At 38.9% G+C, this 59,732-nt stretch overlaps 1 protein-coding gene and 1 long non-coding RNA gene across 9 annotated transcripts; one reads left to right on the plus strand and one right to left on the minus strand.

Annotated features, from left to right (window-relative positions):
- Positions 1-8,842: 8,842 nt before the first annotated feature.
- On the minus strand, positions 8,843-10,736 carry LOC146398205 (uncharacterized). Its single transcript, XR_014821282.1, has 2 exons — positions 10,607-10,736; positions 8,843-10,232 (listed from the first exon to the last, which is right to left on the minus strand). It is a non-coding gene; the product is annotated as an uncharacterized LOC146398205 (long non-coding RNA).
- A 61-nt stretch (positions 10,737-10,797) lies between these two features.
- DHX40 (DEAH-box helicase 40) lies at positions 10,798-57,686 on the plus strand. Of its 8 annotated transcripts, none has more exons than XM_003131664.6 (18): positions 10,798-10,949; positions 11,787-11,954; positions 13,441-13,586; positions 15,861-15,980; positions 16,177-16,404; positions 16,633-16,699; positions 17,950-18,081; positions 29,930-30,029; positions 32,054-32,140; positions 32,272-32,454; positions 38,336-38,416; positions 39,023-39,180; positions 49,456-49,570; positions 50,337-50,445; positions 51,431-51,525; positions 54,438-54,507; positions 54,999-55,227; positions 56,400-57,686. In XM_003131664.6, the coding sequence occupies exons 1-18, from the start codon at positions 10,838-10,840 to the stop codon at positions 56,537-56,539; spliced, it is 2,340 nt and encodes a 779-aa protein (XP_003131712.1). In that variant the 5' UTR covers positions 10,798-10,837; the 3' UTR covers positions 56,540-57,686. The 8 variants fall into 8 exon arrangements, 3 of the variants coding, with proteins under 3 accessions (XP_003131712.1, XP_084841147.1, XP_005669051.1); XM_084985021.1 differs by having other exon boundaries at positions 10,798-10,889; positions 13,441-13,793; positions 14,447-15,980; XM_005668994.4 differs by having other exon boundaries at positions 10,798-10,889.
- Positions 57,687-59,732: the final 2,046 nt, after the last annotated feature.

Consider the following 59,732-nt stretch of genomic DNA (forward strand, 5'->3'; position numbering starts at 1 on the left):
TAATTTTATATAAACTTTAAACATTTTTTGTTTTATTTATTTTTCCTTGGATTCCCTCACTTTTGGTGAAAAGCTCATGGGTGTTGAGTATATTTTCTTCATAGTAAAACTAATAAGAATTTAGTTTTGCTTCTCTTTTACATTTATATAAGAATATACACTTACTTTGTATTCATTCAGTGTTTGTCCTTAAATTTATAACACGCACACTCAACTTAACCAGGTCTAAGATATCATCAGCCTATTTCAAACAATATACAATCTTAGAAGCTTCCAACTCTCTCATTGTTCATGTCATTATAATTTCATTTCACTTTTTTTTTTTTTTTTTTTTTTTTTTTTGGTCTTTTTGCCTTTTCAAGGGCCACTCCCGTGGCATGTGGTCTAATCAATTAATACCAGGCTAGGGGTCTAATCAGAGCTGTAGCTGCCAGGCTACACCAGACCCACAGCAATGCCAGATCTGAGCCACGTCTGCGACCAACACCACAGCCCATGACAACGCCAGATCCTTAACCAGCTGAGTGGGGCCAGGGATGGAACCTGAAACCTCATGGTTTCTAGTCGGATTCGTTAACCACTGAGCCACGACGGGAATTCCCATTTTTCCTTTTCAAAAACCCTCTCAACTTAGAAATAAGTATAACATTGCTTTTTAATACTCAATATTAATTTAGCTTTACCAGTATTTTTACTAACGTTTCTGTCCCCAATTAGTACTTATAGCTAATGTTTTTTACTGACTTCATTTTCCTTCATCTCAAAATATAAACTTGAGCTTTTTGGGGGTTTTTGATGGTTGTACCCACAGCATATGGAAGTTTCCTGGGCCAGGGATTGACTCTGGGCTGCAGCTGTGACCTACGCCGCATCCTTAACATCCTTAACCCACTGTGCCAGGCCACGGATCCAACCCACACTCCCTCTGTGACCTAAGCTGCTGCAGTCAGATTCCTAACCCACTGTGCCACAGCAGGAACTCCATAAACTTGAACATGTTTTAAGCAACAATTTATTACTATTAAACTATTTTAGTGTTTGAAAATATCTTCACTTCGGTGTCACTTTCAAAAGATACTTTGAGTATAGACTCCTTAATTATTTTCCCTTAACAATGTCGTGATACCTGTAATTTTACTGTCTTTCCTCTATTTTTGCTGATGAGAAATCTACTCATAATGTATTATTGTTTTCTTGTAGGAAATATATTTTATCTTGTTGCTTTTAAGATTTCCTTTCTTTCTGTTGTATTTTATGTTTCACTTTCTTTAGGTCTATATGATTTTTATTTTTTTCCTTTTTGAGGCTCAGTGATCATTTACTCAAATATTGCTTCTTTCTATTTTGTTTATTCTAGCACTTTTCCATATTCACTGTGTTTTCTCATTCTAGTCTCCATATCTATTAATTTCTCTTTCGTATTTTCCGTCTCTTCATAGTTATGTGCTGCATTCTGGATGATTTCCTAAGCTCTGTCTTTTACTTTATTATTTTCTCTTGATATATTCAAACTGTCCATTAACTTTTTAATTTCAATAAATATTTTTAAAATTTAATGTTTAATTTTACTTTTTTTTTAAAATGTCTCTTATCATTATGGTTCTTTTTTTTTTTTTTGATTTTTTTATTTTTTTAAGGGATGCACCCATGGCATATCGAGGTTCCCAGGCTAGGAAGCTGTAGCCGCCAGCCTTTGCCACAACCACAGCAATGGGATACAAGCCACGTCTTCGACCTACACCACAGCTCATGGCAACAGCAGATCCTTAGATCCTTAACCCACTGAGTGAGGCCACGGATCAAACCTGCATCCTCCTGAATACTAGTCAGATTCATTTCCACTGAGCCACAACAGGAACTCCCCTCAATATGGTTCTATTTTTTAAAATATTTTAAATGATTTAAAACATTTATTTTATAGTCTCTCAGATTTCCCTATTATTTCCAGTTATTGAGGCAGTTTTCCTGTTTGCTGGCTATTCTGTTATCTCCCAAGGTTATGTGTTTCTTCATGTAATGTGTAATTTTGTTGTTGCTGTGAGCTCACCTCGAGTAAAGGGTGTTTAATCTATGTGATTTTTTTCTTTCTTATATTTTCTGAAACATACATATATTTTTGTTCCACAAGGCAAGAATGGATAGTTCAGATTTAATCCACCAGGTTTCTGGAAGTCCTATGCAGTTTAAAAAAAAATAAAAAGAATTTTCTAATTTACAATTAAATGAAAAGAGACAGTTAATTTAATGAAAAGTGAAAATTATGCATATGTGCAAAGTCTTAGAATTATCACCTCAGCATTTTAGTAATCCCTAGATTACTAAATTACCTTTGTTTCCCTTGTCTAGATTATTTTTCCTTCATGTGTATTTCCTTTGTGATGAGATTTGTAAACTCAGTGGCATTGGGATAAAGCTTAGAGGTATTTTGTAAGAATTGGATTTAATCCTGCTTAGTCAAATTTCATGTAGTAGAAGAGCACTAAAAAATGAAGTTTTGGATAAAAGCCTACTATTGGAGCAAATATCTACGTTTAATAAATAGAAATGGGAGTTCCCATTCATGGCTCAGTGGTTAATGAATCCAACTAGGAACCATGAGGTTGCGGGTTTGATCCCTGGCCTTAAGGATCTGGCATTGCCGTGAGCTGTGGTATAGGTTGCAGACGCGGCTTGGATCCCGCTTTGCTGTGGCTCTGGTGTAGGCTGATGGCTGCAGCTCCAATTCGACCCCTAGCCTGGGAACCTCCATATGCCACGGGAGCGGCCCTAGAAAAAGACAAAAGACAAAAAAAACCAAAAAAACCTTGACCCACACCTGTAACATATAGAAAAATCAGCTCAAAATGGATTATAAGCTAACTATAGAAACTTAAATACAAACACTAGAAGAACATATGAGAAAAATCTTTGTGATCTTGGATCAGGCAAACATTTTTTAGGTACCATACCAAAAGCAAAATCAAGAGAAAAAACATTGAAAAGTTGGACTTCATCAAAATTAAAAAAAAAAAAAAAACTTCTCTATGAAAGATGCAGTTAAGAAAATTAAGAAAATTAAAAGCAAGCCATAGACTACTTCAAAATATTTACAAAGCACATATTTGATAAAGGACTTGAATCCAGAATTCATAAGGAATGCTCAAAACCTAATAGTAACCTGTTCTTCCCACACACAAGTGAGAAAAATTTTTTTTTTTAATTTTTAAAAAATTGATTTTATTGAAGTACAGTTGATTCACAACGTTGTGTTAGTTTCTGGTGTACAGCGAAGTGATTCATGTATATGTATTATATATAATATATATATATATATATATAAAACAGAACCATAAGTCTGTTCTCTGTAACTGTGATTCTGCTTCTGTTTTGTAGATTAGTTCATTTGTGCAAATTTTAGATTCCACATATAAGTGTCTTTCTCATTCCGACTTAATTTAGTATGATAATCTCCAGGTCCATCCATGTTGCTGCAAATGGATTATTTCATTTTCTTTGTGGATGAGTAGTATTCCATTGTGTGTGTGTGTGTGTGTGTGTGTGTGTGTGTGTGTGTGTGTGTGTGTGTGTGTGTACACGAGCGCACATCCCATCTTCTTTATCCATCATCTGTTGATGGACATTTAGGTTATTTCCATATCTTGGCTAATGTAAATAGTGCTGCTATGAACATAAGGGTGCATGTACCTTTTTGAATTATAGTTTTGACCGGATATATGACCAGTGGGATTGCTGGATCATATGCAAATTCTTTTTAGTTTTTTTGAGGAACCATCATACTGTTTTCCATGCTGGCTGCACCAATTTACATTCCCACCTGCTGTGTAGGAGATTTCCCCTTTCTCCACACCCTCTCCAGAATTCATTATTTATAGACTTTTTAATGATGGTTTTTCTGATTGGTGTGAGGTGGTGCTTCACAATAGTTTTCATGGGCATTTCTCTAATAATTAGCAATGCTGAGAATCTTTTCATATGCCTATTGGCCATCTTTATGTCTTCTTTGGAGAAATGTCTATTTAGATTTTCTGAAGTGAGTAAAAGATTTGAACAGACATTTCACCAAAGAAGATATGTAGACTACAAATAAATACATTAAAAATGTTCAACAGGAGTTCCCGTTGTGGCGCAGTGGTTAACAAATCTGACTAGGAACCATGAAGTTGTGGGTTCGATCCCTGCCCTTGCTCAGTGGGTTAACGATCTGGTGTTGCCGTGAGCTGTGGTGTAGGTCGCAGACGCGGCTCGGATCCTGCGTTGCTGTGGCTCTGGTGTATGCTGCCGGCCGCAGCTCCGATTGGACCCCTAGCCTGGGAACTTCCATATGCCACGGGAGCGGCCCAAGAAATGGCAAAAAAAGACAAAAAAAAAATGTTCAACATCATTGTCATATGGATATGCAAATTAAAAACACCATGACTACCACAACTACCTATTACAATGGGTAAAAAAAACAAACAGATAAACTTGACAATTTCAAGTCCTAGCAAGGATGCAGAACAATTGGAATTCTTATACGTGGCTGAAGTGCAAGATGGACCAGCCACTTTGGAAAAATGGTTTGGCAGTTTCTTATAACCATACATTTACCACTTGACCCAGGAATTCCACTCCTGGATATTTACTCTAGAGAAATAAAAACATAGGGACACTCAAAAAAGTGTATGTGAATGTTTATAGTGACTATGCATAATCATCAAAAACTGGAAACAGGAGTTCCCATCATGGCCCAGCAGAAATGAATCCGACTAGGAACCATGAGGTTTCGGGTTTGATCCCTGGCCTCACTCAGTGGGTTAAGGATCTGGCGTTGCCTTGAGCTGTGGTGTAGGTCGAAGACTTGGCTCAGATCCTGCATTGGTGTGGCTGTGGTGTAGGCTGGCAGCTGTAGCTCCTATTTGACCCCTCACCTGGAAACCTCCATATGCCATGGGTGCAGCCCTAAAAATCAAAAACAAAACAAAACAAAAACTGGAAACATAAATGTCTCTGAATTAACAAATTGATAAGTTATGGTACATCCATACAGTGGAATACTACTCAGTGAGATAAAGGATTAAATTATTAATACCCAACTATACTCAACTATACCTGAATATCAAAAGTAATTATGCTGAATGAAATAAGCCAGACCAAAAAAGAGTACACCCTGGATGGTTACATTCGTATAACATTTTGGAAAGGCAAAAATATAGAGTCAGGAAACAAATCAGTGGTTGCCAGGGCCTAAAGGATCCCTAAGAAGGATCTTAAGGGAATTTGTGAGACTAATATAATTGTCTTATAACTTTATCATAGTGGCGGTTTCACACTATATGCACTTGTCAAAATTCATAAAATGCACACAACTGCACACTAAAAATTATGCTTTTCACCATTTGGAAATGAAATCTCAATAAACCTTACCATACCCCAAAAGACTTATACACAGTCTTATTACAGATTTTAATGGTCACCCTTAAAAGTATAAGTTCCTTTATTTTTCCTATGAAAATACTGTATCATAACTAAGAAATCAATAAGGAAAATAAAAATTTTTAATCAAAATGTAAAATATTTGTAATACAAAATCTATGTGCTTTAAAACAAATAATGTTAAATATGGACAGTATTTAAATGTTTAGTTATGTTAGCAATTTTTTATCTTTCTCACTTTTTGATTTTGAGTTAAATGTCAATAAAAGGTGGTGTTCCCCCCCCCACGCCAGAGAAATAGTACTGTTTCGTTTTTCCTTCAAATAATGTTGATGCAGTTTCTCAGATAAACCCAGCTTGCCACCTTCAGGCAAGTGAAAGATTTACAGAGACTGTCACCAGAGGCAGAATATTAATTTTGCAGATTTCTCAATCATCCATAATTAATAATACCTTGTTCACTCTATTAGTGTCTTTGTGAGATTTCCTCTATCCAGAATCTTACCCTGGCATTTACTGAAATCTTTCCAACTTTCCAAGCTCAGTTCAAATGCCATTAACTCCAAAAAGCCTTTCTTCATCACTCTAACTGGTTTTTCCTCCTATAAATATTTATCTCCATGACTACCTGAAGATAATGATCATCTCTTACACATATTTTTATGCCTCTGTATGGCTATTTAAAAGGATGCATAATATAGGTTTACTGAATGAACACATGAATGAATGAATAGGGAGTTAGAGTTCTCACCGAGCTTTTATTTGAAAGAGATCTTATTTTACTGAGAGAATAAGGGAAATGCCACACATTCATGTAAGATTATACGCATGTGTGTAAAGTATCAATTTCATCGACAATGACTAAAAGTGTCTCAATTTTTATTAACCTCTCAGTTAAACAGTATTATTGATGAATGATTAAATGACTGCTTGGTAAATGGCCTTGTGATACTTACTCAAATTTTTTTTTTTTTCTTTTTGCCATTTCTAGGGCCGAACCCAGGGCATGTGGAAGTTCCGAGGCTAGGGGGTCTAATCGAGCTACAGCTGCCAGGCTACACCACAGCCACAGCCACGCCAGATCAGAGCCACATCCACGACCTACACCACAGCTCACAGCAACGCCAGATCCTTAACCCACTGAGCAAGGCCAGGGATTGAACCCGCAACCTCATGGTTCCTAGTCGGATTCTTTAACCACTGCGCCACGAGAACTCCCTCAGATCTTAATATCTGGACACTGAAAAGGGGGAAGGGCGGGAGAGGGGCGGCAGGGAGGGAGAGAAGAAGATATGATGATGATGTTTTTTACTTTCGCACTAAAATGTGGGTACTTTTTTTTTTTGGCCTTTTTAGGGCGGCACCCACAGCATGTGGAGGTTCCCAGACTAGGGGTCAAATTGGAGCTGTAGCTGCTGGCCTACACCACAGTCACTGGATCCTTAACCCACTGAGCAAGGCTAGGGATTGAACTCGTATCATCATGGATATTAGTCGGATTTATGAACCACTGAGCCATGATGGGAACTCCCAAGGCGGCTTCTTCTATAAGTTCTATGATATGCTCATCTATTTTCTTCCAAATGTCTAAATCGATAACATCCTACAGGCACATTAATAGAATATGTAATAGTGGCATGGGGTCCACTACCTCACTCATATTGTTTCTGTCTAACTTTACCTGGTTTAGGGATTGAGCTTCTTCTTCATGCTTCCATTCCTTCCAGAATTTACAAGCTCCCCTCTCTCTTTCCAGGCCTACGTTCATTTCCTCTGACCCACAACGGGAGCTCCAAGGGGGCTCATCTTCTTGAATTCCTTCCACTAGAACTTTCTAATGAAAGCCCTCTCACTCTGAGGGCTTTTTATTCCTCCAATCTGTTTTCCCTTTCTCATTACAGTCTCCCTTCCATCTGCCATCTCTAGGCTTAGTCTTTCCTGTCTGAGAGAGGTAATAACTAGTTCTTCAAGAATGCACAGAAGGCTCTGATCTTGGCCTTTTTGCTCTGGTGAGGGCTGGGGAGGAAGAAAGACCCTTCATTTACAAGTAAGAGAAATAAAGCAGGGAAATACAGAGGACCAGTCAGATTCATGTTTTGTGATACAATTCTGACACAAATGAAGATTTATTATACCTACTTTGACTAAAAGTTTGTTCTCTCTCCTCCAGGCCTGCATCCATTCTCAAAATTTGAAATTGCTTTTTCTCCCTCATCAGTACCTCTATTTCAATTCTCCTAAACACATGTTCTAATTGTACCCCAATAATTCCACTGACTGTGAATCATCACACAAACACTGTAGCAGCAGCATCTTTTTCAGGCTATTCTCTTCTCTCCTTTCATTTACCTTAGCTGATTCTAATTAGACATCTCCCAATGCCTTACATACATTTTCAGTTTGCTAATTCTCTTCCCACCCACTTACAATCTGGCTCCTTTCTGCTTCTCTTTACCAAAACAACTATTGTTTTAGTGAAATTCATGGATTAAAAAAAAATTCATGTACTTTGACACCATTGCTCACTCTCTTTTCTTGACTTACTGTTAAAATTAGCTCTTTACATATTGCCATTTATCTCGTGTTTTTGACTTTCTGGATTTTATTGTACTAATATCTTTGAGAACTTTCCTTTCTGCTCCAGTTATTTCATTAAAATTTTAAAATTTTATTAAAATTTCATTAAAATTCTATACTCTCCTTTCTTTTCTGAAGAAGAGTTAAAAATTCTACTCCATTTTGGTAAATCTTTAATATTGAGACTCCTTCCTGTTTTCGGATGCTCAGAAGCAGGTTGCTTTGATTCAGTAACATTTTGAAAGACTGATTATGAGCAATAGCAGTAGGGTGCAAGGTATACTTCTCTTACTTCTTTGCATATCATTTCTTTCAGGTTTTCCTTGTGACCCAAAGATAACATGAAATAGATTCAATGTTGCTGGGAACACTGACTTTTCTTCTCAGATCCAACTCATGTACTTTCCATTTTCATTCTATGTTTGTATCTTGTTTGCCACTGTAGTTTGTAAACTCACTAGGCAGGAAATAATTGTTGATCTTTCAATATGCAATAGCCCTGAGCATATTAATGGCAACATATTTTAAATGTCCTCGTTTTGTTTTGTTTTGTTTTGTCTTTTTACCATTTCTAGGGCCGCTCCTGCGGCATATGGAGGTTCACAGGCTAGAGGTCTAATCGGAGCTGTAGCCACCGGCCTTCACCAGAGCCACAGCAACTCGGGATCCGAGCTGCATCTGCAACCTACACCACAGCTCACAGCAATGCCGGATCCTTAACCCACTGAACGAGGCCAGGGATTGAACCCACAACCTCATGGTTCCTAGTCGGATTCGTTAGCCACTAAGCCACAACAGGAACTCCTAAATTTCCTTGATTTTTAAAATCAACATTTGAGTTTTTCACTTTTACTTTTCTTTATTCTTGGCTTGCAGGTTTTATTCTGGATACTCTCACTAGGTGGTTCTCACATGAGAACAGAGTCATTCTCTAATAGCTGATTTACAAACATTGGAAGAAAATGTATTAGCCACCAAGATTTAGAGAATTCCATCTCCCATTATAGTATAATGGTTATTTTCTTTCTTTTCCTTTTTTTTTTTTTTTTTTTAGGGCTGCACCTGCAGCATATGGAAGTTCCCAAGCTAGGGGTCAAATCGAATTGGAGCTGCCATTTCTGGCCTACACCACAGCCAGAGCAACTCGGGATTGAAGCCAGGTCTGCAAACTACACCACAGCTCACAGCAACACTGGATCCTTAACCCACTGAGTGAGCCAAGGGATGGAACCTACACTCTCCCAGAGACAACGTCCTTAACCTACTATACTGAGCCACAACTCGTGATTTGAATATTTTGAATTTCTAACAGAATCTGGGAGGTTGGGAGATTCTCTTAAAGGATGAGAAAAATCTGGGATGTCCTTCTCTTACCAGATTTATTCTTGTAGCTCCCAGGCTTTGGCGATATAAATTTGTTAGAAAGTTGTTCTCACTCAAAATATGACAAACTTGCATTTTCAGAGATGTTAACCCGTCCCCTCTAAAAGGAGTTGGTATTCACAAATTTTTAATGAGCACAGAAAAATCTTGGGGTCCAATGACATCATCTGAAGGTTGGTCAGATAGGAGAGTAGTAGCCTTTAGTTAATGCACAGTGACAGCTTGCATTGTTTTCTTCAGCTGTAAGTGTTGGTTCATTTTTTTTTTTTTTATCCTTTTTACAGCTGCACCTTCGGCATATGGAAGTTCCCAGGTCCAATCAGAGCTGCATCTATGCCAGCCTACACCACAGCAACAGCAACGCTAGATCCACAGCCACAAAAACACCAGGTCTGCAGCTCACCACAACGCAGTATCCTTACATAACCCAGATCTCACTGAGAGAGGCCAGGAATGGAACCCGCCTCCAGTTCGGGTTTGCTACTGCTGAGCCACAATGGGAACTCCAGTGTTGGTTAATTCTAACAGTAGGAATGGTTGAAAAGTCGGAAAACAACCTTCTTGCACAGATTTTGTTATTACGACTGACATCACTTAACAAAATTTTAAGGTTCTATGTCAGGAAGACTGCTCCCCAAATTGCCTTTCTGAAAAAGTCACCCCACCCTTGATTGTTGTATATCTTTTAAACTTTTCAGCGCTTGTGGTTTCCAAGGAACCCACAGCCATTAAAAGTGAGCTTAACTCCTCTGCAGATCAATCATTCACTCATCCACCCAGCAAATTCAAAAACCAGCCCACTTCGAATCACTTTGCCAGGCTGAACGTTCCATGATTTTCTGAAGTTGCCGCGCTTGCATCTATTTGGGGAAAAGGGAAAGAAAATAAACATGGAAATAAATTAAAATGCAGGATCCTGCGAAGGGAATGTAGAGCGTATGCGACGTAAGTTTTGGATCCTATGGAACCAGAAGTTCGGCTCTGCAACTCGTGGGATGTATGCCTTAAACGGGTCAATTCAGGATACGCAAAGTGACAATATTATGGAACACCTCTAGTAAGGTTCCAGCTCCTGGCAAACGGTCACATAACGTTAGGTGTGTGAAGGTAGGCTAGGCTTGCAGGGACCACTGAGCAAAAAGGTGTCCCGTGCCCTTTTGCGCATAAGAAGAGAAACAGGAGGGAGCGCTTCCGGACCTCGGGGCTGGCTTTACAACACCCGCGCAGCGTACACCTTCAGGCAGCGGAGGACACTCCGGGGTGGACCGTCTGCTCGCAGCCGCGTGGCGCGGGTTGGGGAACTGCTCGCCCGCCGCGCGCCAAGTCAACGAACATCTGCCCCTCCCCTTGCTCGAGTCGCACGCGCGGAAGTAAACACCTCGACGTCATCAGGGCGCGTCTTCGCCTTTCCCCTCCCATCTCCTCAGATCGGTGGACGTGCTCACCTCCGCTTGGGGCCAGGTCTATGTCCCGGTTTCCCGCCGTCGCGGGCAGGGCGCCAAGGCGGCAGGAGGAAGGTGAGCGCTCAAGAGACCTTCAGGAAGAGCGGCCTTCGGCTGTTACCATCGCGGATAGAGGTGCGGTCCGCGGGACACTACGGAGGCCAGCGGGAGTTAGGGCATGGGGGGGTTTGGGAAAGATAAAAGTCTGCCTTAGGCAGGCAGAGAAGAGTAGGGTGGAGGTTGTAGCGTTTTTGTCGCCCTCCAAGCGGGAACCGAACTTTGCGTCCAGTGAGCACTTTGGTCTAGAGGGGGGCGGTCCCAGACGCAAGTTGGGTGAAAACCCTACTGGGGTACAAAAAAGTGAACCCCAGCGCAGAGACGCGTTCTGCTCTTAAATAGGCTCATAAAGCCTTTGTTCTCTACCCATTTCCCCCCCCCCCCCCCGCCCCTTCGTCGGGCCGCCAGCCTGCCTTTGGGTACGGTATGAAGGGAGCCAGTTTCCAGGAGCCAGTTTCCATGGTTACCCACCACTTGGCCTTCTGGGATATCAGTCACTCTGAACAGGGACCTAACTTGAACCATGAATCAGAAGCAAACACAGGTGGCTTTTAATTCAGCTGAGAGTTTTTCTTCTGTGTTCCGGTTTTGGGTGTTTTGTTTAATAAAATTGGCTTTTGTGTTTCTGTATAGGTGTGTTTGCAAATACTTTGCCTTATACTAGGCTTACTCTGGCAGATACTTTGAGTCATGCATTAGCAAATGCTCAAGTTATTAGAGCTGACTATAAAGTTGCATTGGGCTTATAAAAACCCTTACTTGCAAATTGGATGTGAGTGATTTAACTGAGAAGTCATGGTTTGAGTCTTTCTAGCCCTGAAATTCTATTGTCGTTCTCTTTTCATTTCTGAGAAATTGAGTTAGTGATGTTTTTACAGGTCTTTTAATTTATAAACTTTTTTGTTGTTATTACAGAAGAGAAAGGATGCACATCACAGGAGGGAGGAACTACTCCAACTTTTCCTATTCAAAAACAAAGAAAAAAACTTATTCAGGCTGTGAGGGACAATTCATTCCTTATTGTTACTGGAAATACAGGAAGTGGTAAAACAACACAACTTCCAAAGTATCTATATGAAGCAGGTAATTTTATTCTGGGGTAATATTGGGAGTATTTAAAAAATATCCCCCACCCTTTTTTTTTTAAAGGGCCACACTGGTGGCATATGGAGGTTCCCAGATTAGGGGTCAAATTGGAGCGATAGCTGCTGGCCTACTCCACAGCCACAGCAACTAGGGATCCAAGATTCTTAACCCACTGAGCGATGCCAAGGATCGAACCTGCAGCCACATGGATACTAGTCAGATTCGTTTCCTTTGAGCCACAATGGGAACTCCAAAAATTTCCTATTCTTTTTTTCTTTTGGTCTTTTTGTCTTTTTTGGGCTACACCTTCAGTGTATGGAGGTTCCCAGGCTAGGAGTTTAATCGGAGCGGTAGATGCCAGCCTACACCACAGCCACAGAAACGCCAGATCCGAGCCTCATCTGCAACCCACACCACAACCTGGATCCTTGACCCGCTGAGGGAGGCCAGGAAGTAAACCTCATCACTCCTAGTTGGATTCGTTTCCACTGCACCATGATGGGAACTCCCAAAAATATCCTTTTCTTAAAAGCTAATAGGGAGGGAGTTCCCGTCGTGGCTCGGTGGTTAACGAATCCAACTAGGAACCATGAGGTTGCAGGTTCAATCCCTGGCCTCACTCAGTGGGTTAAGAATCCAGCATTGTCTTGAGCTGTGGTGTAAGTCGCAGATGCGGCTCGGATCCCGTCCCTCATTGCTGTGGCTCTGGGGAAGGCTGGCGGCTACAGCTCCGATTAGACCCCTAGCCTGGGAACGTCCATATGCCACAGGTGCAGCCCTAGAAAAGGCAAAAAGACAAAAAAAAAAAAAAAAAAAAAAAAAAGCTAATAGGGAGTTCCTATTTCTGGCCCAGTGGAAATCAACCTAACTGGGATGCATCAGGATGCAGATCCCTGGCCTCGTTCAGTGGGTTAAGGATTGGTGTTGCTGTGAGCTGTGATGTAGGCCAGCAGCTGCAGCTACGATTCAACCCCTGGCCTGGCAGCTTCCATATACCCCAGGTGTGGTCCTAAAAAGACCAAAAAAATAAAAAATAAAAAGGAATGAAATGGGAAAAACCTGATTAAAATATGTACATTTAGAATGGTTATTAATATGTTGTCTTATTTTTAATTAGTACTTAAATTTATGCAAATGTAATACAAGGTGGTATTAATCTGTAGAGTTTTGTTTTGTTTGGAAGTTCCCAGACTAAGGGTCGAATCAGAGCTGTAGCTACTGACCTATGCCACAGCCACAGCAGTGCGAGATCTGAGCTGCATCAGCAACTCGGGATTCCCAGCCCACTAATTGAGGCCAAGGATTGAACTCAAATCCTCATGGATACTAGTTGGATCCATTTCCACTGCGCCACAATAGGAACTCCCTAGAGTTTTCTTTTAGAAATACTCTTAACAGTTTGTATTGATTGACCAGAAACAAGTTAGCTGTAATGGGAAGCAATTGTTAACATTTCTGTGTTTTTTACCTCTGGTTTTGATAGGGTTTTCACAGCATGGCATGATTGGTGTGACTCAGCCACGAAAAGTAGCTGCCATATCTGTTGCTCAGAGGGTTGCTGAAGAAATGAAATGCACTTTGGGATCCAAAGTAGGATACCAAGTTCGTTTTGATGATTGCAGCTCTAAGGTACAAAAGCGTTGTTGGTTTAAGTACTATAATCCTATAGGTAGAACAGAGAAAGTTATGAAAAATTTCAGCTTCAGGAGTTCCCTTCATGGCTCAGTGGTTAACAAACCAGACTAGAATCCATGAGGATGTGGGTCTGATCCCTGGCCTCACTCAGTGGGTTAAGGGTTTGATGTTGCCGTGAGCTGTGGTGTACGTCGAAGACTTGCCTCGGATCCCTCGTTGCTGTGGCTGTGGTGTAGGCCGGCAACTGTAGCTCCAGTTAGACCCTTAGCCTGAGAACTTCCGTATGCTTCAGGTGCAGCCCTAAAAAAAAAAAAAAAAAAATGCAACTTCAAAATTCCATTTACGTTTTAAAGAAATAATGCCTCAGATTGGAATTAATGTGTGTTGCCCATTGTTAATGGTGTAGTTTCGGGATGTCTATTTTATCCCATTCTTTCCCTTCTGAATTAGTTTATATGACAGGTATGCTGATTTTTCATAGGATTCTCTTACATATTTTAGCTCTAAGGATCCTTGACATGTAACTCATATTTGTATTCTTTAAAAATGTTTTTATTGTAGAAAATGTACTGTTTTTACCATTTTTTAATCGTTTTCAGGTGTATAATTCATTGGCATTAAGAACATTCACAGTGTTGTGTAACCATTATCACTCCCTATTTTCAGACTGTTTTCACTATCCCAAACAGAAAGTCTGTATCTATTAAGTAGTAACCTCACATTACCACCCCCCCCCAGTCCCTGGTAACTTGTTTGTTTGTTTGTTTTTTGCTTTTTATGGCCGAATCTGTGGCATATGGAAGGTCCCAGGCTAGGCGTCGAATCAGAACTGCAGCTGCTGGCCTATACCACAGCCACAGCAACGCCACATCCAAGCTGCATCTGTGACCTACACTACAACCCATGGCCGCATCGGATCCTTAACCCACTGAGCAGAGCCAGGAATCGAACCCACATTCTCATGGATACTGGACTGGTTTGTTAACTGCTGAGCCACAGTGAGAACCCCCGCTGGTAACTTCTGTTTTACTTTCTGTCTCTGTGTCTTTCCATATTCTAAGTACCCTGTACAGGTGAAGTCATAACAATATTTTGTCCTTTTTGTCTGGCTTATTTCATTTGGCTAATGTTCTTCTTACTGTTCATCCATATTGTATGTTGTACTCTTGATGTCCATGAAAAACTGACAGCTTAATTAACAAAATCAGTAAGCACATGTTTAGTGAGTGTCTTCTATCTTCACGGCAGTAGTTCATAGTTAAAATTCATATTCCTTCAGGATTTCTTAATCCTGTACCAAATATAAAATAGTACTTGATTTGCATATGGTCCCTAATAGGAGTGGCCACCAATAGTGACACAGAATGACTCCCCAAAATACTTGCCTTTGCCTTCCTAGTGGTCACTGCTAGAGATTTTTTCTTTCTTTTTTTCTTCCCTCATTTCATAGATATCACTGCTGTAAACTCCTCTGGACCTTAGTTTCACCTGTGTTTTTTGTTTGTTTGTTTTGATTTTTTTTTTTTTTAAGGGCAGCACATGCAGCATATGGGAGTTCCCGGATAGGGGTTGAATCGGAGCTGCAGCTGCTGGCCTACACCACAGCCACAGCAACATTAGATCCAAGTTGCATCTGAGACCTACACTGTAACTCTCATGACAATGCCACATCTCCAACCCCCTGAGCGGGCCAGGGATCAAGCCCTCGTCCTCATGGATATTAGTCAGGTTTATTACCACTGAGCCACAATGGGAACTCCTCATCTTGTTTTAATGCTAGTCAGCTGACCCTATTTTTGTAATAGGAACATGGACAAGGAAGAAAAGAGTGAGAGGAAATGGTATATATAACCATTTCCCCTACCTTTTCTCCTGAGTCCTCTAAAATAGCTGCTAAGACAGGTAGATGAATCCCATTTCATTATTGTTTCTCACAGCTTGCTCACCTGGAGTCATTACATTATTATCTTAACTACTTTCCACTGACTTCATTGTATTTCCTTGTTGGTCATTTTTGTTGCTTTACCCCAGAATATCCACCTTAGTTCCATATCCCTGTCTCCGTATGAATCATAAGTTTCATAACTTACCATTCATATTATTATACATGTTATTAAGCTATTTTATGCATTCTTTTATTTAGTCAGATTAGTCTGCTTACTTAGTGTCTGTACATTTGGGGGAAAATTTTACGTTACAAAGTAGGGGTGAAGTTCTGTGATTTTACTGTTATATATATGTTAATATATCCTGCTGTTTGAACATTAGGAAACAGCAATCAAATATATGACTGATGGATGTTTACTGAAACATATTCTGGGAGATCCAAATCTTACCAAGTTCAGTGTAATTATTTTGGATGAAGCCCATGAAAGAACTCTAACTACAGTGAGTATTTCAATATATTGGTTATTCATTAGACAGTTTACTTCTTTGGGGTAGCTTTGTATTCTCCCAAAGTGAATCGCCTTCTCTTACATTTTAATCTATTCAAAACGGAATTCTTTGATTAGAAGAGCAAAATATTTATAATAAATTGGTTGTTAGTTATACTTGTAACAGTAGAAATTTACTTTTCTTTCAGGACATCTTATTTGGTTTATTGAAGAAGCTGTTTCAGGAGAAATCTCCTAACAGGAAGGAACATTTAAAGGTTGTAGTGATGTCAGCAACTATGGAATTGGCCAAACTCTCTGCATTCTTTGGAAATTGTCCAATATTTGATATACCTGGAAGGCTTTATCCAGTCAGAGAAAAATTCTGCAATTTGATTGGTCCACGAGACAGAGAGAATACTGCATATATTCAAGCGGTACTATTTGGCATCCTTCCTTTTTATGTCTTGTTTATATTTATGAATCTAGTTGAGTAAATAGTTTGATAATTCATTTGCTCTCTGATATTTTAATGGCCACCCTCATAGGTTCTAAGGCTTTTGAGAACCAAATTTAATTTTTCTGTGGAACTAGGGGAGGTGGTTGGTGGAGGCAGGGATGACTATATTTCCACTGGCAAATTATGCTTGTGTTTCTTGCTTTAGATTGTGAAAGTGACCATGGATATCCATTTGAATGAAATGGCTGGAGACATCTTGGTTTTTCTGACTGGTGAGCATTCAGTATCAGGTTTAAAGATTTTACCGTTTGTATGAGAGCAGTGTGGCAACAGAACCCTTGTTGGGAAATCTAGATTCTACTCATGTTATCCTAGCTTTTTTATGATTATCTGAGTAGCTTGAGATATTATATCTGTTATAAGACATGTATGATAATTCTGCACTGCCCTAAAAAAACACAAGTCTCATTAGTAAACATGTAAAATACACTGACCTTTTACTAGAAAGATACTAATGGTAAAATATTAATATTTTTCTTACTCTATCGTATATAGAGTTGTTACCACACTAAACAGTCCTGGACCTGAATGATTAATTTTGTTATTTTGTTATTTTGAAAGACAGCCTTCTAGCTCCTTTCTTCTTTGAGTGGTGGGATGGTACTGTGTGGTAGCAGTACATAAGATGTGGCATCTATGTCTCACAGAAAAGCCTTTTTTGGAGCTCAAAAATAGAATAGTTAAATCTCAGGCTGGTGTGATTCTTCAAGTAGCAGCATCCTGCTAACAGATATGAGTCATTTCATGGCTCACCTCCTACACTGCCTTGTACCGATGTTAGAAGTGAGACATTGTAACAACCTCTTTGGCTTTTTAAGGTTACCTAAGCATTTTGAGATACACCTAAATGCAACATCTCCTGGGCTAGACTTCTCTGTGTTATGATTAACTTTATTGATTCTTCCTCAGATACCGTATTAGCAAGATGAAAGGCTTAAAGACTATAAACATTTATTTCTTTAGAGATTTAAACAGCTCTTCCTTCCTTTCTTTCTTTCTTTTTTTTTTTTTTTTTTTTTTTTTTTTTTTTTTTGTCTTTTAGGGCCGCACCCGCGGCATATGGAGGTTCCCGGGCTAGGGGTCCAGTTGGCGCTGTAGCCACCGGCCTACAGCAGGGCCACAGCAACTCGGCATCCGAGCTGTGTCTGTGACCTACACCACAGCTCACGGCAACTCCAGATCCTTAACCCACTGAGCGAGGCCAGGGATCGAACCCGCAACCTTGTGGATGATAGGTTCGTTAACTGCTGAGCCATGATGGGAACTCCTGTTTCTTTCATTTTTTTTTTTTTTTTTTTTTTTTTACTGTTGAGATTGAATACTGCTTGTGTGTTCATCTATCTTAGATCAAATGAGAGATTTAAAAAAAATGTTATGCAGAACTGAAAATCTAGAAGGTTTATTTTGTTTTCATTCTTAGATTTTGTTGTTCAGTTGCTGACATTTTCTTCCCTCATTTCAGGTCAGTTTGAAATCGAAAAAAGTTGTGAGTTACTTTTTCAGATGGCAGAGTCTGTTGATTATGATTATGATGTGCAAGATACCACTCTAGATGGCTTGTTAATACTGCCATGTTATGGATCTATGACAACAGGTAATTCTTTACTAGAATAGAAAATTGGGTTTTTAAAAAACTTTATTGGATAATCATGTCTATACAGAACAGTACACAAATTCTAAGTGTTTAGGACAATGGATTTCACAAAGTGCACTCACCTTTGTAACCAACACCCAAATCCAGAAACAGAGCATTAGTAGAACCAACCAGGATCCCTTGAAGTAAGTGATTTTTTTTCTTGAAGTCTTTCCGTGTTCACTTTTTCAAGACCTTGGACATCTGTCCGCCTTACTATTAAGAGTAGGCTGTGTCCTTTCTCAGCAGGAGAAAAATATCATTGGTAATTTTTGGAAATTAGGGCTATAATTCCTTGATAGTAGTATGATAAGTCTAATTTGCCACTGCCATGGGCTTTCTAGAAATCTTACCTATCCATATTTATCTGAGATAAACCAGTAGATTTTCTTTTTTTTCCCTAATAGAAATGACTTTCAGGACTTTCTCTTCTTTTTTTTTTTTTTTGGCAATGCCTGTGGCATGTGGAAGCTCCTGGGCCAGGGCTGTACTTAAGGCAATGCCAGGTCCTTAGCCTGCTGTGCCACAAAGGAACTTCATGGATTGTTTTCTTTTTAAGTAGCCATACACATTAGACTACTTTTTGAGAATGTATTGCTTTTTTTAGGTTCAAAGAGCAAATGCAAACTAATATTAGTTCATAATAAATTTTGTTGAATGAGGTTTAGAATTTGTTTTGTAAAACTATTTTATTATGGAATTTGACTTGTAAAACTGAAGGAAAATTAATCTGTAACCTCCTATTTGGAGTTTGATTGGGATTGGGATTTAATGCACAAAGCATTTAAATGTTTTTATATTTTATGAGTTTTTTTTTTTTTTTCCTTGAGTAGATGATTTTTATCTTTGTATTGGTAAAAATGTTCAGGAATATATGTGTTGGTAAATAACCAGACCATGTGCTGTTTTGGAAATACCTTTTGTGATGATATTGGGCCCTTGCTCTTAATATTGAAATTTGTCTTTAGGTTTTTACATCTTCAAGGGAATTCATAGGGTCATTATTAGATATTTAAGGTTCTCATTGGTTTTTGGAGATATGATCTACTAACTTTTTTAGAATTTTCTTTGTAACTGATAGGTAATTCAAAATCTTAGCATTGGTTTGTTAACTTTTAACAACAAATATATATATATATTTCCTTTTTCTATATAAAGTAAATAATTTCATTCTTTCCTTCTTATTGCCACATTGAAAATAATGTTCTGTATCTGCCATTGCTTCTTTATCTTCCTGAAATCCAGTTTTTATAGTATTAAAGGTTGCTAGTACCTCCTGTTCTTCAGATCACATGGCTTTTTTCTATTCGTTTGTATTTTGGTTTTGTATTAATAAGAAGTTTCCTTAAATGCTGTTGTCTAGGGTAATTATTTGGTTCTCCTGACAACTCCTTGTTTTCAAAGACTGCTACCTTCCCACCCTCCCTGGCCTTTGTTCCCCTCTAAATGTGACTGTTTCCTAAGGCTTCATCCTTAACTTGCTGTTTTCTTAGAATTCTCTGTTTTGGAGAGCTTGGGTGCTTGGATTCACCTGTCACTTTTTGCGATGACTCCTAAAAGCTGTCCCCAGCTCAGCCTCCTGCACTCTGGACCTCCTGGGCCTCACAGGGCTTTTTTGTCTGAGCATCATCTCACCGTAGATCATATGATTCAAACAAATGGCAACTCCTACATGTTTTCTTTTATTTTTGTCTTGTCCACCTCATTCATTTTTCTTTTTTCTTTTCATTGTCATCATAAGAATCAGGATCCTCAGTTTGCTTTCCTGAGTTCTTAACATGTCCTGCTAACTTGTTTTCCCTGATTTAATTTACTCTCCTACTTGCTGTGGTAAACGTAACCTTCCAAAAGCACAGCTGTGACTGTGTCAGTCTCCTGTTGGGTACTGTTAGCCATTTCCTATTGCCAACTGACTTAAAATGCCAGCTTAATAATTTGGCATTCATTATCTTTCAGTATGACTTCAACCAGCTTTCAGCCTTAATATCCAATGTATATGATTCTCTTTGTTTGTGTATATGTGTAAATGGTAAAGATGTGGATTGGGTATGAGTAGAGCCATTACTGAAAGGTTTTGTTTATTTATTTTAGTTTCCCTTCTCATTCCAAGGGCACTGTAAGGGTGAGCTACTGGTGATTCATTATGAGCATAATAATATTTATTGTAGCAGTTTATAGCAGTGCAGGGAGACATTGTTATGGAGCTTGATGAAGTACTATATAATAGGTGAGGCAGAGTTGGATGAAATAGGGAAAGAGTGGCAGGTTCCTGGGGTCTTAGGCTTTCTTTTCAAGCCTGTTAAACACAGTCAGTGCTTATTTTCTTTATTATTGCTGCATTGGCTGGTGGGGAGAGACATTATTATAATATTATTTCCTTTATTTCCTGTTGACTTCAGGAACAGAAAACTTGCATTTGGGAGTGAGGAGAGGACAGGAAGATTTCCTGCTTATAGCCTATAATGAAGTGGGTTCAAAAATGACCCATATCTACGTTTAGTAAATAGGTGAAAATTATGAGAATATTTTATATTTGCTCTTATTTCTGGGCTGTATCCGTGAGAGTAGCTTACTGTTTTAAAGTCATCTTGTTTGTTTTTTTGTTTTTGTCTTTTCTAGGGCCTCACCCTCGGCGTTTGGAGGTTCCCAGGCTAGGGGCCTAATCGGAGCTATAGCTGCCGCCTACACCGCAGCCACAGCAATGCAGGATCCGAGCCGCATCTGGGACCTACACCACAGCTCATGGCAACACCAGATCCATAACCCACTGAGCGAGGCCAGGGATCAAGCCCGAAACCTCATTGTTCCTAGTCATATTCGTTAAACCACTGCACCACAATGGGAACTCCTAAAGTCATCTTGAAGTACCTTAAAATGTCTCCCTACTTGACATAAAAAAATTCTCATCTGTCAGATGTGGAGAGGTGCTGTGGTATCCCTTCTTCTACCAAGGTTATAGGACCCTGCTCCCTGGGCTGAACGCCCCCTGACCCCCACCCTTTGTGATGTTTGCCCAAGCTCAAAATGTAGAAGGTATATTTGATTCCTCCTGCAACTTTGTGACTCTTTGCTATTTCCTGAACTTGAATTCCTCTTTTCCCTTTTATTCTCTCTTGTCACTGGTGGAAATCCTGCTCTTTTGTTCACAAGTGCAGCCAACTCCATAAAAACTTTTCCTGATTTCCCTCCTCACAGCTGGCTTTTATCTCTTCTTCCTTTGAACCTCATTGTTCTTTACTTTACCTCTTGTGACACTTAACACATTTATCTTGTGTTATGATCATTTAATCCCATCTATGAGGTTGTGAACTTCTTGAGGGCAAGTACTGTATGTTGAGAAAGTCCTGATTAAATATTTATTAAATTGATTTACTGATTTATCACTTTCTGCTAGATATTCTATTAATGTTTTGCATCAAACACTACATCTGAACCTTATTCCTGTTTCAGACTTTTTCCCTCTTCTGACGTCTCCATTTTGTTGAGATATTGCACTTCTTAAGATTTGTCATGCATTTAGGCAAAGCCGAACCTCACAAAAAATTGTGAACTGAAGTATACCTGTTACTTCATAATTAATGTGTAGACAATTAATTGCATAGAATTAGATAATTTTAGCACTGAACTAATTATCTAATTCAGTGCTTCTTTGCCTTTTGCGGAGGGTGGGAATCTCAGTTGTTTTTTTTTTTAAGTAATGAAAGCCAGGGCTTTTTTTGTTTGTTTTAAGAAAGATGCACATATGTCCATATATATGTTTTTGCATAATCAGATTTCTTTATTTGATTGATAGAGGCTAAATGATATTGCTGAGGTTACATGGTAAATCTACATTTGGTAACTGGTTATTTGTTCAGTAGTGGGAGATCTAACAAGGCATATATTTCTAGAATAGATGAAGAAAAGGAGAGGGGCTTTTCCTTGGACTAGTGTCCATTTTAAAAGAGGAGAAACTGCTTGCTTAGATTATTGCATAAATTCAAAAATAGGGTTTTTTTTCCTTTCTTCTTATAAAACAAAGATATTACCTCAATAAGGCAAGTACCAAGTGTCTAAGACAGTTTTCTTAAATCTTAAGATTAAAGACGTAAGGGAGTAAGGCTAGTGAGCTTCACATAAAAACTTTTAATATATGTGGAGTCACCTTAAGTGGGAAAATTTTTCTTTTGTTTTATAAAGAAATACTTTTTAAAAGCAGTAAAATCTCCAAAGAAAAGTAATTAAACTTAGATCCCACCAACATGATTAAATGATAATCACTGTTAATATTTTGAGGTATATTGTTTTAATCTTTTTCTTTATACATTTATATATATTTTATTGTTTAGTTTTGTTTTTTTAAAAACAAAAATAGGTTTATGTTGCATATGCTCCTTTAGTTTTTGCCCTTTGTAGAAGTTTTGAAAGTGTAAAGTACCAAAAAAAAAAAATTTCCTTTTCTATTATGCAGAATTAACGTAGTCGGTGTTCAGCATATTTGCTCCAATTTTCTTTTAAGAAAAAATTCTCAATTGAGCAAAAATGATAGCTTCATGATAAAGAATTCAAGCAGTGTACAAAATTACAAAGGTAAAAATAAATCACCTCAAACTCCATCCAAGAATCACCATCTTTAACATTGTGTGTATGTGTGTAAAGAAGGATAAGTAAGCAGGTAGGGATGTTGATGGAAGTACGTTTTATTATTTTATTTTTTTGTCTTTTTAGGGCTACACCCTCGGCATATGGAAGTTCACAGGCTAGTTGTCAAGTCAGAGCTGTACCTGCCGGCATGCGCCACAGCCACAGCAATGCAGAATCGGAGCCTTTTCTGTGACCTACACCACAGCTCACGCAACACCGGATCCTTCACCCACTGAGTGAGGCCAGGGATTGAACCTCCATTCTTAGGGATGCTAGTCTGGTTTGTTAATAATGCTGAGCCACAATGGGAGCTCCCAGAAGTACTTTTTAAAAGTGAGAGTATACTATTAGTTGCTTGTTTTAAAAGTATTTGATTTTACTTGAATTTACTTTAAAAAATTGTTAAACTTCAAGTAAATCTTTCTTTACCACATGAGATAATATTTTATAAAATATTACTTTAAGTTTTAAAAGAGGAAAAATATTAAGCTGAAGTTAATGTCTTCTTTGTAGACTGTATTCACCACCACCCCATTTTTTTAGGGCTGCACCCATGGCATATGGAAGTTCCCAGTCTAGGGGTCAAATCAGAGCTGCAGCCACCAGCTTACACCACAGCCACAGCAATTCCAGATCCGAGCTGCATCTGTGATCTATGCTGTAGCTTGCGGCAATGCCAGATCCATAACCCACTGAGCGAGGCCAGGGATAGAACCTGCATCCTTATGGATATTATCAGGTTCTTAACCCACTGAGCCAAAACAGGAACTCCATGTAGACTGTATTTGATTGGAGATCTTATCTGTGGCCTGATTTGAAAGATGAGGACTTAAGTACTTTTAGTCTTCTATATCCTCCTCTTCTGATTTTTTTTATTTTTACATCGTTCAGACATATTCTGTCAATCCTTTTACCATAGTTTTTTCATTTCTAAGTTACTTTTGGTTAATTTTAGATTGGTTATATTTTAACTTTTTTTTTTTTTTTTAATAGGAGGGCTCTTGGGTGTAGACTGTCTGGCTTTTGCCTTTATACTTGAGCTACGTGCTGGCTGGGTTTTATGTTCTTGGGTCACACTTTCTTTTCCTTAGAACTTGGTAGACGTTGTCCAGTTGTCTTCTGGCATTGAATGTTCCTGTGGAGAAGTCTGAGGCCAGCCTGATTTTTTTCCCTCTCCTTGTAAGTCATTTGCTTTTTCTGTCTGATTGCCTGAAAATTTCTGTTTTTAATCCTTAAAAGTTCAATAGCTTTAATTAGGATATTTTTGTCTTGAGTGGTTTGCATTAAAATTCCTGGAATTGTATGTGCTCTTTTGAAAAATCATCTTTATCAAGGTGTAATTTACATGCCTGTTTTAAGTATACTGTTCAGGGGGTTTTGACAAATGTATATATCTGTGTAACTACCACCAAAAACAGAATAATTTAAGCTTTCCTGAGTTGTTCTTTTGATCTTCAAATTCAATTCTTTATTTCAAAGAAATTCTCTTGTGTTATATCTTTGAATATAACTCCTGTCTGTTGGTTTCCCTACTTCAGGGGTACCAGTTATTTTTATGTTAGATTGCGTGTCTTCCATATTTTTTTAAACTTCCTTCTAGTAACTTTATCTTTTCAACTGCTTTTACTGATTATCTCAAGCCTTTTCTCTATGTCAGAAGTTTGATTTTCAGCTGTGTTAGTGAGAATTCTCAAGATATTTTTGACTCACCCAAAAATGACTTCCAGGGAAGGTGGAGTTTGAGCCGAGCAGTGTTGTACCTCTTTTGTTCTGTTTACAGTCATCTTTGTTCCCCCTTGACAGTTTGTTTATTGCTTTAATTTATGTTCTTTTTATACACATTCTCTGTCACACACACACACAAACACACACCCACTCTCTCAAACGTATTTCTGCTTTGGGGTCAGTTTGAAACAAAAAATTCTATGAGGAAGTTTCAATATATCACATATATAATATGTCAAATAAGTATATCTTAGGAGCATTGCTCCATTAAGAGTGTTAAGTAGTCTCTCCTCAGTATACTTATGTCCTGGTAGATTTTGGAACATCTTTCTATCTCGTTGCCTCCCCCGCCCCCAGCTGTTAATTTACATTCTAGTCCCTTATTAGGTAGTCAGGAGGTAGTCAGGAGAATTGCTGCATCTCAATGAAAGTATTCAGTTTCCCTTTCTCTTTGTGGAAAGTGAGAACGTAGTTTAGTGTATATGTATTTAACATTTTTTCAAACGTTTATAAAACAAAAATGAAATTGGCATGTGTTTATACTTAAAGAACATGGAGTTCCCTTTGTGGCTCAGTGGTTAACAAACCTGACTAGGATCCATGAGGTTGCGGGTTCGATCCCTGGCCTCATGCACTCAGTGGGTTAAGGATCCGGCATTGCCATGAGCTGTGGTATGGGTGATAGATGCCCCGGATCTGGCATTTCTGTGGCTGTAGCATAGGCTGGCAGCTGTAGCTCCAATTCAACCCCTAGCCTGGGAACTTTCATATGCTGCAGGTGCGGCCCTAAAAAAGCAAAAAATAAATAAATATATATATGCATATATGTGTGTGTGTATATATATGTATGTATGTATGTATATGTATATTTAAAGAATGTGGTGTTAAGGAGTTCCTGTCATGGCTCAGCGGTTAACGAAGCTGACTAGCATCCACGAGGATGCAGGTTCGATCCGTGGCCTTTCTCAGTGGGTTCAGGATCTGGTGTTGCTGTGAGCTGTGTCATAGGTCACAGACACATCTCCGATCCCAAGTTTCTGTTGCTGTGGTGTAGGCAGGCAGCTGTAGCTCTCATTCTACCCCTAGCCTGGAAACTTCCATATGCTGCAGATGAGGCCCTAAAAAGCAAAAAAAAAAAAAAAAGTGGTCTTAAAATATGTGAGTGAAATGTAAATGTGAAAGAAATGTGAATCTTGTCACAACAGCAGTTTCAGGACTTTGTTTGTTTGTTTTGTTTTTTGTTTATCATTTTGCTCACTACAGTCAATTAAAAAGTCCTGAAACTGGGAGTTCCCGTCGTGGTGCAGTGGTTAATGAATCCAACTAGGAACCATGAGGTTGCGGGTTTGGTCCCTGCCCTTGCTCAGTGGGTTAAGGATCCGGCGTTGCCGTGAGCTGTGGTGTAGGTTGCAGACGCGGCTCGGATCCCGCGTTGCTGTGGCTCTGGCGTAGGCCGGTGGCTACAGCTCCGATTCAACCCCTAGCCTGGGAACCTCCTTATGCCGCGGGAGCGGCCCAAGAAATAGCAACAACAACAACAACAAAACAACAACAAAAAAGACAAAAGACAAAAAAAAAAAAAAAAAAAAAAAAAAAGATAAATGAAACTGAAATTTCGCTTAAACTGAGACTAAAATTAGGTACTTTTCAAAATGGGTTAATTGAAAAACAGAGTTGATCATAAATATGTTCAAAATGCACATTTCTAATTTATTAAAATTTTAAGGTAATGTGGAATTTTATTATGATTTGTATCATGCACTTTTAAATTTATCAATTCATTGAACTTTATCGAGCACTTTCTGTGGTCCAGGTGTTGTAGGTACTAGAGATAGGTCTTGAATTAAAGTCCTTATTCTTGGAGAGCTATGCTGTAGTAGAATAGATAGTCAATAAATAAATGTATAAACATATAATTTGAACTGTAAAGTAGTATATGACTCCTTTGAACCATCTGGAAGAAATGAGCTACCTAAATCTCAGAAATACCTAGAAAAAAATTTTTTTTTTTTTTTTTTTTTTAGGGCTGCACCTGTGGCATATGGAAGTTTCCAGGCTAGGGGTTGAGTCGGGCTGCTACTACAGCCCTACACCACAGCCGCAGCAGTGCTGGATCATTCACCCACTCAACAGGGCCAGGGATTGAACCCACATCCTCATGAATACTCATTGGGTTTGTTACCGCTGAGCCACTAACTGGAACTCCCCCTAAAAAATAATTTTTATTATTTATGTATAAGATGCATTTCTAGCACTTTTTTACTTGTGAAATTAATTTCAGAATGATGTAGAAGAATAGCAACAATACTTAAAATTTTTATTATAGTTGATTTATAATGTTCTGTCAATTTTTGCTGTATCGCAGAGTGACCCAGTCATACATGTATATGTACATTTTTTTTCTCATATTATCTTCTTTCGTGTTCTATCACAAGTAATTGGATATAGTTCCCTGTGCTATGTAGCAGGAATACACTATTTGTTTTTAAACTTGCTTGTCTATATGTAAATTTTGAGCAAGCCACTTGACCGCTCTGGGTTTTAGTTTTCTCATCTGCAAAACAAGATGCCTATTGATATGATTTTAAAACTGCTCATCTGTGCCACTTCTTTTTTTCCTCATAAGAATCCAACTCTGGTCTGTTTTACATATTGGGAATATATGGATCTTTCTAAGATCTTATTTGGAAACAGGTTTCGTACCTTATTTAAAAACAGATTTGGGGAGTTCCCCATGTGCAATGGGATTGGCAGCATGTTGGGAGCGCTGAGATGCAAATTTGATCCCTGGCCCAGCACAGTGGGTTAAGGATCTGGTGTTGTTGCACCTGTGGCTTAGGTTGAGGCTGTGGCTCAGATCTGATCCCTTGCCCAGGAACTTCATATGCTGCAGGATGGCCAAAATGAAGACAAACAAAAAAACAAAAAAAACCAAAAAACAGATTTGGTTAAGATTTTCTTGGATGCTGGGGAAAAAAAAGTAAATTTTCTAAACAAATATGGATATATCTTGTAGAAATCTCTGAAGCCAGGCATTAAATTTTTTTAAGTATATATATGTACTTGCTGTTCTAATATATTATGTAAAATAGTAAAAAGATGTTTTGAGTAATATAAATATATGTCCTAATAATTTCTTTTCACCCTCCAGTAGATTAATTTAGAATGATTAACCCTAACTTTTGGAGATCATTTAAATAGATAATCTACTTAGATCCCTTGCTTGACTTCTCTATCTTGAGTGATTTTTTTTTATCTCATCTCAGCTACCCATTCAAAAACTTAATGTCAGAGTTCCTGTTGTGGCACAGTAGAAACAAATCCAGCTCGTACCCATGGGAATGTGGGTTTGATCCCTGGTCTTGCTCAGTGGGTTAAGAATCTGGCATTGCTGTGAGCTGTGGTGTAGGTCGAAGATGCAGCTCAGATCCCGCATTGCTTTGGCTGTGGTGTAGGCCAGCAGCTGTAGCTCCCATTCAACCCCTAGCCTGGGAACTTGCATATGCTGTGGGTGGAGCCCTAAAAAAAAAAAAAATTAATGTCATAGACTTGTCATTATCATAAATTTCTGACCTCACTTTTAAACATCTTTCTGATGATTACTTCTTAATTTCTGCAAAATCACTCTTCTGTTCCTAATTCCATAATTGTAGAGTGCATCGAGACTGGTCTTTTACCAGCCTTCACTTATCTCCTTTTGCCTATGCCATGATAATTTCCTTGCAAACATTAACTCTCTTGTCCTATTCTCTGTTTAACCTGGCAGGAGGGCAAGTCTGGCCAAATCCATCTTTATACTTGTTTTACTTCCAGGTCTCTTAAGGCCTGGGAAGTGCCAGGAACCCAGAAATACTCTCTTGTGAACTCTCATGATGATTCATTCTTTCCTCTCTTGAGGCTAGCTTTCCTCCATACACATTAATCACTTCTCTATGGTTCACAAGTTAATTTTTCCTCTTTGAAAGAGACTAGCCTCATCAAACTGAGCATCTCTTGGACCTTGTTCCAAATTCACAGGAGAATCAAACTGGCCCAGTTGGGAGATTTTTATCCTTGGTGCCATAAACTATGGTCAGAGAAAAAAAGTTACCATACTGGGGACCACCTTTCACAATGTGTGGGTAGTAGAAACCACTGTGGCGTTACTTGTTTAGAGATGTAGTCATGAATTAGGAAAACACGTGCAAAAGTAAAAACTTCCTTAGCCAGTCAGTCTTTAAAGCGTAGAGAGATCTTTTTCTTTTTTAGAAGCATATGTGTGTATATATATATATATATAGTCTTTTTGCCATTTCTTGGGCCTCTCCTGCAGCACATGGAGGTTCCCAGGCTAGGGGTTAAATCGGAGTTGTAGCTGCCGGCCTGCACCAGAGCCACAGCAACACCAGATCCGAGCCGCATCTGCAACCTATACCACAGCTCATGGCAACGCTGGATCCTTAACCCACTGAGCAAGGCCAGGGATCGAACCCGCAACCTCATGGTTCCTAGTCAGATTTGTTAACCACTGAGCCACGACGGGAACTCCAGAAGCACAGAGAGGTCTTTAATCTGTAGTCCTTGGATGGGCTTCAGAGAGTCCCTGAACATCCTCATTGGTTGAAATTTTGTATGTGTGCGTACACATCGGTGACTTTTAATGAAGAGGCCCACAGTTTTTAAATAGTCTCAAGGTGAGCTATGACCTATACCTAAAGGACTCTGCTGTAGGGTTTATTTTAGCAGTAATAATCTGTGATTCCATGGATCTAGGGCTCTTAATAGTGAAAGGTGAGGAAAAAATAGTTTTTGCTATTGTATTTTTGAATCAAGATAATTAAAGGGGTAAAGAAAACATTTTTAATCAAAAGAAAATGTGGGGTTTTTTTGTTTTTTGTTTGTTTTGCTTTTTAGAGCCGCACTCCTGGCATATGGAGGTTCCCAGGATAGGGGTCGAATTGGAGCTACAGCTGCCAACCTACACCACAGCCATAGCAATTTGGAATCTGAGCCGAGTCTGAGACTTACACCACAGCTCACGGCAATGCCAGATCCCTAACCCACTGGGCAAGGCCAGGGTTTGAACCTGCAACCTTATGGTTTCTAGTTGGATTCGTTGCCACTGCACTACAACGGGAAATCCAAAAATGAGTTTTTCGAAACAACTTTTTTCCTTTTTTTAGGGCCTCATCTGTGGCACATGGAAGTTCCCAGGCTAGGGGTCTAATTGGAGCTACAGCTGCTGGCCTGCATCACAGCCACAGCCATGCCAAATCTGAGCCACATCTGCAACCTACACCACAGCTCATAGCAATGTCATATCCTTAACCCACTGAACGGGGCCAGGGATCAAACCTGCATCCTCATGGGTACTAGTCAGGTTCGTTACTGCTGAGCCACAACAGGAACTCTGAGATTTTCAAAACTTGAGTTTGACAAATGCGTGTTGTCAATTAGTATTTTCTCTTTACATGTATTTTAGATCAACAGAGGAGAATATTTTTACCACCTCCACCTGGAATCAGAAAATGTGTCATATCTACCAATATTTCTGCAACATCTTTGACAATAGATGGAATCAGGTATGACTTTTTAAATTCCTCTTAAAGCTGAGAAAGCCACTTAGCTATCATAAAACATTTAGTTTGTGTCTCTGTGTCATCCACTAATTCCCTTCTCACCTCCTTGTAATCACCTATCATTTTTTGTAATTATTGATTGTCCTGAACAGAAAATGGAGTAGGAAATGTACACAGTATTTCTGTTGACAATTTTTAGATACTTGTACTTGGTACCATGTAGCTTTCTCTTCCCCAGTTTAAAATTTTGTGTAGTGCTTCATGGGTTTCTTCATAGGAAGCCAAACCTGTTTTTTCTTTGTCCCTATTTACCAGCCTGTGCCCAAGATGATCTGATAATCCCTTCCTATGCTCAGCTCTACTTCATGTGGTAGGCTTTATATGTCTAAGTGTTCATCTGGAGGTACTAGTTCTCACTTTTCACCTTTTTGTGAAAAGAACTATGAGAGAGGCCTCTTTTTTTTTGGATATAATGAGTGATGCTATCAAATTTTTTGAATAAATTTAGTAGAGAAACTCTTAGAGATTTTAAGTCTAGACTGATGGCTAATGTCAAGTTCTTTCAGACTATTGAGCCACATTCTTTATGAATATTTATCTTTTACCCAATATGTTTTATGTCCTTAACTAAGGCAGTCTGTCTGCCACAGAAAGGCTGAACCTGACTTAAGGATCCTATCTATTTCTTTTGGGTAAAATAGATACCCAGATCTGAGAGGAAGTTAATTTCCTCTGCTTTTCCTCCTTTACTTTAGAAATAACGGTTTTACTAAGGGCTTAGAGCAGTTTTCCTGAGTACATTGACCTTTGCAGTTTTCTGTTTCAAACAAAGGCAAAAGTCATTAAATAGTATGTTTCAGAATGTTCCCTTAGTAAATGATAGACTTACTACTGTTCCTAACTTAGTCTTACCTGACTTGTTCTCTGTTTAACTAGCTTAAAATGGTATCATTAACGCTAACTGGAATTAGATCCTGAAACTGTTAGAATGGTTTAGAGCTGATTTTCAAGTTTGTTTATTTTTTTACAGGAGAACTTAAAATTAACATTGAAAAGTATACAATTAAGTACCATTTATTATACATGTAATGTTGTGCAACCACCACCACTTTCTAGTTCTAAAACCTCATTAGCCCCAGATAAAAAACTATACACTTTAAGGAGTTGCTTCTTATTCCCGCCTCCACCCCAGCCCCTATTTCTATGGATATTCTATTCTGATATTTCATATAATGGAATCATACAATATGTGACCTTTTGAGCCTGGTTTCTTTCACTCAGCAAGTTTTTTGAGATTCATGCATGTCATAGAATATATCAGGGATTCATTCTTATTTTTTTCTTCTTAGGGCTGCACTCTTGGCATATGGAGGTTCCCCAGCTAGGGGTCCAGTCAGAGCCACAGCTGCTGGCCTATGCCACAGCAACATCAGATCCAAGCTGCCTCTGCAGCCTGCACCACAGCTGACAGCAATGCAGATCTTTAACCCACTGAGTGAGGCCAGAGATCGAACCCGCAACCTCGTGGTTCCTAGTCAGATTCATTTCCGCTGTGCCACGACAGGAACTCCAGTGCTTCATTCTTTTTTATCGCCCAGTAATATTTCATTATATGTAAATACCATAATTTGTTCATCCTTTCATCCCTTAATTGTTAATGGACATTTAGGTTGTTTCTACCTTTTGGTTTCTATAGTGTTAGTATGAACATATGTCTGCAAGTGTTTGTTGAGTACTTGTTTTCAGTTCTTCTGGGTGTATACCTAGAAATTGAATTTCTGAGTCATATGGTAATTCTGTGTTTAATGTTTTGTGGAACCTCCAAACCATTTTCCATGTTGGCTGGACCATTTTACATTTCCAGTAGCAATGGTACAGGGGTTCCAATTTCTTGACTTTCAAGTTTTACACTTAACGTAACAGTCATTGTGTAGTTGTTAGTTTGGTAGAAAAGGAGAACTCAAAAGTGGTTAAAAATTAACAAGACTTTCCTTATTTTCTAGAAACTTAACTTTTTTTCTCCTTAGATACGTGGTAGACGGTGGCTTTGTGAAGCAGTTAAATCACAATCCCAGATTAGGACTGGACATCCTAGAGGTGGTTCCAATTTCAAAGTAAGTCTCTGTGTTAAGCCTTTTAATACAAAGAACGGTTGATTAAATAATTTCTAGCAGGTTTGGGGGTAGGAAATTAATTACTTAGAAAACTCACATTTTGGGGACTTGGTTTTTTTTTCTTCTTAAAGGAGTGAGGCATTACAGCGAAGTGGCCGAGCTGGCAGGACTTCCTCAGGAAAATGCTTTCGGATCTATAGTAAAGATTTTTGGAACCAGTGTATGCCTGACCATGTGATCCCTGAGATTAAGAGAACTAGTTTGACATCTGTAGTTCTGACCTTAAAGTGCCTTGCCATACATGATGTTATAAGGTATGTAGACAACTTGAAAAAAAGAAAAATTTGTTAGGGAGCCAGGTTATTCCTCAGAATTTTGTTGAGGTGTTTGATTCATATATCCCTACATTTCGAGGCTCAACTGAACCCAAATAAAAGGCTTCTCTGCATTGCTTTCCTGAGATTTTGATCCCTTGTTCATATTTTAACCTTGGCTTAGTGGGATGTTTCTTGCTGATGTTTATTTGGATCATTTAGTGACCATTGTTTATTTATAATGAAAGGTATACAATGACCCTAATTCACTCAGGTTTTGTTTTGTTTGTCGTTTTAGGGCCATACCCATGGCATATGGAGGTTTCTGGGTTAGGGGTTGACTTGGAGCTGCAGCTACCGGCCCACACCCCAGCTACAGCAAAGCAGGATCCAAGCCACGACTGTGACATATACCTCAGCTTGCTGCAATGCCAGATCCTTTAACCTACTAAGCAAGGCCAGGGATCGGACCTGTATCTTCAGGATACTAGTCAGTTTCTTAACTTGCTGATTCACAACAGGAGCTCCTGGTAGCATCTTTGGAATGGCCAGCATGGTACAAAGTACTACGAGAGACGGATTAATACTCTTTAGTAGGTTTTGGCTTTCACTAAGCTTAAATTATAATGGGGAAACAAGATTCAGATAAATGAAGCAAAGAATAGAAAAACTGTTAAGTTAGTTAAATGTTCAACTGTATAATTAATTAGTATAGGATAGAATATTGTAGGGGCTTGAAATTCCATATTATACGGGATAGAGTAAATAATGAAAGAAAGTACTGTCTTGTTCTTTTTTTTTTTTCCTTTTTCGGCTACCCCGAGGCATATGGAGTTCGTAGGTCAGGGATCAGATCCAAGCTGCAGTTGCTACCTAAGCCGAAACTGTGGCAACACCAGATCTTTAACCCACTGTGCCAGGTCGGGGATCGAACCCACATCCCAGCACTCCCAAGATGCAGCCAATCCCATTGTACCACAGTGGGAACTCCAGAACTGTCTTGGTGTAGATTTTGGCCTTAATTGTCAGAGAATATAAAAGTGTCAGAAACCTTGGGAGAAGGTGACTATACATTCTTTAAATTCAGTATAAGAAAGGAAGTAATTGCTAAGTACATCCAAATGTATTACATACTCTTGAAAAGCCATTTAAATATTTTCTGATAGTTATTATCATAAGACTAGGGATTTTCTAGATGAGAATATAAATCCTAGAAAAAGTAGAACAAATATATGAAATTCGAACTATAATCATATATGTTACCAATGAGAAAGAAAAGCCATTTAAAGAAATCTAAATGGCCAAACAGATGAACCCAAATTTAAAAATAATATTTATAACAGCAGCATATAACCAGCATATAACCCGTTGTGGCTCAGTGGTTAACGAATCTGACTAGGAACCGTGAGGTTGAGGGTTCGATCCCTGACCTTGCTCAGTGGGTTAACGATCCGGCATTGCCGTGAGCTGTGGTGTAGGTTGCAGATTCAGCTCGGATCCCAAGTTGCTGTGGCTGTGGCGTAGGCTACAGCTCTGATTTGACCCCTATCCTGGGAATCTCCAATGCCGCCAGTGTGGTCCTAGAAAAAGACAAAACACACACACACACAAAAGAATAAATATAAGTTAGAAAAATAGGAGCAGGAGTTCCTGTCATGGTGCAGCAGAAAGGAATCCGACTAGGAACCTTGAGGTTGTGGGTTCTATCTCTGGCCTCACTCAGTGGGTAAAAGATCTGGTGTTGCTGTGAGCTGTGGTATAGGTCACAGATGTGGCTCGGATCCCGTGTTGCTGTGGCTGTGGTGTAGGCCAGCAGCTGTATCTCCGATTAGACCCCTAGCCTGGGAACCTCCTTATGCCTTGCTTGCAGCCCTAAAAAGCAAAAACAAAAAAAAAAAAAAAAAAAGAAAGAAAAGAAGAGAAAATTAGGACCAATAAATTGAATATACTTAATATCACTTGCACTGAGTTATTTTTCTAAAGTTTTAAAACTCATATATAACACATGACAATGTTAATTATATTTATCATGTTGTATCCCCCCTCTTTTTAAGATGTATGTAGAATATGAGAGTTCCCACTGTGGCACAATAGGAGTGGCAGCATCTTGTGAGCACTGGGATGAGGGTTTGATCCTTGGCTCTGCACAGTGGGTTAATAGGATCTGGTGTTGCTGCAGCTGTGGCTTAGGTCTCAACTGCAGCTTGGATCTGATCCCTGGCCCAGGAGCTCCATGTGCTGCTGGGCAGCCAAAGTTGAAGGGAAAGAAAAAAAAAAGTGTGTAGAATATGGACAGATAGAACCAGAATTGGGGATAGACGGTATAGTATTCATAGATGACAGAAAGAAAATGGAACTTTTCAGTTACTGTTTTGCTTCCCCTTTCTCTTCCATTAAGAATGATTTTAAAACTGGAAAGATAAGAACAAGTCTAGATAAGAAGGAATTGATGACTAATATGGATTAGGAAATAATGAGAGAAAACCTAATGACCATAAATGCGTTTGTCTTGAAGTTTTAGACATTATTTCCATGGTACTGAAGGAACTCGCAGATATAGTGTCAGAGATATTGTGGGTCATCTATGAGAAATTATGCAGAACAGGTTACCAGGAAATTGTGAGAAACGCGAATGTCTTAATTTTTCCATTTATGGAAAGGGCAGGTTATGGAAACAACTGCCCAGTAAGCTTGACATTGATTCTTAGCAAATTCTAGTATGGTTTATTGGGAAATGGTTTAAGAAAATATAAGAGTGATTTATACTAATCAGTATGAATCAAAATGGTTCACAAAGAATATATCATTATAAACCATTTCCTTTCCAGTTTTTTTGTTTTTTTATTTTTTTGTTTTTTTGTTTTGTTTTGTTTTGTTTTGTTTTTTGGTTTTTTGCCTTTTCAGGGCGGGACTCTTGGCATATGGAGGTTCTCAGGCTAGGGGTCTAATCGGAGTGGTAGCTGCCGACCTGTACCACAGCCACAGCAATGCCACATCCGAGCTGTCTGCAACCTACACCACAGCTCACGGCAACACCAGATCCTTAACCCACTGAGTGAGGCCAGGGATCGAACCTGCCACCTCATGGTTCCTAGTTGGATTCATTAACCACTGAGCCACGATGGGAACTCCCACAAGAATTTATTGAATTATCATTCGATAAGCTAATGTCTCTTGTTCTCAAGACAATATTTAACAAGATTACATTTGAGATCTTTGTGAATAAAGATGTGACATACTGCCGAAATAGGGTATAGTTGCTGAATAGCCACATCCTGAAAGTATTGATTAATTTACTTGGTGTGGCCTAAATGGAGGTTTTACTGGTAGTATGCTGAATTTTACTCTTTCCTGATAAGCATTTTTAATGAAAATACTAAAGAAAGATATTGAAGTCATGATTACCAGACTTTTTGAAAATATCTTCCATCTAATGGGTAGATTAAAAAAACTAAGATTTGGAATGGTCTGAACAAGCCAGAGCCTCGACAAAAATTAGCAAGATAAAAGTCTAGGAGTTCCCGTCGTGGCGCAGTGGTTAATGAATCCGACTAGGAACCATGAGGTTGCGGGTTTGGTCCCTGCCCTTGCTCAGTGGGTTAATGATCCACGTTGCCGTGAGCTGTGGTGTAGGTTGCAGATGCTGCTCGGATCCCGCATTGCTGTGGCTCTGGCATAGGCCGGTGGCTACAGCTCTGATTCAACCCCTAGCCTGGGAATCTCCATATGCCGCGGGAGCGGCCCAAGAAACAGCAACAACAACAACAACAACAAAAGACAAAAAAGACAAAAAGACAAAAAAAAAAAAAAAAAAAGATAAAAGTCTGAAAGTGTACATCTTAAATCTCTAAGTATTGGTTGCACATTAAGGAAATTCAGTGTGGAAAGGATCTGAAATTACCAGATCACCACAAACGTAATAAGAGCTTGCAATTCTTATTCTGTCTGAAAAACAATTTAAAAAATCCCAGTGGCATAGACTTTGGTGATGTTAATAGACTGCGTGTCTAGATGACTGGGTATGGCGTTCCTGTTCTGTGTTGGCCACTCTGCATTTGGAGTTCAGTTTTGATGTTATCACGTTTTATGAGGAGTTTGAAAAACTAGAGTTTCTAAAAAATAGTAATTAGATATAGTAGATCTCTTAGAAACTAAATAATACAAGAAATTTATGACAGAATTGGTCATTGGTATTATCAAAAGAGAGAAATAATTGTAGTGTTTACAAATATGAAAAGGCTTTTTTTCTAGAAGAGGAAGCTGCTTAGTTTGGTATCGCTCTAGGACAGGGGTTACAAAATTTAGTCCAGGCTCACTGACTTTTTATAAATAAAATTTTATTGGAACACAGCCATGCCCATTCTTTTATGTATGGCTGCTTTTGCTTCAGAAGCAGAGTGGGGCATATGACAGAGACCGTATGGCCTGCAAAACCTTGGAAGGTGCTTGCCAACTCTTGCTCTAGCAGATACCAGAACTTTTTGGTACAAGTTGTAGGAAGCTTACTGTAGAACAGTCCACCAGATTTTTTGTTTATTCTTATTTATTTATTTATTTTTCTTTTAAGAGCCACACCTGAGGCATATGGAAGTTCTCAGGGGAGGGGGTCGAATTGGGCCTGGGCCACAGCCACAGCAATGAGGGATCTGAGCTGCGTCTGTGACCTACACTGCAACTCATGGCAATGCCAGATCTAGGCCAGGGATGAAACCTGCATCTTCATGGATACTAGTCGGGTTCATTACCACTGAGCCACAACAGGAACTCCCCAAACTAGAACAGCTTTTTTTTTTTTTTAAGCTGCGACTGCAGCATGTGGAAGTTCCTGGGGCAGGGATTGAACCTGCTCCAAATTGCAACCTGTGGTGCCACAGCAAAGCCAAATCCTTAACCTGCTGTGCCTTATGGGAACTTCCTTGTTTTTTAAATAGAGCTGTCGATCCTGGAATGGACTTTTGTGTAAGATATTGGACCCTTTGTCTTCTGCTGGAGCTTTTTCAGGGTGAGACATTGGAGTAGATTATTGATCACCTCAAGACTAATGCTGTTGGAGTTCCCTTTCGGCTCAGTGGGTTAAGGATCTGACATTGTTTCTCCTGTGGCTTGGGTTACTTCTGTGGCAAGGGTTCAATCCCTGGCTCAGGAACTTATGCATGCTGTGGGCATGGCCAAAAGAGACTAATGCTGGAAAAAAATCATTCAGTGCACATAATATTAAGTAATTATTGTTCTTATGGATGACATATATGTTCACCCTTGGTTATATGCCACTCCGCTGTCCTTTGTGACTATTATTAATTGTCTAATGTTCATTAATGATATTGCGGTATGTAAAGAGAAGGTCCTTATTTTCATAGGATGCATGCTGAAATATTTTGGGGGTGAATTGACATTATATTTGCAAGTTATTTGCAGATAGTTTGGGAAAAAATAAGTACATACATATACATAAATACAATAAAAACAAATTGTAAAATTGATTGATTTCTCATTTTATCAAAAACCATTTTGAGGTACTATTAAATAATTTGTAATTTTAATCACTTTCAGTTAATTTTTCTAAACAGTTTTATAAAATTGTAAAAAAAATTATACACTATAGAGCAGAGTAGATGATATTGGCTTTACGAACAGAGGAGGGTTAAGATAAGTAGGGAGGAATGAAAAAGGACTTCTTGAATTAAATTGAAGAGTGTAATTCAGAAAAAAATATTTCCTCCTTTGCTAAATGCTGATCATGATCATAGATGCTTAAAAAAAAAGAAAAAGAAAGACTTGAAAAATAGAAGTAAAACCTTTTAAAATAATTTTCAAGTCTATATGAAATCTTAACCATGTTCAAGAAACGGTATCTCATTTTATATCTCATTTAAACATACAGGTTTCCCTATTTGGATCCACCTAATGAGAGACTTATTTTGGAAGCTCTTAAACAACTTTACCAGTGTGATGCTATTGACAGGTAAAAAAAATCAAGCATAATAGGTGTTAGTATCTTTTGAAAACAGGGTTCTTGATACTTTCCTTTATCAGAAAGTGATTCGTTTGAATTAACTCGATTGCTTTACCTGAAATCAGAATTTATCCTCAGTCTTTCTTCACCACAATTCTGAGATTGTACCATAAAACTAATTTTGTTTAATGTTAGTATCATTTAACAAGTAATTTCTGAGTACCATTTCAGTGCCAGGCATTGTGCTGGGTACACCAAAATGATAAGAGAGCCAGAGTCCTTGTTCTTATGATTGCGTGATGGGAAAAGATTTGGTAATTATCATTGTCTCATTTCTCTAAGGACATCTTCCATGCTTCTGTGTCTTTTATTATACTATTTTATCCTGCCTCGTTGTTTGGTTTTTTGGATATATATAGGCCCTTGACAACAAGAAATTTATCATCTTTATATTTCTCTTATCAGCAAGCACAGTGTATCATTTCTTATACTGAATTGAATTTCTGGAGGTGATTTAAAATAATCTAAATTATATCTGACTTATTCTGAATGATGAACATTTCATTTTTACTCTCCTAAGGTAGGAAGACTTAAGAACTTTTTCTTTCTATTAAGGAGTGGCCATGTGACCAGATTGGGTTTGTCTATGGTAGAGTTTCCTCTCCCTCCACATCTGACATGTGCAGTAATAAAGGCTGCTTCTCTGGACTGTGAAGATCTATTACTTCCAATAGCAGCAATGTTGTCTGTGGAAAATGTCTTCATTAGACCTGGTAAGAGGTTTATTGATGAGGTTTTTTTAATTAATAGATTTTTATTTTTAGAGCAGTTTTAGATTTATAGAAAAATTGAGGGAAAGTGCAAACACACACAATTTTCCTTCTTATTAATATCTTTCCTGAGTGTGGTACCTCTGTTACAATCGATGGCCAGTATTGATACTTTATTATTAAATAAGGGATCACTGTGTTGTAAATTCTTGGGGTTTCACAAATCTATAATGACATATATTCACCATCAGTGTATAGTGCAGAATAATTTCACTGTCCTAAACATTTCCTCTGCTCCACTTACATTCCTACATCCCTTTGCCCAAACCCTTAGCAACCACTGATCTTTTTACTGTCTCCCTAGTTTTGCCTTTTTCCAGAATGCTATATATTGGAATCATACAATTTGTAGCCTTTTCAGATTGACTTCCTTAACTTAGAAGTGTGCATTTAAGGTTCCTCCATGCCATTTTGTGGCGTGATAGCTCATTTCTTTCTATTGCTGAATAATTTTCCATTGTGTGGAATTTGTTTATCCATTCACCTATTGAAGGACATCTTGATTGCTTTCAAGTTTGGACAGTTGTGGGTAAAGATACTCTACACATTTGTGTGCAGGTTTTTGTGTGAACATTGATTTTCAACTCACTGTTAACTGTGTGATAAGAGTATGTCTAGATATGTAAGAAACTACCAAACTGTCTTCCAAAGTGTCTGCACCATTTTGCATTCCCACCAGCAATGGGAAGTAACTTTCTGAGATTCCTGTTGCTCCACATCCTCATCAGCTTTTGGTGTTGTCCGTGTTTTGGATTTTGGCCATTCTAATAGGTATGTGGTGATTTTTCATTGTTTTAAATTTGCAAATCCCTGATGACATATGATGTTTATGACCATCTTTTCATATACTCATTGCCATTTATATGTCTCCTTTGGTGAGATATCTGTTCCAGTCTTTTTAAAATCTGGTTGTTTGTTTTCTTATCATTGAGTTCATGTATGTTTTGGGCAAGAGTTCTTTATCAGATGTCCTTTGCAAATGTTTTCTCTCAGTCTGACTTATTTTCTCATTCTCTTGACATTGTCTTTCACAGAGCAAAAGTTTTTAATTTTAATGAAGTCCACCTTATCCGTTATTCCTTTCATGGATCATGCCTTGGTGACTTCTGAAAAGTTATCACCATACCCAGGTTCATCTAGATTTTCTCCTATGTCATTTTCTAGGAGTTGATGTCCTTTTTTTCTAGCCCCATGTGTTCAAGATTCCTTTTCCCATTGTAATTCCTTTGCTCCTTTGTCAGAGATCATTTGACTAAATTTGTGTGGGTCTATTTCTGGGCCCTGTATTCTATACCATCAGTCTGTTTTTTCTTCTGTCAGTACCACACTGTCTTAATGATTGAAGCTTTATAGTAACTCTTAAACCTGGATAGGGTCATTTCTCCAGCTTTGTTCTTCTCCTTCAACATTGTTTTGATTATTCTGGGTCCTTTCTCTTTCTCTATAAACTTCAAAACCAGTTTGTTGATAATCACAAAATAACTTTCTGAGGAGTTCCCATTGTGGCTCAGCAGTTAATGAGCCCAACTAGCATCCATGTGGATACAGTTTCGATCCCTGGCCTCTCTTAGTGGGTTAAGGATCCTGGTGTTGCCATGAACTGTGGTGTAGGTCGCAGACATGGCTCAGACCATGCGTTGCTGTTGCTGTAGCATAGGCTGGCAGCTACAGCTCCAAATCGATCCCTAGCCTGGCAACCTCCATGTGCTGTGGCCCTAAAGAGACAAAAAATATTAAAAAAAAAAAAAAAGAAAAAAGATTCTGAGACTTTAATTGATACTATGTTGAATCTATAGATCAAACTGGAAAGAATTGACATCAGTGTTGTCTTCCTATTTGTGTATATGGAATATCAGTTTATTTAGATCTCCAACAATTCACTGAACATTTTTTAAAATTATTGAACATTTTTTGATTACCATATTTTTAGTTATATGGGGCATGAAACTAAAGGTGAATAATTTTTAAAATTTTGCTACTCTTTTTTTTTTTTCTTTCTAGCGCCATACCTGCAGCATATGGAAGTTCCCAGGCTAGGGATCGAATCGGAGTTGTAGCTGTCAGCCTATGCCACATCCACAGCAATACCAGATCTGAGCCACATCTGGAACCTATGCTGCAACTTAAGTCAACACCAGATCCTTAACCCACTAAGCAAAGCCAGGGATCGAACCTCCATCCTCATGGGTATTCCACCAGGTTCTTAACCCACTGAGCCACAATGGGAACTCCCATTTTGTTACTCTTTAACTTAGTTTTTTGAAATAGGGAGTATATAATGTTTCTGGCTGAGTGTTAATTTCCTTTCACTTTAAAGGAGGATAATATGGTGAACTTTGCCCTGTTATAGTACATTAGTAATGTATTAACCTTTTTCCCCCCTACAATCAAAAGAAATGGTAGGTCAGCCCTTGTACCCTTCGAGAATTGTTTTGAGGTTTCCATGTCTTTAGACCTCTGCTTCTTTCCTTTCTTGGTGTGTCAGTATGGGACACAACTTAGTTCATCACATATCAACTTTGTTTTCTTCTAATTGGTGGGGGGTGGGATGGCACAGTTTTTTTTTCAAGGATCTTCTGAGTAGATGATGTATCTTGCTTGTAGCCAAGACTAACAATAGTATCCTATCTCACTGGCCATATCCCTTTATAGCTGCGAGTGTTGGGTCCAGATTGGTTTATTATTGCAATAATTATAACGGAGGATATGTTTTTCTATAAAAATACTCTGTAGTTTAATCAGTGTGCTGCCTATCCCAAATAGATTGCAATGTAGGAGTTCCTATTGTGGCCCTGTGGGTTAAGAATCCAGCTAATATCCATGAGGATACAGGTTCCATCCCTGTCCTTGTTCAGTAAGTTAAGGATCCGGCTTTACCACAAGCTGTGGTGTAGTTCGAAGATGCGGCTCAGATCTAGTGTTACTGTGGCTGTGGTGTAGGGCTACAGCTGCAGCTCTGATTCAACCCCTAGTCCAAGAACTTCCATATGCAACAGGTGCAACCCTAAAAAGAAAAAAAAAAAAAGATTGCAGTATATTTTGTGTCAGAATTTTGACTTAGTGATACCCCTAATTGCAGTGTTTTTTTCCTAGTAAGATACTACTATGTGCAGTAAATAAGTGGCTCTGATCTGGCATTGCTATGATGCATAGGCTGGCAGCTGCAGCTCTGATTTGACCCTGGGAACCTCCATATGCCATGGGTGCTGCCCTAAAAAGACCCAAAAAAGAATTGCTAAGCTATCCATTGTGAAAGGTAGCCCTATATAACTAGAGTTCAATATTTGCTTACAGGAGCTCCCTGGTGACTCAGTGGGTTGAGGATCCAGCATTGTTATTGTGGCTTAGGTTCTGTCCCTGGCCCAGGAACTTCTGTGTGCAGTGGGTGCAGCCAAAAAAAAAATTTTTTGCATGTAGTGAAAAGTATAAATCATAAGTGAATCAGTGAATTTTGTGAAATATTCAGGATCAGAGCCACATCTATGACCTACACCACAGCCCATGGCAACATCGTATCTTAACCTACTGAGCCAGGCCAGGGATCAAACCCACATCTTCATGGATACTAGTCAAGTTCTTAACCCAGTGAGCCACAATGGGAACTCCTGAGGTTTGAAAGATTTTTTTTTTTTTTTTTTTTTTTGCCATTTCTTGGGCCGCTCCCGTGGCATATGGAGGTTCCCAGGCTAGGGGTCTAATCGGAGCTGTAGCCGCCTGCCTACACCAGAGCCACAGCAACACCAGATCCAAGCCGTATCTGCGACCTACACCACAGGTCACAGCAATGCCGGATCTTTAACCCACTGAGCAAGGGCAGGGATCGAACCCGCAACCTCATGGTTCCTAGTTGGATTCGTTAACCACTGCGCCACAACTGGAACTCCTTTTTTTTTTTTTTTTTGAAAGATCTTTAATCCATTTTGAGTTTATTTTTATATAGGGTTTGAGAAAATGTTCTCATTTCATTTTTGATATTCTTTTTCATACATTCTCAATGTATGTAGCTGTCTACTTTTCCCAGCACCATTTATTGAAGAAACTGCGTTTTCTCTATTGTATATTCTAGCCTCTTTTGTTGTAGATTAATTGATCATAAGTTTATTTCTGGGCGCTCTGTTCTCTTCCATTGATCTATGTGTCTGTTTTTGTGCCAGTACCGTGCTGTTTTGATTACTTTGTAGTATACTCTAAAGTCAGGGAGTGTGATACCTCAAGCTTAGTTATTTTTTTCTCGAGATTGCTTTGGCAGTTCAGGGTCTTTTGTGGTTCTGTATAAATTTTAGGACAATTTGTTCCAGATCTGTCCAGAAAATATCAAAGGTATTTTGATGGGGAGTCCATTAAACCCATTGACTGCTTTAAGTAGTGTGGATATTTCAACAATATTAATTCTTCCAACCAAGGAACACAAGATATCTTTCCTTTTTTTTATATCATCTTCCTAAGTATTTTATTCTTTTTGATACAATTTAAAATGTATTACTTTCTTACTTTCTCTTTCTGATAGTTCATTATTAGTGTGTAGAAAAGCAATAGATTTCTAAATATTAATCTTTTATCCTGCAACTTCACTGAATTCATCTATTCTAATAATTTTTTGGTGGCTACTTTAAGGTTTTCTATGTATAGTATCATGTAATCTGCAAATAGTGACAGTTTTACTTCTTTTACAATTTGAATGCCTTTTATTTCCTTTTCTTGCGTGACTGCTGGGTTCAGACTTCCAATACTATGTTAAATAGAAGTGGCTAGAGTGGGTATCCTTTTCTATTTCCTGATTTTAGAGGAGAGGCTTTCAGCTTTTTGCCACTGAGTATGATGTTAGCTCTGGGTTTGTCATAAATGAGACCAAACATTTCACATATCAGAGAAACTTGCAACAACCAGAGTTGTCCTGATATTCTGGAAGACTATGCAGATGCCCAAGTTTGTACCTTCTGAGAAGCAAAAGGAGGGGGAACATCTGAGCCTCTGGTCTTTGGCTGAACCTAACACAAACTCATAAACTTCCTGAACTGTGGAAATAGTCTCCAAATCTCACAACATAGATCCAGCAGTAAAGAGTACAAACATTAGTGGTTTAAGGGGCTTAGGAACAACCTCTGACCAGTCAGTGCTAACTGCTGAAGTTAAAATGTACAATAAGCAGGGGGAAGTGTGATGGACTGGGAGCTTGGGGTTTGTAGCTGCAAACTATTACATTTAGAATGGATGAGCAGGAGTTCCTGTTGTGGCTCAGCAGATAACGAACCTGACTAGTATCCATGAGGATGTAGGTTTGGTCCCTGGCCTCGCTGTGGGGGTACGGGGTGGGGGGGTTACCTCATTGCCGTGAGCTCTGGTGTGGGTGGCAGATGTGGCTCAAATCCCATATTGCTGCAGCTATGGTTTAGACTGGCAGCTGCAGCTCTGATTCGACCCCTGGCCTAGGAACTTCCATATGCTGTGGGTGCGGCCCTAAAGAGACTAAAAAACAAAAACAAAATTTCAAAAGTTTGGCTGGTCTGCCTTAATTTTTGCTGGAGTGTCTGTATAGGTATTTACACCAAGCTGTTAGTCTCCACGGAGTACCAACTGATTAATCTTAGTTTTAGACAGTGCCCTGGGGCATAAATTGCTCCATAGTTTGATCTCCATAGTTAGGCACCTTGGCAGCGACATTCCTCGACATCACCCAGGTCTGATTCCCTGAGGCAACAATTGCTACCAGTTTATTATTCATACTTAGAGAGATTCTCTTGCTTTATATACATGTATGACCTAGGCTTAATTTTTAAACTGGGATCGTCAAGAACTTCAACCACTACAAAATGCAGCTTCAGTTTTTGAGCATGTGACTTACTGAGGTATCGTTCCACCCCAAAATATATATTGGCTGTCCAAGTGCATATGTAGTCTTTATATAAGCAGTCCTTTTGGACATGGGTCTTAGTCATTGTAGATTACCTAATTTAGTTTATTATACGCTTATTGGTAAAAAACTGGCTCATATCTTCAGATCTAACATTGAATAAAGGTTTTAAACATCAAAATGATGATACTGTTGACATATTTAGTAATCTCTCTTTTGCTATAGTAAACTGGCTACTCAATGTCCGCTAGTATAGATAATTGCTTTGAAAGTCAGACAGTAGAGTGAGAGCTCTTAAATGTTAGTAGATGGTAAACAGTGTTGCCTTAAAATGGAACAGATTTAAAATAACATTGTATTGGTTTTGTTTTATTTATTTATTTATTTTTTTAATTTTGGTTTTTGGCTGCACCCACAGCATGTGGAAGTTCCCAGGCCAGGGACTGAATCTGAGCTTCAGCTGTGACCTTCGCCACAGCTGTGGCACTGCCAGATCCTTAATCCACTGCACCAAAGCAGGAACTCCAGTTGTAAAAATTTTAATTATTTTAGCAGTAATACTTTTAGAAATAAATGGTACTTTTTGTGTATATGATACCTACAGCCTTGTCCCCCTCCTTCAGCTCTGAGAATGTAGTTATTGAAACCCTTTCTGTGTAATAGTTTGTTTTCTGATTATTCTATGGAAAAGTATGGAATTATCTTCCCAAAGGGAGAAGTTCAGCTGATACAGCCTTGTTTTGCTGCTTCAGCTTCTTATTTATAGTTTTGCTTCAGTAGCATCTACCTATTTGCATGAGGTAAAACTGGTAATAGAATTTCATCTGGGGAAAAATAGTACAGAAAATGACAACTCTACTGGGAAACTAATTAAAGATGGAGAGTCAAACTACTGTTTAGTCAGAGAATAAACTTGCTGAGATTGTAGGAACTGTGTGTGATACGGTTTTTGACTTTCCTCTACAAACCCTGAATTTACTGTGGGACTTCTGTCAGTTTTAATTTTAATTAATTGGGTTATTTTTGAGGGAAGAGTTAAGGAAAAGGAACAAAAATATGTTCTGGAGTTCCTGTCGTGGCGCAGTGGTTAACGAATCTGACTAGGAACCATGAGGTTGCGGGTTTGATCCCTGCCCTTGCTCAGTGGGTTAACGATCCGGCGTTGCCGTGAGCTGTGGTATAGGCTGCAGACGCAGCTCGGATCCTGCGTTGCTGTGGCTCTGGCGTAGGCGGGTGGCTACAGCTCCGATCGGACCCCTAGCCTGGGAACCTCCATATGCCGCGGGAGCGGCCCAAGAAATAGCAAAAAGACAAAAATAAATAAATAAATAAATAAATAAAATCAAAATATATATATATATATATGTTCTATGTTTTCCCTTGACTTTGAGAATAATAGGAAGAGAGAGAGACAAAGAAAGTTGTAGCAATGTGAAAAAGCCAGAAAAAGCAGTGTGCTCTCTACAATTTTTGTGGGTTTTTTTTGTTTGTTTGCTTTTGGTTTTGTTTTGTTTTTGTTTTGGCCGCATCTGCAGCATGCAGAAGTTCCCAGGCCGGGGATCAAACCCATGCCACAGCAGTGACAAGGCCAGGTCCTTAACCTGCTGAGCCACCCAGGAACTCCCTCTGCATTTTTTAAAGTGTGAGCTGGGGGGTTCCCATCGTGCCACAGTGGTTAACGAATCCGACTGGGAACCATGAGGTTGCGGGTTTGATCCCTGCCCTTGCTCAGTGGGTTAAGGATCCGGAGTTGCCATGACCTGTGGTGTAGGTTGCAGATGAGGCTCAGATCCCGCGTTGCTGTGGCTCTGGCATAGGCTCAGCTACAGCTCCGATTAGACCCCTAGCCTGGGAACCTCCATATGCCGTGGGAGCGGCCCAAGAAATGGCAAAAAGACAAAAAAAATTAAAAAATAATAAAGTGTGAGCAGGTAGCTATTCTAAAGAACAGAGATCCAACACTAACCATGCAGAGTTAATCTTCACACAATATAAACTGAGTTTAAAATTGGTAATCCACTGAAATTTATTGTAGTTATTCTGACATTTTAATAAGAGACGATAAGCCATCTGTGTATTAGAGCCAAACTGAACATTTCTAGGGTCAGCCGGAGGCAGAGAAGGGAAGAACTGCACCATAATAGGATGCTTCTCTGAGGCTTTATAGCGCAGAGGCAGCTGGAACTCTACATTTGTATAGCAGGTAATACCACAGTACAAGGATGTAGGAGCTTCTGACTGATAGGTAGGCTCAGTGCTGGGAGCCAGGACAGGGTTGATGCTTGAGTCTAGTGTAGTTTGACTTTTGGCATTAGTACCTTCTGGGCAAAGTGTTTGAGTTCATGAAATTAGATATTTTGGCTTAAAAATCAATATCCCTGATTGGTACAAGAGATAGGCATTATATCTTTGCCTTGGCAGGGCCATTTGTATGTCCTGCTCTCCCTTTGCTCTCCCTTTGTCTCTAGTTGCTTCCTTCAGTTGTTACCCAGGTCACATAGTGCAAGCTGTTTAAAACCTAGGATAGAAGACTTTTATATCTTCGTGAATGTTTTGTTTAATCAGATTGCTTTCTTCCTAATAGGAACTGCTGCTTTGCAGATTCACATTGTAGTCTGTGTAAGTGCTGCTCCCTGGAATCAGGCAACATGGTGTCTCTGCTAAATCTGGCTATGGTGCATATACTGAGGAATAGGAATTGTGGTTTGATGTTGTACAATGAAGGAAGAAGCCGAGGAAATTTTAGGAAAAAAAAAAAAAGGTGGGGGCTCTGAAAGATGAGCCTGGGTAAAGTGCTGGGGAACTTGGGCCGTGAGAACACATCATTCTTGAGTGAGATGGGGTCAAAGTCAGTAACAGAGAAATCTCAAAAACCTAAGGTTGAGCAGAAGAAGCCAGATTCATAAAGTGCATTTATATAAAGTTCAGAAACAGGCAAAACCCGTCAGTGGGGTTAGAAATCTGCATATGTTTACCCTTGTGGAGGGGAACAGACAGAGCAAAAAGAAGGCTCTGGGATGTTCTCAATCTGAGTTCTCAATCTGAGTTCTCAATCTGAGTTCTCAATCTGAGTTCTGGGATGTTCTCAATCTGAGTGTTGGGCCATTGGTATGTTATGTGTGTGAACATTCATTGAGCTGTTCATTATGATCTGTGTAGTTTTCTATATGCATGATATACTTCAGGATAAAGTTAAAAAAGGGCAAGTCTGCATATATGATCACCCTAATTGACCATAACAAGGAATTGGATAAATAGATGCTGGTTAAATTATGTATGTTCCTTATACCCTTGAGAAATACAATGAAGGTATGTTTGAGAATGAAAAATTCTGTGTGTACTTACATGAAGTTATTATTAAATAAATGAAATTTCAGGGAGTTCCCATTGCAGCTCAGCGGTAATGTGCCGACTAGTATCCATGAGGATGCAGGTTCAATCCCTGGCCTTGCTCAGCGGGTTAAGGATCTGGTGTTGCCGTGAGCTGTGGTATAGGTTGTAGATGCAGCTCCGATCTGGTGTTGCTATGGCTGTGGTGTAGGCCAGCAGCTGCAGCTCTGATTCATCCCCTAGCCTGGGAACTTCCATGTACTGTGTGTGTGGCCCTAAAAAAAGAAAATAAATAAATAAATAAATAAAGTTTCAGAAGGTATATCCTACTTAAGTAAAAATAAACCACTATACGCAGTGTTTGTTTGTGCATAGAAAACATCTTGAAGGACACATACTAAATAATTAACAGTGGTTAGCCTTGAGGATTGGTTTATGGGTAGTGTGACAAAGTGAGGAAAGCTGAACTTTTATGTAATTTTTTTTTTTTTTTTTTTTACTGAGAGCATGAGTTAGTCTTATAGTAAAAATAAATTCCAAATACTATTTTATTATTTTAATTTTTTGTCTTTTCAGGGCTGCACCTTCTGCATATGGAGGTTCCCAGGCTAGGGGTCTAATTGGAGCTATAGCTACTGGCCTACACCAGAGCCACAGCATCACTAGATCCGAGCCGCGTCTGCAACCTACACCACAGCTCATGGCAACACCGGATCCTTAACCCACTGAATGAGGCCAGGGATGGAACCTGCAACCTCATGATTCCTAGTCAGATTTGTTTCTGCTGCACCACGATGGAAACTGCCCAGATACTAATTTAAAGGTAAATTGATTGGGAGAAGTAATGTTGCTATTCTGGTTAAATCTCCAAAGTGCAGTTAAAGAAAAAAAGGAATTGTGGGAATAGTTAGAGACCCACCTCGAAGAGTTAGTATCTCCCTTATTCCACCTCAGAGGATGAGGCAGTGTTTAATGAGCTTGAATATAGGCACTTGATGTAAAGTAGAAGTAAATTGCCTCTCCAATTGTCATTTTAGTTGATCCAGAGTACCAGAAGGAGGCAGAACAGAGACATCGAGAACTGGCAGCTAAAGCTGGAGGATTTAATGACTTTGCAACCTTAGCTGTCATCTTTGAACAGTGCAAATCAAGGTATGTGAGATAGTTCTTTGGCATGGAAAGTATTGGTTTGCAATTGATGCAGTATATATATATACTGTGTGACTTTAGATGGGTTCAGTGGGGATGATACTGACCTCAAGGTATTTTTGTGAACATTGGTGAGATTTATTTGTGTCAAGTAACTGTGACTTAGTAGTCATTTATTGCATAACAGTTGGTTCTTTTCTCTTCCTAAACCTTTCCTGAAAATGACCTCATAGAATTTTGGTTCTGTAGAAGTAGCTTAGATGAGAAAATGGTTGAGTATTTGTTAATACTTACACATATAAAAAGAAACCCATTTACAAATTATTTTGTAAATCAGCACCTACACTGATTTGTTTTTTAAAATTCCTTAAAATGCTTTTTTATTAATTGGATGGATCTCATAAAAAAGCTGATGATTACTTAATAGACTTCTAGTTTTGTAATGAAAATAAGAATGTTAGGAGTTCCTGTTGTGGCTCAGGGGTAACAAACCTGACTGGTATCTATGAGGATGCAGGTTTGATCCCTGGCCTCAGTCAGTGGGTTAAGGATCCGGCATTGCCGTGAGCTGCGGTGTAGGTCGTAGACACGGCTCAGATCTGGCTGTGGTTTAAGCGGGCAGCTGTAGCTCTAATTCAACCCCTAGCCCGGGAACTTCCATATGCCGAGAGTGTGGCCCTAAAAAAAAAAAGAAGAGAAAAATGAAAATGTTAGACTGTCTTCCACTTACAGCAGATATTTTTGAGATACCAGTATTTTTGTTTTGCAGTGGAGCTCCAGCTTCATGGTGCCAAAAACATTGGATTCATTGGAGGTGCTTATTTTCTGCATTTCGTGTTGAAGCTCAGCTTAGAGAACTAATCAGGAAGCTTAAACAGGTGATTGCTATAATGATTTTTCCTTGAGTAGCATTTTGGCAAGACCCTCTGTCTGAGTACTCTACCCAAAATTGTGTGTATTTTAAGGTGTTCTAGAATGGCTTGTGGGAATAGGCACTGTTCCTAACCCTGTGTGAACACCCAGCTGTGTTATCCCTTATACTTTTGGGAGGTTCTTTTCCTGGCCTTGGGTAATTTCCTCACATAATGCTAATCAGTATGCTGTTGAACTCTTGAGGCCTGTCAGCAAATCTCTGGAGAGTTCTCTATGCAGTTCTTTTTATTTATTTATTTTTTTTATTTTTTTTTATTTTCCCACTGTACAGCAAGGGGGTCAGGTCATCCTTAGATGTATACATTGCAATTACAGTTTTTTCCCCCACCCTTTCTTCTGTTGCGACATGAGTATCTAGACATAGTTCTCTGCAGTTCTCTTCTCTCCTGAACTCTGGCCTAGGAATTCTAGCCATCCTGGTTTTCCTGGATTCTCAGCTCCATCCCTCTTTTTTTGGCCACATCCGTGGCATGTGGAATTTCCCAGGCCAGGGATCGAACCTGCATCACAATTGCCACCTGTGCTGCAGCTGCGGCAACACTGGATCCTTAACCATCTCCACTATAGGGGAACTTCCTCAGCTCTGTCACTTTAACTCAGGTTCCCCTTAGGTTTTTCCTTTCTTGCACCTTGGTCCAGAGTCTCTCCCAAGGTTGACTGTAAGCTGAGGCCATTGTTGGGCTTTACTTCATTTATTTTTCTTCTTTATTTCTCAGAGATCACTGCCCCTTATTGCTTGACATCTGGTGTTTTGGAAATAATAGTTTCATTTGTTTTGTCCATTTTTTGATTTTTTCAAGCAGAGGGGTAAATCTCGTCTTTCTTACTCCATAATGGCCAGTCCTTAGAAATGGGGATTTTTAAAACTAAAAGATTGTTTCAAATAACTGTTCTGTGAGATTTACCACTGTTCATATATTCTTTCTATAGCAAAGTGACTTCCCAAGAGAGACCTTTGAAGGCCCTAAACATGAAGTACTGCGGAGATGTCTTTGTGCAGGTTATTTCAAAAATGTAGCTCGAAGGTAAGCATTAAGAGCTTGAGAGATGGTTAGAGAAATACAACTGTTTTTTTGTTTTTTGCTTTTTTAAAATTTTGTCTTTTTTAGGGCCACATCCATAGCATATGGATGTTCCCAGGCTAGGGGTTGAATCACAGCTGCAGCTGCCAGCCTACACCACAGCCACAGCAACACAGGATCCGAGCCACATCTGTGACTTAAACCACAGTTCACAGCAACACCGGATCCTTAACCCACTGAATGGGTCCAGGGATCAAACCTGCGTCCTCATGGATACTGGTTGGTTCATTACTGCTGAGCCACAATGGGAACTCCAAATACAACTGTTTTTGATGACAATATTGAGCTATTTAATATTAAAGATTGACAGTTTGATTTAAGCTCTGTGATTATGATGACATCTGTTACAATGACCCTTTTCATTAATTGTGTTGATTGGAGTTGCAGGTATTACAGTTTTTAATGTAGTTGGATAGATAGATAGGGTAATAAAAAGAGGTTTTACTATGTATATGTATAATATATGTTTGTACGTGCATAAATACATACATATGTACCTAACTGTGAGATGGACCAGGAGCAATGACAGTATAATAGCAATGAATATACTTTGTGCCCAGATCTTGACTTAGAACAGCCGTCTGCCACATGAAGGACCCAGGGCTCTTTGGAGAAATAAGCCTGGGAAAGTACAAGATGAGCCTGAAACATCTTAATTTTGCCAGCAAGCAAGAAGTGATCAATGAAGGTTGAAGTCATGTCAGAAGTACACAGGAGCCAGCTTGAATAGGTCCCAGCCTATGAAAGATGGGATGTTTTGAGCTTCGCAATAAATAATAATAGTAATGGATTCTAGAACCCACTGAATAAAATGTGAAATCATGGGTCTATAATCCTATAAATTAACAAATGAGTAAATTAGAAATTTAACGACAAATGGAATTATATACCTAGTTGAATACCTCTTCTGTGCTCGTAAAGAGTACTTGTAATTCTTGTTATTTAAAAAGGGAAAAAGTGATTTCTCAGTGAAGAAGCCTGGCAGATGTTACCTAAATCAAGCAATCAAAGAGAATAGCATTAGTAATGAAACAAATCAAAATCATGTTCCTCCTGATAGGATATAATGTAAACACAGCATCACTTCTGTGATATTTGTGGGAAAGATCTGTAATTTGAATACAATCATCCTAAAACAGACAAAATCAAGTTGAGGGACATGCAGTTCCCGTCCGTGGCTCAGCGGAAACGAATCTGACTAGCATCCATGAGGACAAAGGTTCGATCCCTGGCCTCGCTCAGTGAGTTAAGGATCTGGCGTTGCCATGAGCTGATGTGGCTCGGATCCTGAGTTGTTGTGGCTGTGGCAGTGGCCAGTGGCTATAGCTCCAATTGGACCCCTAGCCTGGGAACCTCCATATGCCACTGGTGTGGCCCTAAAAAGACAAAATATATATATATATATATATATATATATATATATATATATAGAGAGAGAGAGAGAGAGAGAGAGAGAGAGAGAGAGACATACTACAAAGTAACTAGCCTATAATCTCTAAAGGTATCAAGATCATGAAGGTCAAAGAAAGACAAGGGGGGTATTCCAGAATGAAGGAGACTCAAGGGACCGTGAAAAGTAAAGGCAATACGTGATTCTGAACTGGATCCTTTCGCTGTCAAGGATATTATTAAGACATTTGATCAAACTTCAGGGGGGTCTGCGAATTAGATGTTAATAATGTATCAGGGTTAATTCCCTGTTTTGATGGTTGTATAATGGTTGTAGGAGAATATCCTTGATTGTAGGAAATTCATATTCAAGTATTTGAGGATAATGGGGCATAAGGTTGCAACTTTTAAATGGTTCAAGTAAAAAAGATTTTTGTACTGTCCAATTTTGTACTGTACATACATATACACATATATATATAACGTAGACAAATAATCATAATTCAGTCTGACCTGTGTTATAATAGGAATATACATAAAGTTCCATAAGAAATCAGTTGTGATGATTGAGCCAGGGTATAAACAGTTATGTGGGGGACGCATAGAAGGGGATAAGAATTTGAAGTTAAAAACATGAATTAGAAAAATTATAGAGGAGGTGTTCTAATCATCACATTTTAGAATAGTGAAAATTGTTTATACCTTTAAAAATAGCAATGTAGCATAATACAATGTAAAGAATACTGTATTTAAGTCAGAAGACCTATGTTTGGGACTTGCTTTCACCATGCATTAGTTCTGTGACCTTGAGAAAGCTAGCTGCCTGACTGTCCCCGCCCAGGGACTGAGCCCTGGCCTGAGTTGAATCTGTTTTAATAAAGTAAGCTGGCTCTCTAAACTCATAAGTTGTTTCGAGGCTTTATAATGAAGGCATTTTGGAAATTCTAAAGCACAAATGCAATACTATTAATATTACTACTTACTAACCAGAAATATCTCCGTTTATCTAAAATGACTAAGTTGTAACATTAGTTTTTGTTTGTTTGTTTGTTTGTTTTGTCTTTTTGCTATTTCTTTGGACCGCTCCCACGGCATATGGAGATTCCCAGGCTAGGGGTCAAATCGGAGCTGTAACCACCGGCCTACGCCAGAGCCACAGCAACACAGGATCCAAGCCGTGTCTGCAACCTACACCACAGCTCACGGCAACGTCAGATCGTTAACCCACTGAGCAAGGGCAGGGACCGAACCCGCAACCTCATGGTCCCTAGTCGGATTCGTTAACCACTGCGCCACGACGGGAACTCCTGTAACATTAGTTTTAAGATTAATTGGTAGAGAAATTATAGTGACAGTTGGATAAATATAAACTGCTGCTTATAGTGCTCTTTGTAATAGAACATATGATAAGTTTTCATCGTTTGTGCTCTGCTTATTTCATTGTCCTTTGGTTTTTTGGTTCTTAGATCTGTTGGGAGAACATTTTGCACAATGGATGGGCGTGGAAGCCCAGTTCACATTCATCCTTCCTCAGCAGTAAGTACTTTATTATTATTTCTTTTTTCTTTTTAATGCCTCCCCTGTGGCATAGGAAGGTTCCCAGGCTAGGGGTCGAATCGGAGCTATAGCTGCCAGCCTACACCACAGCCACGGCAACAACAGATTCTTAACCCACTGAACGAGGCCAGGGATCGAACCTGCATTCTCATCGATATTAGTGAGATTGTTTCCACTGAGCCATGATGGGAACTCCTATTATTTCTTTTTGTAAGGTACCTTATTTTTAATAAAAGGAAGACATTTGTAAAGGTGTAGGAATAAGTAATATACAGATGTCTTCTACTTTTCTCTTTGAGGATAGGATGAGCATTTATCTATATTACATAAACATATTGATTGGCCCATGTCTCCTCTTTAAGAATACAGAGATTAATTCAGAAGAATTTGGACTGTTAGTATTTGGTTGGTCTAATGTGGAATAAGGCAGGTTATTGAGGTATCATCCTTAAAAGAATTCTTTTGTGTAGCTTCATGAACAGGAAACCAAACTTGAATGGATCATTTTTCATGAGGTATTAGTTACCACCAAAGTCTACGCAAGAATTGTGTGTCCAATCCGTTATGAATGGGTGAGAGACTTGTTACCCAAGTTGCATGAATTTAATGCACATGATTTGAGCAGTGTGGCCCGACGTGAAGTGAGAGAAGATGCAAGAAGGAGGTGGACAAATAAGGAAAATGTAAAGCATCTGAAGGGTGAGTGAATCACTTGTTCTAGAGCATAAATGTCCAAATTCTCATGTAGTTACAGAAATGCTGTTGCAGAGCTTAGATTCTGGCTCTGTCTGTCTCCTCATAAAAGCAAAGAGTTGTCACGAATCTCAGACTTAAGTTATTTTTTTACTTCCTTTTTTCCTTCTAATTATGTTTTTCCTTAATCCCTTTTTCTAACATTACTAACAACAAAATCTATTGAACTTTTGCCATGTGCTAACAACTTACATTACTCCATTAAATTTTTATAGTAACCCTAAGAAGTAACTACATATCCCTACTTTATAGATGGGGAAATAACAGTGTAATTTTGCTGAGAATTCCAAAGCTAACATTTGGTGAATCTGGATTTTGAATCCAAAGAGTTTGACTCCGTGGCCTCTACTCTTAATCATTATGCCATATTGCTTCCCAGTGGTGCTTTACTGGTTTTATTTTGTTCATAAAATTTTGTAAATTATTGCCTTAGAACACCCTTTTTTTTCCCCCAGGAGATTTTTCCTGAAATGTTAGGTCCTAATTAGAAGGCATAAACAGTTGTGCTGAACTGGGACAGAAAGCTTAATTCCCAGCTCACATATAAAAAGCTTTTCAGTAAAGCTTTTTGAGGCTGATTGATGGAGTAAATTGTTATCCTTATTTAACATCACTGAAAAATAAAATGATGGAGAATTTTGCCCAAGATTATAGAAGAGTCTTTAGAAATTTTGACTACTAGGTATTTGGTTGCAGTGTATAACTACACTATGTGCTTGAATTAAGGTCAGTTTTTCTGCCTCCTCAGGCCTCTTCTCTTATTTTTTAGCCATCAACTATATCATTTCTTAGGGCCACATCTGCAGCATACGAAAGTTCCCAGGCTAAGGATTGAATCGGTGCTGCAGTAACAGCCTATACCACAGCTTACAGCAATGCCAGATCCTTAACCCACTGAGCAGGGCCAGGGTTTGGACCCAAGTCCTCATGGATGCTAGTCATGTTCATTACCACTGAGCCACAACGGGAACTCCTGTATCATTTCCTTTGATAGGGCAAATTTTAATTGCCTTTTTTCTCCCTTAACATTGAAAAATCAGGGCATCTCTTTCTCTTAACATTTCTAGTACTGAAACTCAAAACTAAAGTTTTACTGGATTAATTTGTAATGTTTTCAGATGGGATATCAAAAGAAGTCCTAAAGAAAATGCAAAGAAGAAATGACGATAAATCCATATCAGATGCACGTGCTCGTTTCCTTGAGAGAAAGCAGCAGAGGTCCCAGGATCACAGTGACACACTGAAGGAAACAGGCTAAGCAGTGAACCCTCCAATTCAGGAAGTAGGAAAAGCAGCCAGAAAATGTGCTTCTACTTTACCATTTATGTCAGACAGCACTACCAAGAGGAAGTGGTCAGCAACTTTTCTTAGCATACAAGTTAAAAGCAAATCAAAGCTCATCTGTACCAGTAAATGGAATTTTCGAAGAAAAGATTGGGTTGCCATCGTCATAGGCAATGATACATGAAACCAATGAAAGACAATTTGTGTGAAATTTTCCTCACTTCAATTTTGCTGGCCTTAACTGGTATCAAATGCTGTCATTGAGATATTTTCAAAGAACATTGAATTGTATTTAATCAGCGTGTATTCCATTTGCATCGAAGCATTAAAAATTATTTTCCTTAAATCTCTTTAAGGCCTTCTTGTTGCTATTAGAATAGTATTATATCAGGTTTTCAGGTTATGTGACCATTTCCTTACGAAGGCTGAACCTAAGAGGTTTTTACTCAGCAATACTTAGATGTCTAACTGTTTAATTGCTACAGAGCTTTATAGATATTTAGAGAAAAGACTTAATCAATTAGTAAATAAGAAAATTGCCTATGGCAAGGTTCTTTGTTGAATTAATATTAATCCTTAAGTTGATTTTTCTGGGGTTATACAAATTCCTTTTTATATAAAAGTATATTGTTTAAAACAGTAGCTATAGCCATTAACCAAAGGACAGATGATATATATATGTTCTCTTTTGAGCTGGCCCTACATACTTGTATCAGCACCATGTATGTAGGTGGACAGTGTTTCAAACAGCCCTTCCACCTGGCCTACTCTCTTGCCTCACAGCTGCTTGGGTAGGACCAATTAAACATCTGTTAATACCAATCTTGAGAGGGATTTTCAAAGCAGCCAACACTATCAACAGTGTTTCAAATTGGAACCTTGAGGCCAGTTAGTATCACACTCAGGCCACACTCAGCACTTGCCCACTCTGTTGTTTACTGCCTTGTATTCTAGGTATTTGTGTATTTGTCTGTCTCCCCCACTAGATTATACGCTCCTTGTGGGCAGGGACTATGTCTTTTTCATCTTTGTATCTTTCATGGCATCTAGCACAGTGCTTTGCACATAGTAGTCACTCAATGTTTGTTAAATAAAACTATTAGTGTCATTAAAATTCAAAAGGCAGTATAATGTGTGTTTTTAGATGTTTTTTTTGTAAAATTTAAGAATCTAAAGTTTTTATGGGTAACTCACTCTTTTACAGTTATTTCCCTTGGCATCTAAACAGTTTTCTGTTCATTATTAGAAACTTGAAGCTTTTATTGAAAAATCCCATGAGGACCTAAATCCATGTGATTGTTGTTGAAGTAAGGTGAGTGGTGATGGTTTCTCCAAACATTCCCAGCGTTGTCAACTTGTTCATTTTAATCTTCAGTGCTCTATACATTTTCAGCACATTATTCCTATCAGTTTCTCTTTTCAGGTATATGTATCAGTGCCTTTTCTTAAGACGTGGTGGGGGTGTATGTTGATTCTTGGGATGAAAGCTCTCTTATCTGAGTAAACATTTATTAAGCACACATTCTATATCTATGATCTGTATCTATAATTTCGTCAGTTGTCCCAAATAATATCCTTTATGTCATTTTCCCCCATTTTAGGATCCAGTCAAGAATCGTGGAGTTCCTGGAGTTCCCGGCGTGGCACAGCGGTTAACAAATCCAACTAGGAACCATGAGGTTGGGAGTTCCGTCCCTGCCCTTGCTCAGAGAGTTAATGATCCGGCATTGCCTTGAGCTGTGGTGTAGGTCACAGACGTGGCTTGGACCCCACGTTGCTGTGGCTCTGGCGTAGGCCGGTGGCTGCAGCTCCGATTCGACCCCTAGCCTGGGAACCTCCGTATGCTGGGGAGCGGCCCAAGAAATAGCAAAAAGACAGGAAAAAAAAAAAAAAAAAAAAAAAGAATCATGGAGTTCCTGTTGTGGCTCAGTGGTAACAAACCTGACTAGTATCCATGAGGATGTGGGTTCAATCCCTGTCCTCACTCAGTGGGTTAAGGATCCAGCATTGCCATGAGCTGTGGTGTAAGTCATAGATGCAGCTTGGATCCTGCATTGCTGTGGGGTAGGCCAGCAGCTATAGCTCCGATTTGACCCCTAGCCTGGGAACATCCATATGCTGTGGGTGTATTTAATCTCCTTTAATATGGAAAAGGTCCTTCGTCTTTCTTTGCATTTTACATTTAAAATTTTTTTAAATTGGAGTATAGGGAATTTATAAAACAAGGACCTACTGTATAGTGCAGAGACTATATTCAATATCTTATAATAACCTATGATGGAAAAGAATCTGAAAAAGAATATATATAACTCAATCTCTGCTGTACACCTGAAACTGTAAAATGACCTATACTTCAATTTAAAAAATAATAAAAAATCAAGTATAATTTACCTACAACACTATGTTATTTCCAGGTGCACAACATAGTGATTTGATATTTCTATACATTACAGAATGTTCATCACAATAAATTTATTTACCTTCTGTCACTATACATAGATAACTACAGTGTTACTGACTCTATTCTTATGCTGTACATTTCTTCCCTGTGACTTACTTATTTTATAACTGAAGATTGCACCTCTTTTTTTTTTTAATAGGTTTTATTTTATTTATTTATTTATTTATTTATTTATTTATTTATTTTTTGTCTTTTTGCCATTTCTTGGGCCACTCCCATGGCATATGGAAGTTCCCAGGCTAGGGATCTAATCGGAGCTGAAGCCGCTGGCCTACGCCAGAGTCACAACAACGCGGGATCCGAGCCGCGTCTGCAACCTACACCACAGGTCACAGCAACGCCAGATCATTAACCTACTGAGCAAGGGCAGGGACCGAACCCGCAGCCTCATGGTTCCTCGTCGGATTCGTTAACCACTGTGCCACGACGGGAACTTCCTGAAGTTTGCACCTCTTTTATCTCCCTCATCTGTTTCACTTATCACCCCACTTCTCCCCGTCTGACAATGACCTGTTTATTCTCTGTATTTATGACTCTGTTTCTGTTTTGTTATGTTTATTTATTTATTTACTTTTTTGCTTTTTAGGGCCCCACCCAAGGCATATGGAAGCTCCCAGGTGAGGGGTCAAATTGGAGCTACAGCTGCCGGCCTACACCACAGCCACAGCAATGCCAGATCTGAGCTGCATCTGCAACCTAGGCCACA

This window comes from Sus scrofa, chromosome 12 (assembly GCF_054392235.1).
Source record: "Sus scrofa isolate SSC_HxYL_T2T_F1_AM1 chromosome 12, Sscrofa_HxYL_maternal_Yorkshire_Landrace_v2.0, whole genome shotgun sequence".
Lineage (NCBI taxonomy): Eukaryota > Metazoa > Chordata > Mammalia > Artiodactyla > Suidae > Sus > Sus scrofa.

Excerpts from the sequence above, each read along its gene's own strand:
- DHX40 (XM_003131664.6), top strand. The coding sequence starts at position 10,838 with ATGTCCCGGTTTCCCGCCGTCGCGGGCAGGGCGCCAAGGCGGCAGGAG. Across the intron at positions 30,030-32,053 it reads TTGACAATAGATGGAATCAG|ATACGTGGTAGACGGTGGCT; the intron begins GTATGACTTTTT and ends TTTTCTCCTTAG. Across the intron at positions 50,446-51,430 it reads TAATCAGGAAGCTTAAACAG|CAAAGTGACTTCCCAAGAGA; the intron begins GTGATTGCTATA and ends TTCTTTCTATAG.